Source organism: Labrus bergylta, chromosome 8 (assembly GCF_963930695.1).
Source record: "Labrus bergylta chromosome 8, fLabBer1.1, whole genome shotgun sequence".
Classification (NCBI taxonomy): Eukaryota; Metazoa; Chordata; class Actinopteri; order Labriformes; family Labridae; genus Labrus; species Labrus bergylta.
Window position 1 is genome coordinate 21,238,210 of NC_089202.1, and position 71,272 is coordinate 21,309,481.

Consider the following 71,272-nt stretch of genomic DNA (forward strand, 5'->3'; position numbering starts at 1 on the left):
ATTCGTGGATTTCTATTACAGGTATACAAAACCAGAAATACATTTGTGAATCTTATTTTTTTATTTGTGGATTTGTTTTACATTTATATAGAATGAAATATATTTGTGCGCGCATTGAAATCCATTTGTGAATCCTTCTGTGTGCATTTGTGAATATTGACACTGATCTAACTCCATACAATAAGGCCTCGATCGGAAACACACTCCTTCCACAGAAAGATTACACAAAAGTTTCTCGACGTCAAAGACAAGCACACACATACAGCCGACTGACCCACTGGCAACTGCTGCCTCCTCTCTCCTGCTCTTAGTAGCTCAGCCTCTGATTGCCAAGGTGCCACAGGTGTGGCTGGGCACACTCAGGCTGAGGGGCAACCCCTGGTGAGCACGCAGGAAAGAGAGACAGAGAGAGATAGAGAGAGAGAGAGAGAGGGAGAGAAAACGTACATATACACAACACTACAGCACATAACAATGGTGATAAAAAAAAACAATCTCAGAGACCTTTAGTGCTCTGCTTTCATTTCCTTCAATGAAACATGGTGTTGCACTTTTAGTCTCAAGTCTCCACATCCTGCTTTACTTCCCCATAACCAAGTCTCAGCAATAAGGAACCTTCCAACAATCAATTCCCCCCTGAGCAGAGAGCCGTCCATCCATTGCATACAGCGGGATGTTTCTGCAGTCCTGTTGGAGCGTCCCTGCTGCACACATCCTGGCACGCAGGAGCCCTGACTTTCTTGGCTCTGTTACGCCTCGAGCTGTCGGCAGGACAGAGGGCCGATCAGATCTCCATCACCATCTCCTCCTCCTCATCATCATCAACACACACCCTTAACCCCCAACCCCTCCTTCTTCCCCCCCTCCCTCAGAGGTGTCTGGTGACTCTAGCCCCTGTTATCTTGCCCCTCCCTTCATAGTGGAGAAGAGGAAGAGAGAGAGAGAGAGAGAGAGAGAGGCTGCAGCCCACTACCACTATGTCCCCAGAGGCCCCTTGCCTGCCTGCCTGCCTGACTGCCTGCCCCTCCTGCTGCTCAGTACAGCTGTGGCTCAGCACCAGACCCTGACACCAGCTGGGATCTCAACCCTGCCAGAGGATCCACGAGAAGAGTTTCTCTTCATTAGGTGAACCACACAGACACTCAACTCCAACTACAGCTGCCAAAAAAAACCTCTCCTCTGGCCATCTATAATCATGGCTGTGGCACCCCGGGCCGAGGCGCTCACCCTGCCCCTGGTGCTCACCTTGCTCAGCCTGGCACCGCTGCCCACTTTGGGAGGCTGCCCATCTGCCTGCCGGTGCTCTTTCGCCATGCTGCAGTGCCTGGAGTCCGATGGGATCACCAGCATCCCGACACTGGCACTGCAGGAGAGCGAGAACGTGACAGAGATGTGAGTATGAAGAGACACCTGCTCTGCATTTGCTTCTAAATGTGTCAAAATATGTCAGATGTCTTGAGCTTGGTGGCTCTCTAAGCTTGTTTTTCTCTGCTTGTATTAAGTTAAGCACTATTGGTTGATGTTGGATAAGTTTGGAGCGCCTCAATGGCACAGTTGTGATCTTCACAGGTAGTATTTACAGCTGGTTTCAAATGTGATCTTGGAGTTTTCAGGTTAGGAAAATATATGTATCGCATCTTCTGTCCAATGACTTTAAGTCTGGAGAGTCTGTCGATGTGCTCCATTTGTTAAAATATTGATACAGAAATTACTCTTCAGTCATTGGTGAGGCTTTCCCATGGTGCAAAACAGAAGGAAAAGTATCCACTTGACAAATGTGGAGCTGTTGAATTGATCGAATCGTTGAGGTGATGCAGTGAAGTTGTTTTTGATTGCTTTGCCTTGGAACAACAGGTGATTTTCCAAATGCTATTTGGTGACAGGTGTCACCTTTTCAGTCTGACGTTGTGGCCCAACTATGCCTTTGTTTAATTGTTGCATTACTTGTGCCAAAAAGATTTGATTTTTGACCATAAGTTCTAGGTAGAAGTCTGATGCTAGCACAGTGTGAGAAATAATGACAAACGACTAGAACTAAAAACTGGAGCGCATCTGTGTGAATCACTCAAAATCCCAATGAGAAACCACAAACCACAACGTATCTGCAATGCTTGTTGTAGTTTCTTGGAGTTTGATTTATTTAGATTCTCCTCTGTTTTTGAATCAGAAGGGGTTTTTTTTATTAGCGTTAGCCAGCTTCAGATGCTGCTTGCTTTAAAGTAAATCTGCTTCTATCTGAGACTCATAAGCATGGCTAGGGATTTAGGTCACTTTTGGTCACTAGAAATCAATTATGGATTGATGCTGACAGTAACTGGGAGAGAGTGATGGGAATTGGACGTCCGATCGTCTAGTGAGCCTCAAACTGTGGCGTCAGGGTCTTTGAAAGATCTCAGAGCCAGCTTGTAGTGTTGTGGAGACTTTTGTTTTGTGTAATAATAAAGACATACTCTGTTTACATATAGCTGACTTCAAGATCTGAATCGTGTGTTATTAAAACTATTTAAACACAGCTCTAACACTGTGGTGACATTAGGACATCAGGGGGCAGGATATGCTGAAAGAGCCCGACCGATTAATCAGCCAGCTGATAATATCGGCTGATATTTAGCATCTCCAGTGACTATCGGTATCGTCTCATTTTTGAGGGATCAACGCAATTAATGTGTAAATCTATATCTATCGCTACAGATCGAACACAGATCTAAGAAAGATATTGGCCGATATATTGTCTATCGGATTTTTTTCCCCCCCAAATTTCAATATTGGTATCGCCCTCAAAAATTCCATATCGGGTCAAGTCCAAGCTATAATGATAATTTTTGCTTTTACATCAATGCTACATCAAGTATCAACAAAAGAGGAAGAAGAAGAAAATACTTGTGACCCATAAAGAAGAAGTTTTATTAGATGCAAGGAGCTCGCACCATTCCCCTGCATATATTCTTCGGTTGTGCGCTGGTCGCAGGATATAAAGGTCATCACACCCTGCCACTTGCACACTGTGATTTTTCCTGATTATTTCTTTCCTGCTGCGTTCTCACAACAGCTCACTCCGACTTCACCTGAAATATGTACAAGGGGGATGACAGGAAACATTCCTCTTGAAGTTAGTTCTGTTTGCGTTCACACTCGCAGCTCACCAAGACATTTTAAGGACGTTATCAGGAGTTTTGTGCGAGTGTAAAAGCATCATTAATGAGGACGTATGACCACAAAAAGTATATAAAGCGAAATTTGGTAAGTTTAGAATTGAAGATAATCTGCTGCTGAGGTTTGGAGGCTTTCTTACAGTCATGCATGTCAGATTTTTGATTAATAACCCATTTATAGACATTCAAACCCCTGAGGGAAAGTGTTTGAATAAAAACCTGCGAGGCTTTTGCTCAGAAGAAGTGAGACTTCCCGCTCAGCTGTAGCACGTCGGCAGCAGATGACTGTTATTTAAGGCTGGCTTTTTCAAAACTTTGCATGGAAAAAAGAAGTAGAAACTGACCACCTGTGATTTAAAGAGGCTGCTGTATTATTATGCAACCCACCATCAGCTCCAACATGGAAAAGTAAATGTCACTCTCCGCTCCACCACGCTGTTCTCTCTTTGTTCCTGGCCCCGGATCTGAGCAATTAGCACTTGTTAAGAAGGAACTACATTTGTTCAAACGCTATTTCAGTGGAGCAAGTCAATTTACCGTCTGCTTGTCTGCCTCTATTCACCCTATACCCCCCTCTCTCCTCCTCTTTCTCTCTTTTCCTCCCTCGCTCTCGTACCTTGGAGGTATTTCCTTGTACCTACGGCTCGACATGTTTGGCAGAGCTCAGGGTGAGGCTCAACATTCTGTCTGAACCGTTTCGATCAATAAGCAAGCGGGCCTTTCTCTGCCTCTGTTTACTGCGCTGCTCTACATGCCAGCAAACAACAACACTTTGCTGTATTGTCGGCGCGAGGAAATAAAGCCGATACGTGGAACAAACAAGGGGCCATGTAACCGTGGAACAGGCCCGAAATTCATCATACGCTGAGTTATAAATTCAATTTTGTGAATTGCCAGTCAATGCCCCCACCCGGGAACAATAGATGATATACAACCCACTTGGCTCAATCCAATAAGTAAAGGCGATGGGTGATCCTGGGCCCACCTGCCCTGTAATCACATTATTGCTGTGTGGGTCAATCAGACATGAATAAAAAGGTTTGTGTGCTGCAGCTGACAAACAGAGAAGTGGACGGTTGAAACAGTGCCACATGCTGAAAGAGGCTGCCATTAACTACAAATTACTGCAGGTATTTTTTCAGTGTATACTCGACACGCTTTTATACTGTAGGGAAATAAAATCTATATTCAAATCAATCTGTATGATAGACATGTCTCCCAATGGATCAATATGTGCAATATCTATCCATCATCTAATGATCCAGCCATCCATCCATCCATCCCTGTTGATAGCATTAGAGATTGTAAGCGGAAAAAACATTTAAATAAAATCTTTATAGCTATAAAAACCACTAACTATTAAAAAACAGCATATCGGGAGCAGCAGTTGATTGATTTTTAAAATAAAATCCCCTGCAGATGCTGTCAAAAATGCCGTAGCCCCAATGTAGGCTCTTAAATGACCAAATAGCAAACAAAATCAGATCTCTGCTGTCTTCAGCACCAGTTTCTGAGTCTTTCTTGGTCTGCTTACAAGTACACTGTGACCATATTTAAAAAGAAAACTGGCTTTTGCATATATAAAGTCCTGGAAATCTTGGTTCCCTCCTCCCCCCATGTTCTTACTCATTTACATACTGTACGTATGTTTGTTTGAATGGGCACTTTCCCCCATGGGGTATCACTGGAGGAGGTAAATCGAGCCAAATCTGCTTTTAAATACATTGCATATTTATGGTCCTCATCCACATTAAATTGTGTATTGCTCTTCTTGACCTTTACTGTGCAGAAAGATTTAAATGTTTGACTAAAGATCTTTTTACTTTCACCTGCTTGCCACGTCCACATGCAGCACAGGATGATTTTTAGTTATAGTCTTTTTAAAATGTATAATTTTCATGTTTTTGGTAAGCAGCGTCCCAATGCAAGCATGCAAAAATCTGCAGTTCCTTGAGTGTCCACTTGAGGTTGGCTGCAAAAGCCAAGGTCTCCTCATTAGGTCCCATATCCTTAGGCCCATTGTTTTAGCAGAAAGAAACATGTTTACAGCCTGGTTAAAAAAACTCATCTTTATTGATTTTATTAAGTCTCATAAATGTTCAGAATTTGTGGCATGGCTGGGCTGATGAAACAAGTTGGCATGTTGCAGCTATATACCAGGAGGCTTAAGGTCTAAGGTTAAGAGTTGTGCACATGTTTGCATAATTGGGGGCGTGGCTGATTTGACCAGCCTCAACATTATCTCTTCTTCTCTTACTAGGTTTATCAAAGTAAGCATTACCAATATGGCATCCACCGTCATTCAGCTTCAAACAGCCTCTTTAAAAACAAAATGGGTGACGTCGTTAAGATGCCGTCCATTTTTTATACAGTCTGTGATTCAACTACAGTTTTCTTCATCCACATATCAAAGGTTTTTTTTTTGAGTCAGCTGTGGTTTAGATAAAACATGTCAGTAGTTTTTACTTGTAAAGTTTGTGTAAAAAAAAAGAGCTACCTGTAACTGCTTTACTCAGTATGTTCTTATTCTTTCCAATCGTCTTCCATTGTAGCAACCACAATGCACTCTACTTGAAATATGAATATGTCTTGGTGTTATCTTTATGAAGTTTTAGGAAGGCTTTCCCAATAAAGTTATTATGAGTTCGGAGAAGAGTAAAGAGCCTCATTAAGAGCTTTAGAAAATCTTTCATTCACTGTGTTGCTGAAGTGAGAAAATGGAAAACACATATGTTGCTGATGAGTGGCTGTAGAGAGTGGACGAGATGGCAGAGAAAGGGTCGGACAGTTTGCTCCTGCAGGATCCTTGGTAGGTCCGATCCAGCCGTCTATTCAAACATCTCATGAAAGGAGCTCGCTGTCCTTGTAATGAGTGCTGAATTGATCCACAGCTCACTCGTAATTGTGAGGTATAGGCTGTGCTTGGAAATAGCTTCCCATCAGCCTCGTCTACCCGGCATCTCTTAAGGTATTATTATTTTCCATGAGCAGAAGATTAAGATGTTATATGAGCTTTGTGGTTTGTGGGTCCATGGACCTTCTCGGCTGGTTTTGTTATGTGTTGTTAGTTTGTTCAGTGGAGGTCAAGGAGGTCAGACACGTCATCGTGGGGCAGAACGTGGAGGATACTGTCCTTCTAGATTTCAGTGCACATGTGTTCAAACTCCAGCCATTCACATGGTTGTTTGATTTTCTTCCAATCTCTATTTTTTTCTGGGTTTCTTTCCTTCCAGCTTCTGTAAAAGTGGTTAATTGTTTAAATAATTAATATGGCTGCCAGCGTTAATGTACTAATCAAAGTTAAAGTTTATTCTCTTTAAATCACATTTATCACGTAAAGGCGCACTGTACTAAAGGTCAACCACCACAGCTTCTCTCTGTAGTCACAGTGATGGAAAGGAACGACACCACTGCGCCTGCGAACATGTCACTTTCACTTAAAAACAAACAAACTCCAAGACGAGTCGAAAGTAATATCCACCTCCTTACATCAAACATTTCACTTTGTGACCGTTCCTTTTAGCATTTTTCATTGACTTATCGAATCTTTAAAGAATTCCTGTTTCTGCGGTTAAGTTGATGTTGTAACCTTCATTTTACCGGGAGTTCATTATTTTCAAAATAAAAGCAGGTCTGTATCCAGACAGGAAGTGAAGTTTCCTCAGCTTGAGACAGAAATAGTGGAATTTCAAACATGAACATTTGTGATTAATGAGGATTAACTACAGAAATTCAGCCATGAATCACTAATTAACAAATGCATCATGCTGAGTATTGACAGGAAGGTTAAACAGGTGACGTAAACTAATTTCAGCCTTTTCTTTTACAATAAATGCTAAGTGTGACTTATCATCCCTAAAAGGCTGCTATTTCTCTTCTATATGACTTTTTACTTTATTTGAAAATATGGCTTGGCGTCACCAAATGGCTTACATCCAGATCGAACCATTTTCATAATAAACACAAACAATTTTAAATCCTCCTATTTCATTCTTTGGTTTGACCCTGGTCAATGAACTCTGGGACTATGATTGCCATTTTCAAGTGTTTTTCCCTCCATCTATTGCTGATTATTTCATTCAGCATGGACTTAGTTGATCATCATTGCAACAAAAACTGAAGGTCACAGCGAAAGGAATTCACCTTCGACTCTCCCTCTTCTCTCTTTCTCTCTTTCTTTTCTGAACCAGCTACATAGAGAACCAAGCGGGCCTGGAGAACATAACAGAGATCGATCTCATAAACTACAGAGAGCTGAAGAACCTGTAAGTCATGTTTTTCTCATACTACAACGTAGCTACTGTAAGACAACGACAAATGTTCAACCAATTATTACTCCTTATATCAGGCAAACATGTTATTTTTCTGTTACACTGTTAACGATAAAGTTCGTTTAAGAAATTCTCAGTTTAATATTCTGTATAAATAAGAGTTTAAATTCAGTTTATAAGCCACAACTTTGCAACACAAATTGGATAATGGTCTTGAGCTTGTAGAGCGCTTTTCTAGTCTTCTGACTGCTCAAAGCTCTTTTACACCGCAGGTCACACCTACACATTCACACGCTGATGGCAGAGGCTGCTGTGTAAAGTGATCATCAGAAGTAACTAATCCTATTCATACACATTCATACACCGCTGATGAAGCAGCAGGAGCAACTTGGGGTTAAGCGTCTTGCCCAAGGACACGTCGGACATGTTGCTGCAGGGGCTGGTGATCGAACCACCGACCTTCTGATCGATTCTACTAACTGAGACCACAGCTGCCCGAGGGAGCTGATGGCCTAGCTGTTAGGTTGCACCCCATACACCAAGGCTACAGTCCTCCAAGCCACACTGACTGCAGGGTACACACCGACTCCCCACCCAGAAACATTCCAAGTCAACCCAAAAAAAAGCAAAACATGAAAATCCAACCTCACATGGAGGCCCATAACTGATGATTGAGCGGCAATACATTTGTATAAGTCTATATTTTATTTTTTAAGGTTAAAGCAACTGATTCTACCTTTTAAAAAAGTAAACGTAGATTATTTTCAAAGACACTTATCAGGTTGAAGATGAAGATAACACTGAACTGACTTTTATTCCTGTCACATTAACTCCTAACTTCATGCCCCTGTGCTTTTGTTCTGATGTTTTATTGTGCTTCCTCCCCTCCCTCTTCAGCACGGTCACGTCATGTAAGCTGAGGCTCATCTCCGCCAATGCCTTCCAACACAACCTCAAGCTGCAATATGTGTAAGTGTCCTTGTCGATACAAAAGGATTGTCTTGCCTCGTGTCATGTTTTGACCTGTGTGTGGGTCAACCTATTTGTCTGTGTCACTCAGGGCTCAGATGGCCTATTTACCACTGCACATGTCACACATGAAGGTAGAGCTTCATTTCTCAAACATTACAGTGACTCACCCCTCGTTCGAGTAGGTTATAACTCATCCACACATCCGGTAAATATGTGAGCTCATTTGAGATAATGGAAGAATAAATGACCTTCATTACACCGTCTCTCAAGGTGAGGTAAAGCTGTTACAAATATGCAGTTGCTTTGGACCCCAGTATTAACCACGGGCTTCACCTAAGTACTAAGCAGTGGTTCCCAACTGGTGGGTCGGGACCCAGAGACGGGTCGCGGAGCCATTTTCAGTGGGTCAACCAACTTACATGCGCTTACATATTTGTTTTGTTCAGTTTCTTGCGCCTGTCACATGTGTACCGACTGAAGATGACACAAAGCCACACTGGGGAGCGAATGCATGGAAACCAATACATATTCCAACTGGCAGGGCCAAGGGTTCAATTATTTGTTTTCCTTGCTCCCAAAAGTTCATGTCAGATGGGTTAGCCATTGGGGCTTATCCATTACCAGCTCGATTCCTGCTCAGGTCCACAAGGGGGAGGGGGGGCGGGAGAGGTGGGGGGAATCAGGGACAGCATCTTTTAACTGAACGTAATTTTGTCATTTCAAGATTAATGCAGTTATACTGTATCAATAAAGGGATCATTTGTTTAAGCTTTAAATTAATCAAATTCTGACATTCCAAAAACAAGTTTTATCTCCCTTTTTCCTGCAATACAAACGTAATAAAACGTCAAATTATGCTGTTGTGTGATAGATAGATAGATAGATAGATAGATAGATAGATAGATAGATAGATAGATAGATAGATAGATACTTTATTGATCTCGAGGGAAATTCAAAGCATCCAGTAGCAGGTTACAAAGACGTACATGACATGAAACATTTGTTACAAACCTACTATGGAAAAAGGTCTCCCTTTATTATCCACTTTGTTTTACTATTTAAAATGTAAACAAATATTTAAAGCTTTGGTGTTTCATTTGTCTAAAAAACGGTTTCATTTTAGAATCCAGGCCCAACAATGAAAAACGTTCTCTTAAGACTGATTGACTGGAGGCTTTAAATCTGTCTAGTCAACAGCAGCAGACCTTTATCGCAACCATCTTGTCCTCATCGTTTTACTGAGCGTGTGCGACATGTCCGATGTTGTTTATCTGAGAGACAGGAGGCGGCTTTTGAGGACCAGAGTTTCGTGGTTGTAGGCGGGGTGAGCTCGAGAAATTGGAGAAGACATCCACCAGTCACCTTTTACTCGCTCACTTTGGCGGATTATCGACAACTGATGCATAATAAATACACTCCACTAAGGGTCCATTATCACTTAATCAATACTTCACTGTGGAGGGAGAGGGTGGGCTAGGCTTTTGGGGTGGGGGGGGGGGGGGGGGGCATGGGGGAGGTCTGATGTGACAGATGTGTTTCTAAGATGAAGAAGGACTGAATATAATCAAACTAGACAGGGGACCCCACTTTGGCTTTTCTCCATTTGCCATTTTCTTTACCCACAATCCTCCCTGAAACGAATCGTCTTTACAAAATTACTTTCAGTCTAAAGACGGCAAACAGAACATGAGCTGCTGTCCCTGATTCTCCTCTCCTCTCCTCTCCCGCCCCCCTCCCCCTTGTGGACCTGAGCAGGAATCGAGCTGGTAATGGATAAGCCCCAATGGCTAACCCATCTGACATGAACTTTTGGGAGCAAGGAAAACAAATAATTGAACCCTTGGCCCTGCCAGAGTGAATATGTATTGGCTTCCATGCATTCGCTCCCCAGTGTGGCTTTGTGTCATCTTCTGAGGGAGGTTTTTATTTACAGTCTGGTTTCTTGGCTGTCTTTGGATCATTTGAGAACCCCTGTGATGATATATTATCAGCCTGAGAGGATTGACAAAAGGATATGCAGCATTCATCAATCACAGGATTTTGAAGGCTTGGCATTTATAATTTTTAGATGTAGGATTATGTTGTTTAAAATGTTAGATTTACCTATTTTTTTAATATTAAGGGTTGCTGCATTTCTAGTTGCCTCTGAAGGCTCAGGTTAGGCACACATGTTCTTTAAGCTAAATGCTAATGGCATGCTTCCATGTTCATAATAATAATTGATTGCAAGTTTGATTGCATTTAATCCAAAATTTGTTGAGATAATTAATATAAAACCTGTAAAACATAAAGAGCCTGTGTCCGCTAACGTTGTTTTTTTGCGCTGGGGGGCGCCCACAACCTCTGCTTCAGAGCGTTTCTCACCTGCTTGCTGTTGCTAGGTTACCAAAGTGTATTTCAAGTGTATTTCCTTTATTCAAGAAAATACAACCAAGAAAACGTGTAAACAATGTAAAGGATTGTGTAATCCTGTTCTGGCTTTAGCAGCAGCTTTAGACCTTGAGATCGATACCATCGAGAAAGACCAGTCAGATTCATTTATCTTCCACAATAATTGTTGGCAAAGCTGTTATCAGAAGTTTTTTGATTCTGATTGTTTCCAGTGGGTTGTTTGCCAGAAGGCCAAACATTGCCTCTTGTTTTTTTTTTTTTTAGAAGAACTCCTCTCTTCATGAAGACAGAAAATTAAGACTTTTCTCCTTAGATGAAACTCTGAGTTTTTCAGTCTGTGAAGCTGAGCAGCGTCCTTCATGAGAACTGTTTGTGTCTCTGGACTAATCACCTATTGTACTGAACACTACGCGAACAGAGAGACAGAGAGAGAGAGAGAGAGAGAGAGAGAGAGAGAGAGAGAGGTGTGCTGGAGCCGTTTGTGAATGCTGCTCCTGCCTGGTGAGAAATACTTGCCAGGTAATTGATCAGAACCCATTTGGATGCATTAACGTTTTCCACCGAGAGTAATTCAAAGCAGGTAAGCAGTGCTCCGAAAGTGAGCAATCAAACCGCAGTGTGACTCAACGGCACAACAGGACGAGATTACAACAATGAAAAGAACATTTTTACTTAGGTTTTTCTTCCATTTAGGCTGCCAATAGTTTTATATTTTATCATGTAAGATATATCATCGGTCTTAAAGGAACATATGAGGAGATGTTGGATTGCAAAAGTCATATACTCACATTACAAAGGCTTTAAAAAAAACAACTATTTGTGCATAGTGTTGTAGTCAAGACCACAGTAATCGAGACCAAGACATACCCGAGACCAGACCAAGATATTTAGGGATCAAGACCGAGTCAAGCCCAAGACCAAGACCAAGACAGGGCGACACTAAGACAAGACCAAGACCATAAATAGCTTTGAAAAATAATCAACTTGTGTGCACGGGGCGTGTCACTCACCGTAACGCTGGCAAGGTTGCAGCCATAAACAGGGGATAAAAATCTAACCACAAATGAACTAAAGTTGTTTGTTGTTTTAGAAAGAGACATTTTCCTTCTAATCACAGTAATGATGTGGACAAATAGTCTTTCAGTGGTGGTTTTGATCAGGCTTGATATCAAGTTGAGTACGCCCAGTCTGAGATCGAGACAAGTAAGAGTAAAAATGCTTTCAGTTCCGAGTAAACAGTAGATCAAGTACTTCAAAAAGTGGACTCGAGACTGGTCTTGAGACCGTTTGAGAACAAGACTGAGTTGTACAACACTAGCATCTAATACAGTAAAGATAAGCTTGATACCACATTTAGCTTTTCCAAACCACAGGTTGTGACATTCTGTTTATCCATTGAACAGTTAATCAAATGTTGTTAATGTTTCTTTTTCTCTTCTTTCTGTCTCGTAGGAACCTGGCATCCAACTTCCTCGAACACATCTCCTGGAGGGTGTTTCATATTCTCCCGCTGCTCAACCTGTTAAGTGACTTCACATTCATAATGAGACCACTCTCAATCACTCAAATATGTTTTCTAATAACCAGGAGGTCAAGTTGGCTTTAAAAGAGGAAATAATCTGACTGATTGGGCTCCACGGCGACAGAAGGGGCACAAAAAGCACCTCAATCTGCCACTGCCTGTGACCAGCTCACTTGTTCAGTATCAGTGGTAATATCGGTACATTTAGTAGCCTCAGTCTTGATTCAAAGTTGTCTGTTGCCAACAATATTTTTAGGAACTCGACCTTTCATTTGTCAAACATTTGGACACTGTAAGATTTGCATTTATGGATGATATGAAATTCTTTCAAATGAAGATGTCAAATGTATCAGCTGGTTCTTGCTGCCAATTTATCAAATATGCTCGGTCAGAGGTCAAAGGCTTCAAACTGGGTTCCCTTTTAGCAACATACTGGACATTCTTTACTTCATAATGTTTCAATAAAATCCATAAAACTAAGGTCAAATACAAGAAAGGCATCCCTGGATTTTGTCTGATACATGACTTTCACCCAAGTGAAAACAAAGCTCTAGACTGCCTCTTTATAAGAATGAGACGGAAAAATGTTGTCCATAACTTTACACTCTTCAATTTTCACTTCCCAAATCTGGTAGTTTTGGTGTTGAACTCTGACTAGACTGCGGCCAAATTGATGGACAAGCGTTCTAAAATATGTAATATTTTTCATGGAGCTTTTGAGAGTTTAGCAACATGACCCATATTTATTGTTGGACACTGGTACCTTGCAGATGCAAATCCAACATTAGAGGTGTACCTGCAGCGTCGTAGTTTAAAGTATAGAGCCACGCCTCAGTATTTGATTAGTTAAAAGATTAGTCAATTTGGTATTAAATTGAATACATAATCTGAAAAATGACTTCTGCTTGTTGTTTTTCCTGCTATTGAAGAGACTGGAGGGGGGGGGGGGTGAGGGGGTGAGGATATTGTAATGTTTAAAAGGCAACTAATGGTGTTTTCACACATGCACAGAGCTTCAGAAAATGATATTTAGGGGGTTAGCTGCATGTGTGAACGCAAGCAGTCGAATTTTATACCCCGACTTTAGCCTAACATTGGCTGGCAGGGCAGAACACAGCTGGTAGCATTGAGGAAAACTTGTGAGAAATGTGAGATTCTCTTTTCTGCTCACTGGTTTGTTCTTTTCAAATCGTTTATTGTTGATTAACTTCTTGTGGATTCACTTTTCTTTACCATGTGTGGAAACTGTCTATGTTACCAGTCAGGGGAGAGCTGATGTTCCTCTCTTTCTCTCTTCAGGGTTTTGAGGGACAACCCTCTCGTTTGCTCGTGTGACCTTCACTGGCTCCAGGAGTGGCAGCGTAGTAAACGCGGTGACGTGGATACTCAGATGTTGTCTTGTTTCTCCAACGAATTGGAAGTACCACTCAACTCTTTGGTGATAGAAAACTGCAGTGAGTTGGCCTTTTGTTTTGATATCTGTATAATGCACTGTATAATACTCGCACATATAGCTGTGCAAAGCATTCAAAATATGATCAAATCTAATGACAAAATATTTCTGCTTATTGTTACTTTACTCCGATGTTTAACCTTCATTTTGTCACTTTAAAGTTGTTTTCAAAGCCTCTGCTAAATGAGATATGAAAATGTTTTATCCAATCTGCTGGAAAAGGAAATAGAAAAACATTCTTAAAAGCTTTCAATAAAGCTTAAAAAAAGCAGCTGCAGAGAAAGGCAGGGAAGAAATCCGCTCAGCATTGTTGCTTTAATCACATACAGTAGGAACATGTTGGAACATCTTGTTGCCAGGAAACATATGAGAGACCTGGGGCGCTGTTTCTTAGAACCACTCGTACTACTAATAAAAAAAAAAAATAGTAGTATTAGTGTTACCATCAAATCAGTGACCTGAGCTCTATGCTGTCTCCTCTGCTGCTCTCAGGTCTGCCCGAGGTGAAGATTTACTCCAGATCCAAAGACAAGATTCAAGAAGGAGGAAACCTGACTTTTGAGTGTATCGTGACGGGAAGCCCAACTCCCAATGTGAGATGGAGAACCGAGAAACTCCGCTCCCGCTTCTTAACACAGGTAGAGTCAAAATTACAGTAAACGTTCATGACATTTAGATAATTAAAAGATAATGTTCTTTATTCTGTACGAAACAAAACTTGAGAATTGAAGGATATAGTTTGTTATATGTTGCACAGATTGTAAAGCCACATGGAGACACATTTGTGATGAGCATGCAGGTAAATTAAATTGACTACACACTTAAAACCCAGCTTGAACAAACGTTACATTTTTTTGCAAACCCAGGAGATTTGCTTTGTTTTCCTCTAAACTTGAAAAAAAAAAAAAAACATCCAACCTTTCATTCTCTGTACAAAATCTCTGAAAAACTAAAAATCTGCAGGTTAAAGTCGATATTTTCCTTAGCATCGAGGAAATCATCAACTTGCACTGTCAAAAAAATGAAAAATAAAACAAAAGCCAACCCTAGATTGCTTCTGCTGGTGAAGCTAAAATCCTGATTTATCTGATCTCACCTTGGATCTTAATTGTCATCCAAAATCTGAAGTCTTCAGCTGTAACAAATATAATTGCTTATTGCAGAGAGGGTCAGGCAGCCAGACGAACAAAACTCTTCAATGTCACAAAGAACTTGACGTTCAAAAAGAGGAAAAAAAAAGCAAGGCCTACACAGTCATACCTGAAAAATGACAAGAGAATGAAAGAAATACAATTCGAACCTGCCTTCATTTCCTCTTGGCTGTCAAATTGAGTTTAAATTCTCATTTGTCCAACGGCTCTGTGCCTCTCTAACACATCACTGTGAAGTCTGAGATCCCTCTCCGTCCAGGATGTCATGTGTTGTGGACAGAATTTGCTCAATAGCCTCCCAAAAAAAAAAACATGAAACCCCCCTCGCTCTATTTGATCTCTCTTTATTGATGCTTTCAACTTGAAAATGCACTTTCACTCTCACTGGCTTTTAACAGTGTCTGAGTGTTGTTGCTCGTATAGCTGCATTTGTCCGAGGGCAAACCTCTACAGGGACTTTTTGTCTGTGTGTAGATTTTCAAAAAACTTTTATTTTAATTAACCTGTCCTTTTCTATTTGCTCTTCTTCCTGCACTCTAGCTGGGCTTTAAGCTGTATAAATAAAGTTCGGTGTTTGGATCTATTGATCTGTAGAATAGTAAATCTGATCTTATTTTCATCCTATAACCTGCAGATACCTCTAAGTGATCCATATGAAGCTGTGACAAATCTGCATTAACCTCCTTTTGCTCTTTGTGTGTGCTGTCTGCTACTGCAGGAGAGAGTCAACGGCTCCAAATTACATGTGGACCTCTTCCTCACCAACGTTTCCTCCAGCGACAACCTGCACAACCTTACCTGCGAGGCCGAGAACCAAGCCGGGCCAGGGGAGGATATGGAGCAATTGGACATTGAGTGTAAGTGCCTTCAAAAAACCCCCCAAAAAAACAACACACTCTTGAAAGCTCACAGGCTCAATACAAGTCGTCGGGGCTTAATGGAGGTTAGGGCGAGAGCACACCGGGGCCATTTCTCGAGTGCAGGCAGGGTGGACAGGCAGAGAAAAAGGAAAATGCACTGCACTGATTTCTTCTAAATGCCCCCTCTCCAAATACGAGCATGTACCCACCATGCTTCTAATGGAGCTCTTTGTCATCTGCCACTCAGTCTGGCGGCCGGTGAGAAGTGTTAAAATCACGAGTGAAGTGCTGCAGGTATGGCCCGCCATTAAACGCAGGGATACAATGAGGGGACAAAAAGAGAGAGCGAACTTTCCTCACCTCGCTCTTAAAGAACTCCTTCACCTCATATACACTGCACTCCTGAATTACAGTTGCAGCTTGACCCTGGAGGTTTGCTGTTGTTGTCTCCTCTCGGATGCATTAGTGCATCGGGAGGCTGGCGCAAACCGAAAGAATGACAGCACCCAGCGGTCCCACAGAAAACGGAGTCAGATGCATTAGTGATACATTACTGAAGCGAAATACTGCCCAAACAATCTCATATATCAGCAACTCAGTGACACTCATTAGAAAATAAAGCCAAAAAGAGCAGGGCCGCCAATCAGCTGGAGCCAAATGCACAAGCATCAAGGGACAGATAATGAACGTCAGGAAAATGGGGCTGATAACCCGCGCGAAGATCTGATTTGAGCCTGTGCTAATGGACTTTTCCCTCCTACTCCGGAAAATCGCTTCATCCGCAGTGATTGGCAGTCTGTAAATGCGTTAGTGCAGCTAATCTATCAACATCAGCCCCCCTGGTGGACGGACACTCGTTAACCGCTAGCCCTTTAATTACTCTTAATTACCTCCCAGAACAGTGGGTGTTTACTGCTGAGTGGCTCTCTGTCCCATTGATTCATGGCACTCGTGTGGGTTCCCTCTCATAAAAGAGCCTTTCTACTTGGTGTTTTTTTTTTTTGCAAAGTCATTTTTTTCAATCTTTCGGGTTAAAAGGAAAATTAGTATCTTTATGAATACCCATCATAAAAGACATTAACATTTTGCATTGAAGCCAGGTATCATTTTGTGAATACGCTTTTTTTCCTTTTTTCCAAAATGTTTTTTGTCTGCCGTGAGGTCTAAAAAACTAGCCGGCTCATTAAACATAATTCCAGCCTTCCTTTTAAACCCTGCAGAGATAAAGCTTGTGTAAGATTAGTGGGGGCTGTTAATGGATAATTAGTTAAATGTGATAAACAGCACTTATTTTCACTCAGTGTAACAGACTTCAGCAAGGCGAGACAAATGCCTCGGTATCCCCCTTAGCGCAGCACTTTGTGAGGCTGGGTCATGGGTTAAGAGCAGCGCGAGGGGTCTCTGCTCTGTTCGATCTAGACGAGGCCATTTCCTGTTACTCGATGTCCGGAGGAGCTTCCAGGTAGCTTTTTGTGGTCGGGGGCACGAGGACGACCAGGATTCATTATTCATAGCAGGTCAGCACAGGTTTGCAGTACAGATGGAGAACATTGATTCATGGAAACTCAGAGGGAACCTATTGGAAACTTCACCAAGCGTTACACATGATCAAGGTGCACATTCAGCATGTAATCGTAGCATTTAATGTAGACGTTTAGGGGAATGTGTATGTGCCCAATGGATCCAATATCTTCTTTACACAGGGGCGAGTCCAGACACTTTTTTTACTGGGGTGGCCCAACTGGGGTAACCTTCCATCCATCCATTATCTATATCGCTTTTCCCGTTGGGGCCACGGGGGGCTACAGCTGATCCCAGCTGTCATTGGGCAAGAGGCGGGCTTACACCCTGGACTGGTTGCCAGTCAATCACAGGGCCAAAGTAACGGTGGCAAGGAAAAACTTCCTTTTAACAGGCAGACCCGTTGAGCGGACTCAGACTCTACTGCGACCATGTTGGGTTTGGAAAGAGATGCAGAATGAGAGAGACAAAGGAAAACCAACAGAGCAACAACAATAACATGAACAATAATGCAAACAGCAGCTAATACAGATTTATGCCCCCCCCTCACTCTGACATCTCTCCGTTAGTGCATGTCCATAGGATCCTGTTTGTGCATGTGTGTGTATTTCAGCCTATGTGTGTGAATGTGTATGTCTCAATAACAGAGTGTAAAACTGAATTTCCCCCCTCACAGGATTGATAAAGTATATCTTATACCTGTCAAAGTCAACACCCCTTAACCCTCAAATCTCTCTTCTTCCTGCAGTTCCAGTCAAAATCCTCTTCCTGTGGGATGCTGTGCAGCAGCATCACTGGTGTTTTCCCTTTGCAGTGGATGGCAACCCTGAACCGACCATCATGTGGCTCTGGAACGGCAAAAAACTAAAGGAGAGCATTTACATGTACACTCAGCTCATCCCGGACACAGCTGACGGATCAGTGAAGCACGGTTGTCTCTTCCTCAACAAGCCCACACACTTCAACAACGGCAAATACACTCTAATCGTGGAGAACAAACTGGGACGGGCGGAGGCCACAGCCAATGGGATGTTTATGATCAACCCCTTCGAAGATCCTGAGGGGATAATTCCAGGTGAGTTTCTGAGATTCTGTTGTTGTGGAGTTAGGCTGCAGAGAAAATCACTCCCATGATTCCTCGCCAGCCTCAAGGTCATATTTTCTTATAGATTTGATTGAGAGCCCCCTGGTGGCTGAATTTATATACGGTGTGTTTAAAAAAAAAATCGCCAGATATAGAAACATTACAGTGAAATCACTGTAGCATACTTAGTATTCATTCAGACTTAATCAGCTCAAAGTTTACTTTTGAAAAAGTCTTTGTGTGAATGTCTGATGAGTCAATAAACGGTCAGAACATCCTTGAGTATAGCACAGATTACAGATTGTGTTTTTTCTTTCCTCCCATATGCCAGTCCCTGACGTTGTTCCAAGTAAGTCTTTGAACGATTTTTACTTCACTTAAAATCTCAGCATGGCTTCTAAACACTTCGTGGTCTGTGTATGTTTTCTTTAACGTATGTAATTTCTGCGTCTCAGTTCCAACAAACAAATCAAACATGGACGTCACAGAGAACCCCGAGAGTCGAGTGTTTGTGGTACGTTTGCATGTCATTCCCAGTACAAATTTAATAACCAATAATGTCAGTAAGATAATTTGAAATGTTTTTTTTCTACTTTGAACAGGTATCTGTTGCTGTGGGTCTCGCTGTGTTTGCCTGCACTTTCCTCCTCATCATGATTCTGGTGATTAACAAGTGTGGCCAGAATACGAAGTTTGGTATTCACCGTAAGTCAGTTCACACTCTCTGAATTAGTGCATGGATAATAAAGCTGTGAGAGACATATTATGAAGTTTTGGATGTATGCTAAGCTTTGTTGAAGTTACCTAGGAGGATATATACCCCTATCTTGTGTGGATGTTAAATATTGAGGCCAATAACTTAGCTCAGCAAAGCAGATTGCAAACAGCTTTTTTTTTTCCTTAACTGAGACTTGCAGGGTGCTGTCTCCAGATAACACGTGTTATGAATTGGCATATACAAATAATGATTGGTTGAGTGATGATTAGTTTCTGATACAATTTTTTCCCCCTAAAACGATGTCCGTTATGTCCCCTCAATTACGGATTAATTAAGTGTTGAAACTTTTTCAGTTTTTCAGATTCTCTTTGTCCATGTTTTGAAAACCTGCAACAATGCAGTAAGACCGTGAAACAGAAGTTTGGCTTGAAAGTGACCTCAGAGGAAATTATTCACCGTTTGAAAATGGGGAATTTGCCAGAAATACAATTTGGTTTTCCATGTCATTCAGATAATTCAACTTCCGTTTGTCTCTGATTTATCGCTGTGCATCCGTGAATAAAGCCAAGCAGATGACATTTCCCTCTCAATTTGGATACTTCCGTTAGAACAGGTAAATGTAGTACATCGCGTCAGCCATCGAAAAAGGCTTTTGTGTACTTACCAAAAAACAGACAATCACATTTGACATTTCTTCTTCTTATTTTAAATAGTGAATTTCAACCATGCGGAAGATTATCACAGGCATTATATGTTTAAATGCTTCACATCATATCTTAAATGTCAGTGTGAAGGCATTTATGTACACAAAATGGCAAGTACAAGTGCGGAAGACTCAACGACCGCCTCAGCCCCGAACGGCTGACAGACAAGAGAAGTGGAAGAAGCCATAATCAAAGGTTCTGCCAAGTTATTCTTTCAAGTCTCAGAAGGTTCTGTCAGACTTCCGGAAAGTAATGCACATGAGGGACTCAGTAATATAGGACTTCCACCGAGCTGTAAGTTTGCACACAGGCAGCCGCTGTGCCTTAATTACTGAGGAGAATGGCGGTAGAAACCTCCCTTGGCCTTCACCACATGGTAAAGGCCATTAAAGAAGATGGATGGATGGATGGATGGAGGAACAGCTAGACGTGGTATAGCTTCGCTCAGAGTCCCCCCCACCCCCCACCCCGCCCCCCACCCAACACACACGCGTACACACTCATCTGCCCTTCTCACTCTCAAAGTGCCTAAGTGGGCCTGATTGCCTAAGTGGACCCTGCTCCCTTTTTCCTTCCCTCCATCGCGCTCTCTTTGTTGTTCCATTTTCCACCGTGTTGGACTCTGGGGGTTCTGTGGTTTGCCTTGCTGAGTGGGGTTTTACAATTTGGGCCCCGCTTGTTTGGCCTTTAATACGCACCATAGTCAGCGGTGGCAAACCATTCTTCCTCCAAGTTTCATTTTTCTGTTCATTGAGGCCTGATTGCTGCGTGGTTGATGATGGTGATTATTAGAGCTTGTCATCATCTGTCACCATGGCACCAACAAATGTGCAGCCGAGTTTGCAGCGGAGAACAACGATTTATTGGGGGGAAAAAATGGGTTCTGAATTGCTTCTGTTGATGGCCGCTGCAATCACAACTGTTTGGAGGCTGATTAGGTGTTGCATATCTCACACTTTGGCTTGTTTGTGTCCCTTCACTTTTCATTAGGTTCATCAGTTTTGGGCACTGAGGACGACCTGGCTGTGTCGCTCCGTTTCATGAACTTTGGAACGAGTCCGCCCTCTTCCGATGAAGACTCTGGTTTATCCAGCTTTGTAGAGAATCCACAGTACTTCTGCGGCATCATCAAGGAGAAAGACATGTGTGAGTGCTGCTGCTGAACCTGTTTACACTCTGCTGGGGTGATGTGGTTTGCTACTAAATATACTCATCCTTAGTCCCCAAACTTTTATGAAATGTCAGTGGATTAAAGTTGGAGTTAGAATTTGGGAAAGGCATTTTTCTGGTCACTCAAGTCCATGTTTTTAACAGTCAAGTTTAACAATCTAGTAATCACAAAAGGCACAAAAAAAGGATTTTAAACAACAGAAACTACATAAGAGATATTTATAGCAAATATGATAAGAAGATACATGTAAGAAGACATTTCATTGAGTTTTCTTTTTGTATCTCATGTTCAGTTGTGCAGAATATCAAACGTCAGGACATTGTGTTGAAGTGGGAGCTGGGTGAAGGTGCGTTTGGCAAAGTCTACCTGGCAGAGTGTGCAAACCTGAGCCCAGACAGCGACAAGATGCTGGTGGCCATCAAGGTGAGTGAAATGACACCGCTAGCTTTCCCTGTTAATGTGGTTTTATCCCCACAAAACTTTTGGAGAGTTTTCACATATGCACTTCAAAATTATTCGAGAATTCCAGGGGGAATTTCTCTGAAATCCTCCTGAAATTCTGGTTGTTCACACATGCACCTCTCGGAGGGAGACTATCCCAGTCGGGCAGGAATGGGGCGGTGGGTTTCCTGTGGCTAGACATGACGTAAACAGAATGACTCAAAAGTGGTGGATGAAGAGACAGAGTCTGCTGTACATCACTATAAACAGAATATTTGCCTTTACATCAGTGCTATGTGTAGGTTAATTTGGTGCAGGTGAGACCTCACTGGTCACAGTCTATGGCCATGCAGACTTATCAGTGGCGGCTCTAGACCACTTTTACTGAGGGGGCCAAACTGGGGACAGTTTTTTTGTCAGAGGGGAACATTAAACCCAGGTGAAAAATAGACAAAGATGATCGCTTTAAAAATATATTATGCTAAATAATAGCGCACATCATTAAATACCGCAACATAAAATGCCATGATTGATATTTGTTTCAGTAACAGTATTTAATACTAGATTGTGAGTCCGGTTGTTGAGTCAAATACTGTGTATGTATTATTAGGGGGGCTCTTCCTTTTGGAGGGGTGGCCACAGGCCACTCACCCCGGAAACTTCTGGAGCTTTTCAAGCAGTTTTGTGCAGGTCTGAACAAGGCTTTAGTGAAGCCATAATTTAAGCCGTAACTGCCAATTTGCTCATGTTCTGTGCGCGCTGAATTCAGTCAGCGTCACAGTTTTGCGCTGCCACACTGGGTCATATTTCTGGAGAGTTAGCGCAGCCATCAGTGCTGTACACACGTGCCTTATTTGACTTAATGTTGATGAAGTGATGGAAAATCGAGTCCTTTTATTGTGTTTTATTTTGAAATTGACTGGACGATCTGTGCTTTTCCTTGTCCGACTTCCTGTCTGGGTTGATCTATTCTGTCCAGCTTGACGCGTGCTTGCAGCGAGCTCCATCCAAAAACAGACTGAAACAGAGCAGAGCGTAGTGGTGCTGCTGGCACACTGCGGAGATGAACCTCTGCGCTTGCTGTGGAAACAGGAGCATTGACTACAGTGTGTGGCGCTGACGGACTATGTAGAAATTGGCATTCAGTGTGGAGTGAGTTATAAGCCTCCTGCTGTGAGGCGCATGTGCAAGAAAATCAGGAAGATTTCAGGGGGCAGTCCCTGAAATCATCCCAGCTCAGGACCTTTGTTGCCCTATTTGAGTTAGAGCTCTCCGCTGATCCACTATCTTATTCAGATAAAAATATCCCAGTGGTAAATATGTCAATTTAAGCACTTGATACTTCACCAACAAGTGTCAAAGTAAGTACACTGCACTTATACTTAAGTCCTTTTTATACTGATACACCATCCTGTGGTTTTAGAGTGAGAGGACTGCCAGGTGGTTTAATACTGAGCTCAGGCTACAGCAGGTTAATGTGAATAACCACAGTGAATAAAACAAGCTCATGAATCTGACTCTGCTCAGATTTATCATGCCATTAATCAGATGTATGCCTTAATGACAACAAATCATCACTCATTGCTAGAAAAGGACTCCTGCCTCTCTAATAATACACACATATCCTCTATAACAGAATCTTTATTTGTATTTTTCTCTAACACAACTCATTTTCTTTTAATATCTTACTCATGGCTGCCTTAAATAATCTTGATTTAAGGTAATTATTTTGACTTTGAGTCCAGTAAAAAATGATCTTTTTGTCATTGCACACTTGCCTTGTGTGTCTCCAGACTCTAAAGGACGCCAACGAGTCGACCCGGCAGGACTTCCAGAGGGAGGCGGAGCTTCTGACGGTGCTTCAACACCAGCACATCGTGCGCTTCTACGGCGTCTGCACTGATGGAGAGCCGCTTGCCATGGTGTTTGAGTACATGAGGCACGGAGACCTCAACCGGTTTCTCAGGTATGAAGCAGATAAACTTCATGATGCGTTCAAGTCATGTGTTCAATTTTTTAAAACAGTGAATTTAACATAAATCCTGTGATGAATGAATAGTTCAGCAATACTGAAACCTGAAGTTTTTTTAGTTTTTTAAAGATTTGTTTTGGGGCTTTTTGTGCCTTTATTGGAGGGATAGGACAGTGGATAGAATTGGGAATCAGAGGGAGAAAGAGAGTGGGGAATGACATGCAGGAAAGGAGCCACAGGTTGGATTTGAACCAATTAGAAAAACAAGACTATAATATAAAAAGACAAACAACTGTATAAATAATGTGACTCAGTTCAGTGACTGTGGTTTTCTCCTCTGCTCGACTGTGTGAATGTTTTTAGATGTTGAGACCTTCTAACACACTGTGGTAGTTGACCACAGATCTCTAAAGCCACACTGAGCTGCTGCAGTGACGTGGAAGTCAAACCTCATCTGTACTTAAAGGGTTAAACCCACTCGGCTGACCTCTGTGTCGTTCAGTGGTCGCTCAGCGTTTCTTTGATCTCTGTGTGTTTGAGAAGAAATGCACTGAGGTCTGTCTGCCGTGTTGGTGATTAAAAGCAGATACATTACCCAGGAATTCATTTTCATTGTTACTGTGGTACAAAAAGAGGTTTTGATCGTGTTTTTTTTTAAAACAAAATCTTATCAAGGTGTAAATTCCATGCATGGTGACGACACTAGTAACATGTAAACACTCATCTCTTAGGAAAAGAAATGTAGTGTATAGGTAATCCACCTCTCCTGCAGGTGAATTTGTGACGATAATATTGGAAGCATTTGTACTCAACTGTACAATTCCTCTTTTCATTTCCTCCATGTCCGCACTTCAAGGTTCCTGAAGTCGTCTTTACGTAGCGTTAAGATTATCTGGTGTCCTGAAGTCATTTCAATCCGTCTAAAAATGTAACACTTGTGTCTACGAGACGAATATAAGGACAAACCTGCACTGTGTTTTTTTTTATATATATATATATATATATATATATATATATATATCATTTAGTGGCTTTTTTTATGTCCGTCATTTCCGCCACTATTTCCTTTTTCTTTTCACAGCTGTGTCACAGTAAATAGATGCAACATGGAGAATTGTATAGAGGAACACTTTGCTTTGTTGAGAATGAGAGTATAAAACGACATGTCAAAGCTCAGGCTGAATGTATTATTACAAGATGTGCTCCTTTCAATAAAAGCAAACAGAGTTTAACTCAGTTTTTTTATTGAAAGACTGAATATGAATACGGATATGTCAAACAGACACCATACATGAATGGGCTCGTAATAACAACTGGACTGAAACATGGGCGCAAATATACTTATTCTCAATCATTTAAATCAGAAAACAAGTTTAGAAACTGAAAATTGAGGGAGTGAGGGAGCTGGAAGAGTTATGAAGACTGGGAGTGTTGACCTATCAGAGCTCACTTGGCACCTGGAAAACCATCTGACAAACTCTCAGAGCAGACGCAGTTGATGCTGTCTGCCAGGTGCCCACCCCCCCCCGCCCCCTCCCCTGGCAGGAGATAGATTGGGGATGAAATCACACACATGCATGCAGCACACAAACTCTGCCTGAGATGTATGTTCACCAATGGATGGAAAATCGCATTTCCAGCAGACAGGACGGGGGAGAAACGTCCGACAGCCCCCACAATGCAGCTGCTTTCCCACCCTGCCACCTGCCTGATAAACTAATAGTGATTGCAGAGACAACTTCCTTTGTGAGGAGGGGACAAAGTGCAGAGGAGAGATATTAGGATGGATGGAGACACATCAGCTGTGATTTGCTCATTTAGGCCGCAGCGAGACGTGAGAGTGGGTGTTTATGATCCACGAGAACATCTGAGAGTCGATGAGCTCTGCATCTCCCAATCGCATTATTGCAAATCAATTGTAGGCGTATTACAAGCCTCATGTTTTCTATTCACCGTTAAATGGCTTTATTGTGGCGTGGTCAAGAGCTCATATACGTCAGAAATGTTCACTCTGCAGATTGCGTGCTGAGGTCATCATCCTTCAGGTCAACCAAGGTTGATGCCATAGTTACCAACATACCGAGAGCCAGATCGCAGAGTGCGTATTTTACCTGAACAGCCGATAGCAACGAAGATGAACAAGCAGAGGGCAGCATGTTCTGTTCCTTACAAAATGTGTAGTCAGAGGACAGCCGCCGTAACCCTTCACAGCGGTCAGGAATTCAGCTCCAGTGCAGGAAATAAAAAAACAATTTATTGTGCAGAGTGTAATCCACAAACATGGCTCGATATTAAACTTTAATGTTTCATCGTCCGATGGTTACAATTAGCAAAAACTAGCATGAAAAGTCAGACCACTTCAAACATGTTTGAATCAAAACGATTGAAACTGAAGAGAAATGTCACTTACTATTTTTATAAAAGCTGCGTCATCATCCAAAAGGACTCCAAGAAATCGTTAAAAGTGACAGTATTACTTTTGTAGATTTCAAGCTTCAAATACTCGGTAATACTTGAAACTAATCGTGCCCTACATGACGTTTTTCCACCTCCGAATCAGAATCAGAGTCAGCTTTATTGTCCCTTCACCCTGGCAACATGACATTTGTCCTTTGCAGTGAATAAAAAACAATAAACTGTAAACAAAGGGGGTAAAATAGAGGTGTATAAACTTTCAAAAGGGCAGCTGTGCAGATATGTTGTTTAAAAAGAACCAGGATGTAACGCATATAGCTATACAGTTTCATTAACTGCTAAAGACTCCACCACAGGAGCTTTAAGTTGGATTTTGAATTCATAATCTTTATTTCCATGCAACATTTATTTTTGACAAAAGTGTATTCGTTTTTTTCTCGCACTTAAAGGATCTAAACAGATCTTACTACACGTTCTGGATGCTACATAACAACGTTGCACTTCAAAGCAGAAATACCATTTAGATCATCAAAGAGATGAATATAATCAAGCAGCCTTGATCTAAAACCCACACACATGTTCACTGCGTGTCACCCGTAGGGCTCACGGTCCTGACGCCCGTATCCTGGAGGAGACGAAGATGCCCCCGCTGGGTCAGCTCACTCTGCCTCAGATGCTGCAGATCGCAGCGCAGATCGCCTCGGGGATGGTCTACCTGGCATCGCTTCACTTCGTCCACCGTGACCTTGCTACGAGAAACTGTCTGGTGGGCGAGGGGCTGGTGGTCAAAATCGGCGACTTCGGCATGTCCAGAGACATCTACAGCACAGATTACTATCGGGTGAGTGGCGGCCGGAAAGTATGGGTTATGCTTTAACTTTAATTTTACTGAACATTTTTAAAGTTTAAAGGTTCACTGCAGCAAACTCACAAAAAAAACCCTGACCTTAAGAATAGCTGTGCTTTTTAATGTGCCCATGTTAGATGGTATTTTAATGGGAAATTTCTGCCACACAAATGGATGAGAATGTGTCTTTTTTGTTGTTGTGGTAAAAGCAATGAGTCCAGGGAAACCAGGGCTTTCTTTCATTTAGTGGAACTGCTTTCCACATAAATTACATTTTTTTATATTCTTTTTAAGTCTCATCATTGCTCCTAAATAATCCTTGAAAGTAGGAACCTTTTGCCGGATTTTGCCTCACACAGCTTCTTCAAAAAGGAAGTAGATCTGTTATTTATGTAGGCTGTGGACTTCTTTATTGTAGGTGCTACATCATCCTTTTGATGCACTTGATTCCATTTTTTCGACCATTGGGAAGTTAATCATCTCGGTTTTTGCACAGTTTGAGAGTTGAACTGATGAGGTTTGTCCTCCCCCTCAGAAGTTATGTTTTCCATGCACTCCACTCATTAAGGCCACATCGATGAAAAACTCTTAAGTGTATCCAAAACAGGCCAAGAAATTTAAATCAGTTGATTCTTCTGCATGAAGTCTATTACCTTCTCAAAGTGAATTAATAAACTCTGAGCTGAAGCACTTTAGGATGATAAAACTCATATTGTCAATATTGTCTGCTTGGTATTGATTTTGAGCTGCTCTTCAAGCTTGGCACTGGTAGTTCAAGGATGAACAGGAATAAGAATCTGTTTCAGATCCACTGTAAATGAGTCACTGGAAAAAAAAAAAAAACCTCACGTAGCAAAATCTTGACCTTAAATCTTTTTATTATGCAAGACTGCATTCATGCTTTACATTCAGCTGCAAGTCAAACTAAATCTAAGCTTTCAGTGCCTCGTCTTCACACACAGGTGGGTGGACGCACGATGCTGCCGATCCGCTGGATGCCACCAGAGAGCATCATGTACAGAAAGTTCACCACGGAGAGCGACATCTGGAGCTTCGGCGTGGTGCTGTGGGAGATCTTCACGTACGGCAAGCAGCCCTGGTACCAGCTGTCCAACAGTGAGGTGGGTTAGGACGGGACGTTGATCGGTAACACTTTATGATAACGGCACGCTATTACACAAAAAACACCTCGGAGGATGGCTGTGGCTTAGTGGTAGAGTCGGTCGCCTCTGTGGAGTTGCTCCCGCTGCGTGGGCGGCAGCGTATGGATGTATGAATGTGTAATACTGATGGACACTTTACATAGCAACCTCTGCCATCAGAGTATGAATGGGTGTGACCTGCTGTGTGAGTAGTCAGAAGACTTAAGCAGGCTAATCAGAAAGAGGTGATTTGTTCAGTTGTTGAGATATTATCGTTTTCTTTCTGAAAATCATTTCTGTGTCAAAAAACATGTAAAACCTTGAAAACACTGTCACCAGTCTTCAGTAGGACAGTGGTTTCCTTTGGTCAAAACTGTTCCCCCTCAAAGCTCGGCAAATTAAACCCGAGCATTCTGCATGTATCGTTGAGTAACGCTCTTTCTGATAAAAGTTTGAAGTCAAACTCCCTTTGGGTTTGTTGTTCTCTGCTCTGTGTTCACACCATAGACCTTTTTGGCTGTGTTGTGTAAGTGACTTCCGGGGCTCTTGCAGCCAGCCTCAAGGGGACACTAGAAGAACTGCAAGATTTTACAAATCTGCATCATTCAGCTTGTTTAAGAGACTAACACTTGTTTCATACATGTTTTGTTTTCCCACATTAAACCCTCCCTGTCAAACTGCTAACTCTGCCACCACACGCTCAGGGACGCTGTGAGTAGAGGCATGATGGCAGAGACTTTCCAAACTAATGGAAGACTTTTTTTTTTTTTTTTTTTTTAAATAAGGACCGAATCAACTTTGGGCTGCAAATCTGCATGGAGATCAGATCTACAAACGTCTGCACTCGTTTTGGAACAATAAGGGACGGGTGGGAGAGGAGGGGGGGACCATACGGCGAGGGAGTGTGTTTTAGTATAAGAGACAGGTGCTAAAGTGTGACATAGTTTCCTTGGTGGCACTTCAGAATCAGACAACACTTTGTTAGTCCCGGGCGAAATTCAGTCTTCAAACTTTCTAATAAACGACATGTTAAAGTATCCGAGTGGCTGTTGGATGTTTCATACACTTCAGTGAAACTAGACTGTTCTAACCCTTTCCCCGTCATTTTGTAAAAGCTGGCCTGAAATGTTTCAAATATCTTTAACTTGCAGAACAAAACATTGTCCTTGTTGTCGTAGATTCTTCAGAGCAGCATATGTTGCAGAAGTTTTTTTTCCCTCCGCTCCGCACTCTTAAACGAATCAATACATTCATAGTAATTAAGGCCGGAGCAGTCTAGCCTTTGGAGCTCGAGCACCAAGAAGTGGGACTCCATTGTGACCACAGCGGTGCTATTAAAGGCCCAAACCCTCTCTCCTTTCAACAGAAGGGTAGATCACTTTTCTCACCCACTCAATTCTAATCTGATTGGCTCTCATTTTTACCCCGGGCCAACGAACTTTAACTTCGTTAATCTAATCTGTCTCGGCCTGTGACGGACAGGTGAAATTATCATGTTGCCTAAACACTCAGTGGCAGAGATAAATCATCCCAAAATACTGACAGTGGCCATTTGAAGGCGACTAGTTTGAGTGTTTTAGCGTTTTAGCGTGAAGCCGCTCAGGAGTGACTGGACTCTTGTGTTCAGCGGAATCGAGCCAAGGTTAACAACGGGAAAGAGACTGAGTGAGTCACTCTTCAAAAGACGAGCGCGGTGAAATCCTCTCTCACCCTCGACAGTGATTTATTCACTGAGCAGCAGAGCGTGTAAACTCAGTCATAGTAAGCTCATTTAGATCTGAGCTGCTCTCATTGGTGCCCAGGGTCTCTGCTGAGCTGTCAGCCTGACAATAATGAGGTTGTTGTGAAGTTTTTAAATCAAATGTTTGTCCTTGATGCAGCATTTAGTTCTTTACAAAAATTTATCTGTAGACATGTTGGCTCACTCACTGAGAATGTTTTAATTTTGATCTTATTTGCGAAGGATCTGGACATTAACATTTCTTTGGCAATTTTTTTGAAAGCTTTCGACCTTGAAAAAACTTTATGAAATATCTAGCAGCATCTCTCTCCTGCAAAAATGTTTTTAAATGTAAGCCCTGAAAACCACATGATGCAATCTAGGGTTGGAGAAAAGTCGCTATCAAGCGGGTTGTTTTGTTGAAAACGCCAAAAGTAATAAATCAATAGAACAAAAAACACTAACTTGAAACACTAAGCAACAAAGATGCAGCCATTGTGAAATTCAGGGCCAATAATAAAAATATGTATTAAGATTTAAGTCTTTATTGTAGAAACGGGACAGTGGATAGAGTCAGAAATCATGGAGCGAGAGAGAGAGAGAGATAGAGAGGGAGAGAGGGAGCCACAGGTCGGATATGAACCCGGGCCGCCCACTTGGAGGACTACAGCCTCCGTACAAGGGACACATGCACTTACCACGAGGCTAATTTTTGAAACAACAAATAACTGATACCGATGTTTTAGTCTGAAGTTTTGTAATATTGTGGAGTTTTTATGGATAGACACTCAATGTACACCACTAATATATTATTTTACACGCCCTCCCCAACAGGCCATTGAATGCATCACGCAGGGTCGGGAACTGGAGAGGCCTCGAACCTGTCCTAAAGAGGTGTACATGCTGATGCAGGGCTGCTGGCAGAGAGAGCCTCAGCAGAGGATGGTCATCAAGGACATCCACAGCCGCCTGCTGGCTCTGGTCAAGAACCCGCCAGTTTACCTGGACATCCTGGGCTAACGGAGCCCAGAGCAGACCAGGGAGCAGAGTCCAGAGGTTGGGGAGGTCGAGGTTTTCATTTGAGACTTAACATTTATTGTCTTTTATTCAGTTTCTCCGATCACAGCTTATTCATTCAAACGGGTTCCTCTTGGTTTTAGTTCAGTGTGTCCCAAGTTTTCCCATTTACTGATTTCACAGCAGTTTTGCCTCATATCCCAACTCGTCCCCCGACCCCTGATTTCTGCCCCGTCGCCCTCTGGAAACCTGTCAAATGTTTACCAAAGTGTTTCATGTTTATCTGCAGTGAAGAAGGCCATGCATGGATCAGAAATAACTGTATATGGGCTTCAGGTAGCTTGGAGTGAGATGGACTATCATGTCCCTGTGAAGGTTTATGATGTTCATTTTATACGACTCAACAGCCGACACACGTGTTGAGAGGAAATGAGAAAATGTAACAGGTGATTACAAGAGAGGAATCTTCATATCATGAGTCAAAAGTGGAACATTTTCCAGATTTGGGTACGTCAGACCGTCATTTGTACAGTGAAATCAATGATTTTGGGTACGTTTTGATAAGGGAGGTAATTTAAAGGCTTTTACTGAATGTATATAAGATATCAAAGTTGTACAATCAAACCTGGGAAAGCTTGTTTGTTTCTGACGCCTGTATCATATGAGTATTTTTCAAAAGCAAGAACCAAATGTCACATATTAGCAGTGAAAGTGAGCGTTTACATTTAATTCTGCTCTTGCTGTCGAATATGAAGAAGAAAGAAAAAAAAAAAACATATGTCCAAAGAACAAATGTTTGACCTGTGACCTGCCCGCGACACTCAGGATGTTTAACATGCGGCCTTCACAATCAAAGCCCTGCAGTGAAATACAGTCAGGGGGCAAGATGGTGGGGAGGTGCCTCTGTGGGATGTTTTTAGAGGCAACAGATGGATTCAAGTGGATGAAACTCCAGGAGGACGGGGACAGATGGAGCTGAAACTGAGACAGGAGAGGCCACCACCGTGAAGAGTTTTAAGGGTTTAAAAAAAATCATCCTGATGCCTAATACGTGTAAATGGTATATGTACATACTCCGTATTAATGTCTAAAAAGTATATATCTTCATGTATTGTTACTCCAGCACTTTGTATATTGTCTGCCTTTATGAAATAAACAGTCTTGATTAGAAAAAAAAAAAGAAGAAGCAGGAACATCCCTCTGCATCAGTCAATCCGTCATTATCGCGCGCTTCAGAGCGAACAATGATTCGGCCGCCGCCTGTACTTAAAGTTAGACATCTTAACAAGGCTATTCAAGAGCCTTCTATTATTTTGACGCACTAATCAGCAACCTGCGCCGTCTCCACGGGATGCTCTGGAGACGGTTATTGAAAAGGAATAATCAAGTTTCATATTGCCTTACCGCCGGCCCCCTCCAGCAAACAAACACCCTCTAAAACCAGATTTCTCTCAGTCTCTCTCTCTCTCTCTCTCTCTCTCTCTTTTCTCTCTCGGCCTCCACCCTCCCTGCCTCCACCTCTCTGTATGCAGAGCGTCTCCAGGGAGTGGTAATGGATTGTGAGTAATGCTATCATCCCTTTTCTCTGTCCCTCCACCTCCTCTGGTGTACCGGGGGGAGGGATGAAAACACTTGGAGGACTCGTGTCTGGCTCATTGTTTCTTCTAGTGTCTACAAGCAGATTCGGGGGGCCAGATAGGATTAGTACACTGTGTAGTGTTTGTCCCTGCTATCCTTCAGGGCTCCCATTTGTGGTTTTCAGAATGAGCCTTTTTTCATAATAAGCACTCGAGTCCCCAGCCTGGTTAGATATGGAATATGACTATAATAAGAGCTGGAAAATGAGGCCAAGGTTTTTTGGAACTCCTATAAGAGGTCTGCAGCAGGAAACTTTCCTTTTTAATCTTCCACCTCGTCCAATAATGCATGCATGCAGGGTATTGATTTCTTATGGTAATTATGTCTTCTATGGTAATGGCAGTGGCCGATTCATTTTTGGCCTGCGTCCACTGCTAATAATAAACCACTCTATGTGCTCTAATAAAGATCCTGTTAGGCAGCGGAGAAAATGGAGAAGAGAAGTCCTGCACAAAATGTTGAAACAGAGTTCAGTCAGAGTCCACAAAGACCGAATCCTCACAGAAATAAGAGAGCGATAGGGAGGAAACTTAAGATGAAGGCTGCTGTGTGTGTGTGCGTGTGTGTGTGTAGTTTTCATCATTTGAGCTCAGGTGTGTGCAGCCTGCAGCTTACAAGTTCAGATTTTACAAAGGCAACACTTCAAGAAGAACATTTTCAAGATATGAATTGGGGGGGGGGGGGGGGGGGGGGGGGGGGGCCTCGTATCCGTGGCGTTTGAAAGAAAAATGTTACCACACAAGAACTCTCACACCAGCAGTCGTCCCTTTATGAAGCGATCAATTGTTTTGGCTAATCTTCTGACCGCACCTCTTGTTCATTTGAATTTAAATGTTTGTGTTTAATAGGGATGACGCCATTCAACGTGCTTTCAACACAGAACATGAAGCTACAGACAGTTTATAGCTATTCCCAACTCTTGTCCCTTATTGGGCCTTAGTGTAAAGAGTGAAATAAATATACAACACTCATTAACATTAAACCACATTACACTATATGAGGATACATTGAAATACATTCTCCACAGTATGACAGGTCAGAAATTATATGAACCAATGTTAGAAATGTAGGATACAATCCAAACATGGGATCAGCTCTGGTTTGCTTTTAACCAGCATCTCACCTCTGTTGCAAACGATTCAAAAATCTGTTTTCTCCACCTGCTGCTCACCAACAGTGTGACTTTCTGCTGATGAAGATGAGAACGTTTTAAAGCAGCACCTTGCAGCCCCCTTTTTATCTTGTGCTAATACAATCTGATCAGCAGAGAGGAGCGAACCTGCTCAGCCTGAAGTGAGAACTCACACTGTGCAGCTCTGCCCTCTGCTGGCCGCTCGTGTACACTGCTCCGCTCAGACTGGCGTCAGCTGTAGAGAACGGAGGGAGGGTTTGATTAGACTGTCTGTCTGTTTAAAATGTATTCTTTTAAAGATATTTCTTCTCTGTATTATGCACAGTTAACGCAATGGACTTATTGATAAGCTGCATGCTAATATTTGTATGAATGTATACTGTAGTGCAGATTTGCATTGAAAATGGCCATTTTTCATTTATAAGAAAAAACTGAAAGACTTCAGGGTTTTCTTTAACACAGTCGTTTTAGGTCACTTGCAGTTAGTCTTGAAGTGTATTTCAGCTAAAATAAAGATGCCTACAATCCTAAGAAATGGATGAACACATGACATGAATGACACATTGTAGAATCCCTAAACGACATTCCTCCGCACATTTCATTTACTTCTTTTCAGAGTGGGATTTTCTTGCAGAATTTCACCGACCAATGCGCATGATGAGTGAAAGGCTGGAAGTGGTCAATAAGCTTCACTTCTCCAGACGGATCACAGATGTCGAGCTGCGCCTCTTTAACAAAAACAAAAAAAAACACAGTCCTGCATGAATCTTCTTCTCTGGTGCCGTGGTCAAGAACAAGCTAAAGGTGCAGCAGGACAGAAGCGGCACACAGAGAACAATCTAAATACAGACAGGAGTCTTGTAAAGGTTGTTAGAATACAGAGGAGTAAACAGATTTTCTAATAAGAATAACCTAAACACGCTTCAATCGTTTTCTCTGTTTGCCGGCCCTTTGCTGCTGCATCATTCATCTTCTCCTGATGACACATGAACTTGTTGTTGTCGTTATCACGGTGATGACAACGCTGGTTTTCCCCTTACATCAGATGTATTGATCTCATTATCTTTATGCTAAAGCTCGTTTTCTTGGACTAACAGGAACCAGTTTTCGGTGATTCCAGAAATCAAAACAGGTCTGATGACTCTGATAGTCCAGGCAGCGACAAGTTTGTTTTGTGAAGTTACAACTCTGAGGATACGAGATACATGAGTAGAGATCTAGAGAAAACAAGCAGAAGAAGAAAGTGCAATTAAAACGTATGGATTCATGTCCTCATCGGGCTTCTGTTCAACCATGAAAATCTAATCAAAGACATTTGGAATGACTCCAGCGACAACTGTTACATTTATAAAAGGCTTAATTTATTACACAAGTCTAGTACAACAACGTAGCAAACCACAAATTATACACAGCAAAGAACAAACATGTATTTATACATTTGAACGAGTAGTTTGTTGTTGGACTGAATGGAGCATTATATAAAAAAAAAAGGTTGTATAAAACATTTTTTAAAAAGGCACCAGTTATTCTTATAAACCCTGTTTATTTTGAACAATTGTTTTTTTTTTCATCCTGCCTTCGTCTTTCCTCTCTTCTCACGTTTTCAAACATCTGTTTTTTTAAAGAAGTTTTCACAAGATATGTGTCCGTTTAATTCCTGAAAATGAAAACCTGCATCTGCATCGTATTGACTGAGGAGAAACACAGATGAAGGTTTGCACACCTTCGCAGCAACAGTGATCCGGTCTGTTGTTTTCTTTTATTTCATCCAGGCAAAGATAATCTAGTAAAAATGTTCTTAAAACTGTATTTCAGAGAGAAACTCTGTCAGAACCCGTCTACATGACGTCACCCTGCTGAAACAGTCCCAGACACACAGCGAGGGAGGCGACGTCTGAAGCAGCAGCAACTATTTCATTTCGATGGAAAAAAAAAAAACCTGCATCACAATCGAGCGATGGTGCAATCTCAAGAACCGACGTGGTCAAACTCAGAAATCGTTGTGATGACGACTGTGGAGAAATGTAAAAAAAGATCGATGCTGAAACAGAAACAGAGTCAAGTGGAAACCACACCATGGGTTAATACTTCTGTTTTTATCTGCGACGTATAAAAAAGACGACGTGACTCCTCTACTCTGCACGCTAACCTTGAAAACATCTTAAACGACTCCTCTGCTCTAACACAAAGTGTGTGTGTGTGCGTGTGTGTGTGTGTGTGCTCTTGGTGATTCTACACTTCCTCTCTTCGTCCGACTTCCAACACTCCTCATTCCCTTCACATCACATACGATTTCCCTCTTAAACAACTTCCAACCTGCGCGCGCTAAAAGACGTTTGTGTGACTGAGTGTGTGACTGAGTGTGTGAGCGAGCGAGCGATTGTGAGTGAGTGTGTGGGTGTAAGTGAGTGTGTGAGCGAGCGAGCGATTGTGAGCGAGTGTGTGTGTGGGTGTAAGTGAGTGTGTGAGCGAGCGTGTGCAGTGTGTCCCCCGTGGAGTGTGTTTTTTAAAACAGGTAGAATTAAGTGAACATTTGTGCCATAAGTGCTGTTAAACAGGCTTTATACAGTTTGAGCCTTCCAAATATTTGTCATATTAAGAAACAGAAATGGTTAAAATCTGTACCTACAGTATGTCAGTGCTACACTGGAGATGTTGAGTGAGACGACCCCCCCCCTCCCCCCGTGTCTCCCTCCAGACTCTGAAAAAACTACTTTAAAGATATGATCATGAGTGATGTCATGTCAGCATCTTATGGAGTCATTTGGCCGCTATCCAGTCTGTAACGTTTGATCCTCTTAACACAAGTGAAGAAATCTGAGATGATTTGAACCTGATTCTCAGATAATCAGACATTTTTTTAGAGAAATAAATGTCAGTAAATAAGAAAATGTGCATCATAATGCAACAGACTTTCACCTGAAAAACAGAGAGGCATTATTGGAGCACCGATAGCCTAGCGGTTATCTCAAGCGGATTATGTACGGAGGCTATAGTCCTCGCCGCATTGGCTGTGGGTTCAATTCCGACCTCTGCCCTTTGCTGCATGTCATCCCCCACTCTGTCTCCTTCCCGTGTTTCCTGTCTCTCTTCAGCTGTCCTATCCAATAAAGGCAACAAGGCCAATAACAAGAAAAAAAGAAAGGCAATATTGTTTAACCAAAACTTTAAAAGATCTGACGGAAAAAAAAAGGAGTTTAGATGCGTGAACTTGCATTTTAAGCTTTTTTTTAAACTCACTCTTGATTATTCACTTCTCAAATAAATCTCTCTTTTTGTTTTTTTTTTTAAATCATTTTGGTTATGATAGAGGCAGACGTCCTCAGAAAACACTTGTTGCTTAGCGTGGGCGGACTTTGGAAATGATCTCTCTGCTCTGAATTCCCGTGTTTTAAGAAAACAAGGCTTTACATTAACAGTCATTCTTCACTTTTTTAAGAGGCTGATGTGGTGCAGAATCAAACCTGTTGTTTTTTGTTACAGCACTCTAAAAATGTTGGACTTCTCACAATACAAAGAAAAAAGGGTAACTTAATTTGACGTCTACACATTTTAAACAGCCAATAAAAATAACAGATACCATAAATAAAGTGGCCTGTTATTACTTCAGTGATAAATGGGTCATTAGATAAAGTACAGTACATAAGGAGAGCCCCTAATTGTGACTTTTTTTTCTTGATATCTTTTTTAAATCAACCAAAAACTTGTCATGAACCACAAGTGTTGGAACTCTAACATGCATGGAAATATACACATGCTACTAAAGGGGATACATTTGTATGAGTTACGGGGGGCTATAAGCGCTATAAGTAATTTCAGATGTCTAGAAAAGACTTCAGATGTGACGGACAAACAAGAGAAAAACCGTGCCATTTGCTCAGAAATGTAAAAAATTGCTCAAGACCTTCAGGGGGCATGAGGCCACTATAGCGTTGCCGTGGAAACGCTCTGTTATAAAAATGGTACCTGTCTTCTAATCACCACCGCAGCGCTCTAACGTTTCTTTTTTTTTTTTCTCTTCCTCCTGTTCAGGGCAGATTGTTATGTTCATAATAAGGCAGGGAACCAGAAAGAAAAAAAAAAAGGAAAAAGAAGCCCACTGGCCTGCAAATCAATCGCAGTGTGTGCAGAGTGGAATCAATAGGTTGGATATTTAAGAGCCCGCAACACAATTTGCATGATATTACGTAGGGTTGAATGAGTGTAGCTGTACAAACACACGCACCACCGCAGTAACAAGGCAGTCCAGTTAGAAAGATTATACTCAAGGCCTTCTTAACACAGTGAAGGAGATCCTGGTCTAGTGTTTCCATAAAGAAGAATCATTCATTCAAAATAGAATCCCTGCAAACTGTGATAACAGGCATTTCCAGTTTGAGATTTAAACGAGTCCTTGTAGTGATCCTCTGTAAACATTGTAAAGAAAGTGAACCTTTAAAAAAAAAAAAAGGCACTTTCTGGAAGAGTTGTGTCGCGACAGCAGGCTTCCTTCAACCCAGAGCTTCTTTAAATGCACAAATGAGGAAACTTTCAAATAAATTACAATACATTTTTTACAAGATACATGTTTTCAGAATCCCACAAATGAAATCGACTGCATGTAACATCTGGGTCCTCAGCCTCTGTGCAGACACATGAAGGAATACTTCAGGCGTGTAATGCCGTTAGAAACAAATTTTAGCACGGTTTAAAAAATCTTTATCTCTGGATTATAAAACTGTAGGAGTTAAAGAAGAACTTCTCTGAGCTGTGAAGTCGTCCCAAACGAGCAGACCCAACCTTTTCCTTTGGAAAGTGAAGCAGCCATATTGGAGGACAACAAAAAAAACGCGCTGTCACTGCTCCTTGCGGTCACACGTCGTCATCGTCGATGTGTGCGGCTGGTTGGAGTTAGAGTGGCAGGGTTTCCAGAGCAGCGGGGCGCTGAAAATGCCGATGATGCCCAGGTTCAACACGAGGCTGACTACCAGCGCTCCGATGGTGCCCAGGAAGGAGGGCGTGGCTCCATGCGCTACAAGCAACGCCCTCCGCGACATCATGTCTGCTATCACGCCCTCCATCTGGAAGTGGGTGCCCACCACGGCGCTGACATGGAAGAGCTGATGGCTGTGGCCTAGTGGGGGACAAAACACTTGGTTTTAAAATGTATCTGTGGTCATCAGAAGGTGCACAAGCTAGCAGAGAAAACTCAAATGTTTTAATCACTTAAATACATGTACACGTTGGGAATGGCAGGGCAGAGACATTTGTTCCTTACAACAGGAATGATCAAACACTGTCAGCCACCAGAATTATATTTCTGTAAGAGAGAAGCTGAGAAGTGAAAAACCTACTACATACTGCCTTATAAATACTCAAAATATCGAGTTTGTGAATACTAACCCGACCGTCATTATGCCGTTACAAACATACTAAAACACGGGTCCAGCAATGTAATTTTTCAACATGTAAAATTATTTTTTTTATTTGCTAGCTTGCTTGATGGCGAGCTCTGGGATTGGACAGTCTGAGAGCCGCAGTGCATTGTGGGGCCAGTGTGTTCCGGTTTCATACTTTCTGGCCAATCCAGTAAACATTCTGATATTTCTCACACTCAAAAATCAAATACTATGATTTCGGATCAAACTACATACTCCATGTGGCATCACATGGTGATGTATGGTGCTGTATATTATTAGTATAGCATGCTCACTGCATCTTAATCTGTATATTATTAGTATAGCATGCTCACTGCATCTTAATCTGTATATCATCAGAACACACTTATTTTGTAGCATTACTTATTTATAGCATTTATTTATATTTATTGCATCCCATTAATCCAGCCATCCAGATATACCTAATAATTCACTTTTTTTTTGGCTACATCTGTAAATTTTGCAATTACTGTACATAGCACAGAATTACTGTACATAGCACAGAATTACTGTACATAGCACAGAATTACTGTACATAGCACAGACTCTTGCACTCAATTACTGTACATAGCACAGACTATTGCACTTTCTGCTTATTTGCACTTCTGGTGAGATGCCAAACCTCATTTCGTTACTCTATACTTGTATATGTGTAATGACAATAAAGTTGAATCTCATCTCAATCTCATCTCATCTCATGTATGAAAGTGGTATGAAAGTATGCGGTTTAGGACACAGCCCGAGTGCGATGCATTCACTGTCAGTGTGCCTTCATTTGAAGTATTATTCAAAGCTTGAACCGTTCGTTACTTTTATCAACAATCATGAAGGACATACCAAAGTAGTCGAAGCGCCCCGGGGCCAACCTCTCCGGGAGGTGGGCTGTAAACAGGAAACAGGTGAGGAAGGCGAAGAGCAGGTGGTAGCAGTGACTGGATAAGGCGTCGCTCGGGCTGCAGCTTCCCCCGCAGCACAGGAGGATCTACGCCAAAACAAAGAGGAGATGTCACATCAATCAGTCACAAAACATTAAATCTATCTTAAATCAACAAAGGAGGACGAACACAGTTTTAAGATATGAAGGGACGCATAATTCAAGATTATCCTGGAGGACTCCTCCTGATCCTAATGAGTTATTCACACTGATGGATACAGCATTGTTAGCTACATTTGTGACCTAGTTAGGGGAAAACAAATGGCTTTTTGTATTGCACACACTAATCATCACACTGATTAGGGGAATTAATTGATGGCAGCGATATATTTGTATTAGATTACGAAGGGAAATCAGTTTCTGGGTTAGTGAGCCAAAGTCCTGCTCAGAGAATTAAAGTCGGGCACTAATCAGCTCCGAGCGCTTACATAACAAACACAAACACACAGAAAATATCAAACGTATTTTGATTAAAGAAAACAACAGAGGTTCAAAGAGAAATTAAGGCTTCAAATGCAGCAGAGAAGAGTGTTCACCTGCAGTGATTTTAAAGGTTTACAAGAGTAGAAATGTGAGATATTAACACTCACCCTGCAGAAGAGAGGAACAGTGTCGAATATAAAAGGAACGACAAACGCTCCAGTCCTCAGAACTTTACTTCTCTGAGGAAACTGCAGCTCCAGGAACCTGTGAGGACACACAGAGGGAAGTGATCAGCACACATTTTTATAGACATTTAACATTTGTACTGTTTTTATTACATTAAAGGTAACATATTAAACTCCCTTTCAACCAGTTTAAGTATGTCTCACAGCTCTCTAAGACATGTCTGTGAAGTTTCTTGTTCTAAATCCACTCTGGTCCAGTATTTGATCATGCCTATAAACCTCTCTATTTCAGCCCTGATCAGAAAAGGCTGTTTCTGTGTCTGTAGCTTTAAATATGTAAATGAGCGGTGTCTGACCACGCCCCCTCTCTAGAAGGGCTTGGGTGGCTCGGGCTTTCTCGCTCCATGCCCTATTGTTCACAGTGTTTGTCAACTCACTGTTGCAGACTCAGAGGGCAGAATAAACTCCTAGCTGTGGGAGTGTCACCCACCTGGGGGAGGGGTTACTGCCCTTTGTGATGTCATGAAGGTAAAATCTTGCAGTGAGTCCCTGTGTGTTTGAGAGCAGCTGAGCCTGACAGAATTTAACTCACTCACTTAAATTTAAAAATGTAATCTAACACAGTAAATGCGGTTTCAGACAACTTTTAAGTCTGACAAGAAGTCTGAGAGAAACCTTTATTCCTGGCATATTAAAGGAATCAAACCCTGCCGCCTGGAGGTAATCAGCAGTGAAGAATCAAGTAATTTCCCTGACATCTGTTTACAATGGTTTGAACCTCGAGGCTTAATGTTACAGAGAAAACAACTTGTTTAACTCCTATAGAATAATTTGACTTTACATCAGCTTCTGAAAGCACGATTCCTTCAAACCACGCAGAGATAATGTATGCTGCAGCCTCTCACCTGGAATAACAGGACAGACTGGTGCAGAAAAGCGTGTTTCCCACGGCGATGGGGACAAAATGCTGATGGAGCCAGCTGTTCACCCAGCTGTCTGGTACGACGTAGTATCCATAGCTTATGGCACAACCTGAACACAAACACAGAGAGGTTCATGGTAAACGTGGAGAGTTTTCTTTTAGATTTCTTCCTCTCTTGCACAAGCTTTTGCCGACTTAAAATTCAAGTAAATGAAGGTCATGGTGTCTTGTGTGTGAATGAATGTATGTAGAATGTATCTACATTCAATCTACAAATTGTATTTCTATGCATTGTGTGACTTTTAATCAAATCAAAGAACATTTTTCCTGTCATATATTTTTTCATCTAAGTTTTCTTAAAAATGGTACTGAAATGGAGCGCAGATGGCCTGGCGCCAGTTAGGTTGCGCCCAATGTGCAGAGGCTATAGTCATCCAAGCGGACGGCCCAAGTTTGATTCCGACCTGTGGCTCCTTTCCTTCATGTCATTCCCAACCCTCTTATCCCGATTTCCTTACATTTAGAATACACTCAAATTAAAGTTTTGCATAAGCATATCAACACTCCACTATTAAAGTATTTAGATTGTTGTTCTCGAGGCAGAAGAGCAGTAGAAGAGCAGTTAGGTGTATTTCCTCATATGACCACTTGGGGTCGCCCTTGCTGGAACATTTTTTTAGAATTCATTTAAATTGATACATCTGTTTGATTTCACAGTTTGCATTCAATGTTAAGCACGACTATGTCCTCTAAAGTATAGTTTTAGTACTGGAACAATTCAAAGAAATGTAATAAACAGAAGCTCATCGTGTTGATGAGAGATGATCTGCAGACTCTGACTTTAAGGTTTCTGATGTTAGTTAAGGTCCTGCAGTGAGGAAACCCTCCTGCTGCTATTTATCCCTCAAACAGACTTCTGAACTTTTGAAACAGGCAACGTTTAGTCACTAAGCAGCTTTGGGGTAGATTAGGGATCAGTCTGTCGGGGACCACACAGTTTGTGACGGGAACATAAGTTCATGTTGGTTAATGTTTGTCTGCTGGTCTGCAGGTTAGATCCTATATGTGGTATAGACCTCATAAACACACCTATGAAGACAAACAGAATACTTAACAATCTGAAATGCAAACACTAACGTTTATAAACACAGTAACATTACATTAAGTACAGCTCACTTTAAACGCCTGCGTGCCTCCCACTTCTAGCAACCTGAGACAACCCTAACCCATTTTTTTTATTTTAAAGCGGTATCTGTACTGTTTGACTCTGAGGAAGACGAAATATCTTAAGAGATTAATGTGCTCCAGTATTTTCTTTGGATACTGCCTATGTGAGGGAGTCCATTGAATCATTCTCTTACATCTCGGGTTCTTCTCTGAGAGCACCGACCTCCATCAGTTGAGGGGCTTAAGCGCAAGAGTCTCCCTTTAAATATAATGACTTTCATTTTTTTTTAAGACCGAGGGCAGGGGGGTGCTGGTAGCCTAGTGGTTAGTGCGTGCGCCCCATGTATGGAGACTATAGTCCTCCAAGCTGACGGACGGGGTTCATATCCGGCCTGTGGCTCCTTTCCCGCATGTCATTCCTCTCTCTCTCCCGATTTCTGACTCTATCCACTGTCCTATCTCTGAATAAAAGGGAAAAAAGCCCCCCAAAATAACCTTTAAAAAGACAGAAGGCAGACAATATAGATCTAAAAAAATTAATGTAAAACTGGACTGCAAAACATTTCCAAATGGCTGTTTGCATCAAGCTCTTCATTCCTGTAAGTCAGAATTCTTTGTCAAAATGTGGAGATAAATGCTCACAAAAGGCAACATGGAAAAAAGGACATTTCCTGAGAAATAAACCACAAGGCAAATTATTTCTCAGTATGTACGTGTGAGCAGAGACATTTACTCACGGTTGGAGGCGATATGGAAATGATATGCCCTCTTTACATCAAACTGATAACACGGCATTCAAAGCGCCGTTGCATCTATTTGACTTTTAAAACAGTTGAGCAGTAAACAACTTATGAGAGGTGAAAAGATAAAGTGCAGGAGAACATGCAGAATAACTGCAGCGTCCGACTGAAACCCCTTCAAGAGAAATTAAAAAATAAAACAGGTTTGCACTAATAAAAGCGTCCTTCAGGATTTCTGTAAGATTAACTTTCTATTCTTGTTGTACTTAAAAAAAAAAAAAAAAAAAAAGAAGAGACTATTTCAAAATATGCTAGAGGAAGCTTCAAGCAGTTTCTGTTTTCATCCTTTTGCTGGAAGTGAAACTTTAACTACACGCTCTGAGAATTTAACCTTTAACCTCTCTGAGCTCATGATGCATCTTTTGAGGATCTCACTGAGGTCTCACCCAGACTGTAGAGGCTGAGCGCTCCGTAGTCGAAGAAGTAGCAGATGTGTCGGGACTCGGGGGACATGGTGCTGAAGGTGTGAGCACAGCTGGAGGTGAAGGGGTAGATGCAGATGAGCAGCATGTACACCAGCAGGGGCCAGGTGTAGCTGTCGGTCAGGAAGTTCAGGGTGGAGCAGAGGACAAAGAAACGCCACAGAAAGTACCTGCAAAGCATCTTTCGGTCATATTCCAGCATTTGAATGACAACACTCTTGTGTATCAGACTTTTCCCATCCCACGCTCCTCAGCAGCGTAGTACTCTGACTTTTCTAACACCCTGAAGCCTGAGCCTGAATCATTTTAAGGATTCAGACTGAAGTTTTTCCCGCCTTTTTTAAAACCTTTAAGTTTGTTTAACCCACCTGCTTATTTCACACCTCAGAAACTAAACAAAGACCCTAATACCTCCACTGATCTCTACAAACTCTGTCATGTTTCTCCAGCTGGAGGGACAAAACTAAGTTCATTTTTCTGCTGGTCATGACTGACACCAGCTGACACGTTAGCTGTTCTTTACTAAAAGTTTGTTTGTAAACAAAAAGTATGCAAAAATGTAAAATATGTCTGTGATTTACTTTATATACATTTCTTCTTATAAGAACTTTATTTTTTGACAGTAGATTCAGTTGTCTGTGTTTAATTTCAAATGTTTTTGTGTATTTGGGACTTGATGAAACTGCTGAAAATGTGTAAAAAACAAACAAACAGATTTTCCAAATTATAGCACTCACCATGTTGGCAGAAAGTGGGTCCAGATGTTGACGGTCTCGTTGTTCATCTGGAAGCTGCTGAGGACGCAGTCCAGCGCTGAGCTCCGCGGGTGACGGTATCCAGAGATGATGCTGTCCTCTCTGAACACCTGAGGACCAAACAAGAGAGTCCAGGTGAGAAACTAAACTGTATGGGGAGTCCAAGTTATGGGGGGGGGGGGGGGGGGGGGGTTCAGTCAGAGGACAGCAGCAGACTGTAGCTTGTAGAGTAGATTTTATATCTTTTTAGCATCACTGAAGACTGGGACTGTGATTAAAACAAATTATCTGTGCTTACACTGTTTATAAGAAGTGATTCTGAAGTCTATTTTAAGATATCTATTGGTCATTTTCTGCCTTTAAATGAAGTGAAACCAAGTAATATGAAAGTAAAGAGTGGCAGGAAATGTAGGGAGAAAAAAGTGGGGGACAACACACAGCAATCGCCGGGGTCAGACTCGTACTTGGGACGGCCGCGAGAACTGTAGCATCTGCACCTTGGCTAAACTGGTGCCTCCTTCAAAAACATTTTTGGTTTGGTTTTTGCCTGTGACAGCTCAAAATGAAACAAGGTCTACCGGCAGCCTCTGTGCACAGGTTCCTTTTTTGAGTTTAAAAATCATCCACCATTCATGGTTTAGAAATAACTTAAAATCCAACATTTTGCAAGAAAATAAATTATAACACTTTTTAAACTTCATGAAAGTCCCTGAGAACTCTCTGTTGACCTCTTGAAACGACCCTAACACCCAGACTGAGATCAACATGCTTATCTGTGTGGTCAGACAGCTGATCTTCATAAGATTCACACACATTGCTGACATTTACCTGAATGAGGCAGTAAAACCGGTTTCCTTTGAACAAAAATATCTCAGGTGGGTTGTACTTCAATGTGCAGAGAAGGACGATGTGAAGATAAACAAAGATGATGACAATGTCAACCGATCTGATGTCAAGCGTTTGATTTGAACATTTTATACTATGCATCGTATTCCCTATGTACAATAACAGTCTTTTTAATATCTCATTTCAAAACTGAACGTCTAAACATGATTGAACTTATTTTGGAAAGAGGCAAAAATCTAATAGTAACCCTCTAAGCAACTTTCTAAAATAAATACATGTTCCTACTTCAGATTCAGATTCTCTTTATGGTTCCACAAGGGGAAATAAAAAGACAAGAAGAAGAGCATGCGTGATGGGGGTAGGGGCAGAGATATTTGTAGTTCTCCACAATCTCACTATATTTAATATATGTATCATTAACTGATAGATCTGTATTTTATCCGTCCTGTTTTGTCCCTTAGCTTAAGCTTGTGTATTTGTTGTTGGTGCCTGATGATGCAGAGAGAAATCCTGTCAGCTCATGTGAAACAGTTTGTTTGAAATACACACTAATCTATGGAACCTCAAATATTTTAACACCAGTGACACAATATCAAGGTCATAATTGTTGACTGGAGAGTGCGGTGTCACACTATTACAACAACGACTGTTTATTATCATAACAGATCGAGACAGTGCAGCGGACACAGACGTGGACGTCTGCCAACACAGATGTCTGAACTGCAGGACTCTGCCTCCTGTTGAAGGACGACCCCATCAGCTACTGGTTCACAGTCACTATCTGTCCTGCTTCAGCCTGAAAGTTTAGTCTCATAGGACAGTGTCAGTTTATAGTCAACTACTACTGAGAGATAAGAAGAGGAAGAGAAAGACGACAGGCCGGTACACGTACTGGATGCCATAAAAGTTTGATAATCACATTGTTTCAAGACAATGTTCCTTTCCATGTTATGGTTTAAAGCAACAATAGAATATGTAATATGACTAATACGTAGGAATTTGATTAGCTGCACTTTAGCACTCACTATTGGTCTCTGAGTGCGATTGCAATGCCATACGACACACTGTTGTTACACCTATCCCCCTCTTAGACAACGTGCATTTGTTGACAAGCAGAGGGCGGCTTCTAACAAAGACGTTACGAGAAGCCAAACAACCATCTCGTCTGATAATGTGCAGAAATATTTCTGGAATTTGAGCAGGAATGAACATGTTTGCAGCCTAGTTCAAAGATTTGCATAATTAGTCCTTTGACTTCAGATGACTGAGTGGTGGATGTGATGTAGCTGTGCTCCAGGACGCCAAAGCCTCGCCTTAACTTTAACTCTTTGCCTGTTTCTAGATTGATCCAAAGTTACTTAAGAGTTAGAATTTCACATTTGGTTATGGTTGACTGTTATCGTTTGGCTTCAGACACCAATGGGTGACGTCACTGAGACTAGGTCAATGTTTTACTCAGTTTATGTTTAAACACTGAAGGACAGACAGAGGACTTTGTAAACCTTGTTTAAAGGTTCTCCTTGCTTTCTTACCTTGGGGATCTGGTGGATGTGAAAGAGCTCGGGGAGCTTGATGCTCAGCATGTCTGCGGGCAGTCTGATGGCCCCCCTCCCTCTCTCACAAACTTCCCTCAGCCTCGCTTGTCCACCACGACAGAGGACAACCCAGACGGGGTAGTCAAACACCGGGATCCGGACCCTCTGTCCCAGAATGTCCGGCTCCCATCGCAAGCTGCGTCCCCAGCCCTCGCTCCACCCGCCTGCAATGCCACCACTGGCCCCAATCCCCCGCCACACTGGAAACACTGCAGAGACACACAACAAACACACAATGAGAACAGAAAAAAAACAGAATGAAATCAAGGAAATCATTGATGTATGGAAGCAATGACGAGCAAATATTTGACAGTTTTGCAAGAACAATCACCAAACAATTAAGCGATAAGCATATTGTGATTTATTTTCTCTTAATTGTTGCAGCTCTGCTTTGACTGGTTAGGTGTCAGAGTCTGGTCTATGAGGTCTTCTATGTTCTACAGGTCTGTCTGTTCAAAGTGAAAATCCTCTCTCTGTCCGGACTCTGACAGTCAGCAGGGTTAAAGTAAAAACTCAACTCAGTCAAAATACTCCATAATTTACTCCTAGTCCTGAAAATGACATCCACAGGACGCTGAATTTCCCCCCTGTGATTAAAAAAAGTATTTCTGATTCTGATAAAATGGTTTATCAGTGACAGAGTTTGTATGACAGGCTCCATGAGTGCGATGTCTTTGTTAGCTGGAGCCGACACTGAGAACAATCTCTTATTGTGGCTGCTGGAGACAGACACAGACATCGATTTGAAGAATGCACGCTATTGTCACATTGCAGGGGGCGAAGTGACTGAAAGCATGCGTGTAATAAGAACATGTTTGTGTCAGAAGATATTTTCACAGATCATTCCTTCTCTGTGAAAATGACATTGAACACATTTTAACTCCACAGAGCTGCTGGACCATTACGACATCCAGCAGAGAAATGACTTTTTATATCAAGTTTAAAAAGCGTGCACAATTACAGTTCAGAAAAGCAGTCTGTGTTTAAAGTAGCAGGCATCATAATATTAGTTGTGTGTGTATTTATATATACATTTCACATAAATAAGAAAACAATAAACCACATCCAAACAGAGATATCAGCACGTCTCTCTTCAAAAACAAACTGAGGTCAGCCTCACTACCCAGACACTCAAACAGCGAGCTCTGCATTCATCCCGTTTACACACTAGCCTCATTCACACATGCACTAAACTCCTGAAGAGTTCAGCAGGTGCGTGTGTCAGACCTTTTCCTGCCAGCACCTTAGTAAAAATAGTGGGTTGAAATCTGGATGATGTTGAAACAGAAACTACACCAACGATGATTTTTTTTTTTCTGTCAACACGACGGTAAGGAAAAGGTAAATGCTGGTAATGCAATTCAAGATTAGAGAAGAGTTGAACTCTTGCACTTGGGGAGCATTAAATACGATCGAGCGGCTTTGAGGTGTGAGAGTAGATGTGTGTTAGAGGAGCTACAGCTGGTGTTAGTTTTTCTTTTTCTCTCTGCTTCTGTAAAAAAAAAAAACATGGCGGCAAAACATGGCTGGCTTGGACAAGACTTGCTCCCTCTGAGAAATAAGGAGCTGCTTCTGAGCAACAGAATTTGATTTTCATCTGAAGAGACTGAGCATGATAAGAGCTAGAACTGACACCAAAATAAAATTAATTATAAATATGAATAATTACATGAATCTTGTACATTACCTTCTTTGGCCATTTTGTATTCTTCAGTTAATCAGACATTGTGATGTGTCATTATGTGATGTAATATATCTATTATCACTGTATCATATCATCGTTATCATGGGCCACATCTCGGGTATCGTAATTTGAGTTACCTGGGGATTCACACCCCTAATCCAAACATACTTCAGAACATTTTGTGCAATTTCGGACATTAAATTCTTCTCCTCCTTTGAAGGTAACATTCCTAAATAAAAAGTCAGAGCTGTCATTAGACTGTAAGCTTCACACTGTTGCTGACCTGTCTGAGTTCGAATATTTCTCCCAGACCTGCAGGTTCAAACGTTTCCCTGAGTCTCTCCTGTCATTACAGCTCGTTGCTCAAGGCGAGAGGCTCCTTTAGAAGTGTACGAGCAACAAGAGGGGACGGTGGCTTACTGCGGCCCAGCTGCAGGCCCCCGGCCCGCTCACTGTGACAAAGTGATCTTTGTGGAGGCTGAAGCCTTCAGACTACGGGGGCCAAAGGATGACTGTTACACGCTGCTCTGGATGGAAATGAGGCTCCACACACTTGGACACACACAAACACACGCAGTAAGTAGCCATGGGGAGCAAGCACAAATACCCAGAGCTCTGACATGCATGCACACTGGTACAAATCCTGCATTCATCACGGGGGGGGGGGGAAGCAGGAGCACAAACACAACAACACACAAGACCACAGCTTGCATGGATGACAATAGTTGAGAAAGGCCACAGGGTTCACTGCAGTGTGAGGGAAAAATGCTCATAGGAATTCAGATCATTAGCATCATGTAGCACCAACGGTTTTAATATTTAGTTGTTTGTTTCTTTGCATGTTGTTAAACTTATTTGAACGGTAACGTCTATGTGAGTAAAGTGAGAAGAGTAAATGAAAACTACTCTCTCTGAGGGTTGTAAGGTGAAAAAGAGGAAGACTATGAAGCAAACTGCATCCTTCAAGGAGCCAGAACGTTGAAAGAAGGGAATTTTGACAGCTAACTCAATCGTGTCTGAGATGAACAAGAAAATAATTCTTGCAAACATGTACTGTGCATTGAAGTGACATCAGGATACGCTTATCCACTGAGGCTCCTCCGTTGACCCGGTAGGTATATCAGTGTGTCCTGTCATGACCTGCTGTCTAACAACAAGTGTAGAAACCATAACACAAACTTATACAAGCTATACGTTTGAATAGAAGCCTGAAGACTCCCCTTGAAACACAAACACATAAATAAACATAAAAGAGCCTGAGGGGATGAACACTGTTTTTAATCTTCACCTAAAGCTACAAAACACAAACATAATTTAATCAGTGTTTCAAGGCTTGGTCCATTGGCTGTATATAAATATAGACAACATGTCTCCACCTCCTCTGGTTGTACAAAAGTGAAGTGACATCTTTTGGAGCCAGAGTTGTGCGACAGATTTTGACATCCTGTTCCTTCTGCTAACCAAAAACACACATTTAACTGGTTGATGAAATGGTAACGATCACTCTGGTCGGCACAATCTACAGCAGAACTGATCCTCGTTTTAGCTTAAAGAAGTTATAGAAAGTTAAGCAACTCTTGAGTCAGTGTTTCCTCCTCTACTTTGTGGATCTGCTGCACATGGCGCAAGAGCTCCAAATGTTGTGGCCTCCCCTTTTTTTGAGGCTGTCATTTCGTCCAACTTTTTTCTACAGACTATACAACTAACACCAAACCAGTTTAACACAACCACACAAAAACAAGTCACCAAAAACACTCTTCATTTATTTTAAACGAGGCTCAACATCACAAGACAAAACATACCACTTAAGAACTAATGAAGCCTATGATTGTCAAAACAACAGGTTATTAAACTCAAGATTTTACAGTCAGTGTTGACAGGAAACATCACACAATCATTTACAGACATAAATATGCTCCTTTTCATCCCCACCCTTTTTCTGAAGTCATCCTCCTAACTTGATGGAATAACTGATTCATCCAGCCTCAGCTCTGATTTCTCTCCCCTGAGATCTGCAGGAACTATTCCCAGAATTCACAACACATGTTACTGAGCAGGATATGACTTTAAAAAGGTGCTCCAAACACTCATAATAGTCGTAAACCAAAAAATGAATCACCAATTTATTGGATTATTGATTAATCTGTTGTGGTATTTTGTTCAGAAAATAATCAATTCTCTCATTCCTCTCAGTTTTTTTAAATGTGAATTTTCATGGTTTATCTTCACTTCTCTGGAAGTTCAATGAGTATATTTGCATTTTGGATTTCACAGCCTGACCCAACTTGCGTTCGCCGTCCCCGCTGTCAGACTCCAGGTTGAACTCGCTGTTCATCTCTTGGTAAATTGTGACAGTTTAACATTACTCCCACCAAGAACCCCCCTGCCCTTCAAAAGTTCAAACTCCCTCTCATGTCGGGGCCAAGGAAGTGTACCTGTACTCACACTCTTCAAATGGACTGGACTAGGGGGGTCAAACTTGGACATGGTATGGCTTGCCTAGCATGCACTTAACCCTAAACCAGGTTCCCTGATGCCTGAGCCTTGCATGTCAGCCCTGCTCGGGTACAGCTCTGTGCTCCAGCTCTGTGCTCCCTTGTCCGTCAACACCCACAGGCTGCTTTCAGAGCGCAGGCATCCGAGCAGCACCGCCGGATGTCTGAAATTGCGAGACCAAGGGTCAACCTGCTCTGAAACAGACTGATCTGCTCTGCTGGGACAGAGCTGAGCTAAGACACAGCGCAGCAGACCAGTGGAGGTGCACACATTGATCAAAGTGAAACCTATGAGCTGCAGTGGGGAAGCAGAGACGGACCAAACAAATATGTGACTAAACTTAGTAGTTAATTGTAGCCTTAAACATCTTGTACCTGTATACAGACTTCAATGTGTGCACTCAGTCGAGCTTGACAAGACACTTTGTTGTGTTCTGGATGTTTGCATTGTGGATATGATGCGTTTTAAGAGTGTTTACTCAACAGACAAGGAAGGAAAAGTAGTCTCATGACATGCACGATATTTTCTCTGACTGTCCTTGTGATCTGAACATCTGTATCTCTCTTTCACTTCCAGACGGCTGTTGTTACCTGTGAGCTTTGCAGAAATTCTGGAGTACCCACACACAACACTTCCTTCCTTTTTTTGTTCTCTTTTTGACATGTGAAATTCTTCCAACCACTCAACTCGTGGTGTCTGCATGTGACCTTTCTCAATGGACGTCTTTATTGGCCTCAGGCTGACAATGGAAAGACTATGCAGAGAGCACACATGTATCCCACACAGACGGACACAAGTTCTCTTTACTGCATGTATGTACTATATGCAAATCAAGCTTCACAGCCAAATACAGTCCTGCTGAACTTGTTCACGACAGCCTAAGCTGAAAATGATTCATGAGTAGAGGAGGACTGCAGCTTGGAGTGTGTATTAAACGTGCTCATGTCTCGTTGCAATGTCCCATCCCTTTGGGCACAGAAGCCGGTACGTCCACCTTTACTGGTGTACACGTGCTGTGATCGAGCATGCACCCTCTGTTCACTAACATATGTGACTGCACACTTCATAAATCATAAACACATTGCTTCTTAAGGCACATTTTTTATTATATATTCTCAAATCAGAAAATACACATTAGGAGACTATGGGACTATATGAGACTTTCTGATCCGAACTCGTACCAAACCATGAACCCCCAAATCAGAAGTCCAAACCAAACCGTCACCTCTCACGTTCAGTGACTAATTCGATCTGCATAATCTGTGTTTCCCCAGTGTTTTTCCCAGGATCCCGAAAGAGAGACGGTTAGAGAGGGCATGCCATAACATGCTACACCTACTTGGTTACCCTTCCTGTTGGCAAAGACAGAAGAAGGGCAATTAAGAGAGCCTGTTCTTCAAGGTAGATAAATAAAAGGATTAGTCATCATGTGAGATGCTATTGGCTGAGTTACAGACCAGTATTATCTGTGAAGTAACTGTCAGACTATCGAAAAGGGAGACAACAACAAACAAAAAAGTAACAAGAGTACAAATTAATTCCTGGATCTTTAAAGCCCCTTTTAGAACCGATTTTGCCATTGGGGACAAATTTCAGCCCGCTCGCTTCACTAGTTGTACAATTTACATGGGAGCAGGACGGCCGATGACTGCCGATCTGCAGCTCTCGACTGGTTGGATAATTTTCTGGCATGTTTGATATTTTGGTGGTACTCCTGCACACTGTCCCGCAGCGAGAGCAGAGCCACTTCACCACTTCACAGTCTTCAGGGCTTGTCTGTGTCTTCTGATTGCCACTGCGCAAAGTGTCACACAGAATTTGAAAGCACCGAGGCAACAACAGCCTGTTTGATGCCGGATCGTACAGTGTGAGCACATAAATAGTGAGCAGTTGTTGTGGGTCGTAAACGATTCAGTCGTACTATGTGAGCTGAGATTCCACCACGACTGCTATACAATCATACATCCACGCCCGGGCTTAACAGAGCAGTTATGATGAGGTTGATGCTCTTCTTAAGGGGCTGCAAAGATCCTGTAGAGCTGAAGTGAGTGTTTGTAAATAGAAAAAAAGTATCAGCTGCTGTTGTGTTCTTTTTTTAAATTAAATCGTTTTATAGATTGATAAGAAAAAGACAGTACACTGATAAGCAGGGCCGGCCCGTGGCATACAGGCAGTAAAGGGCCATCCATAGGAGGCACAGCTGGAAGATTATTCATGTGGTTAGAAAATAACTAATGTAAGAAAATCCCTTAGTTTTTCTTTTGTGATGCATGTTGTATGGGACATAAGACCTACGTCTTTGTGTTCTTGGTTAGCTAACATCCTTTGTTGAAGTTAATAGTTTTAAGCGCTTACCTTTTGAGTATTTATGTCTAAGAGCATGCATGCATTTTGTGCAAGAAGTCCTCACTGAATACATATTTCCTCTTGGTGTAGGAGGGGGTTGAAAGGCTTAGGAAAATATTTTGGCTAAATTGAAAAACTATGCTGAGGTTTCAGCTCTGGTGAGAGAAAAATATACCAAATTATTAAATTCAGGGATTGAATGATGAATTAGATTGAGTTGTCAAGTTGGTTTGGGCTGGGTTTGCTGATAAGGCATCTCTGCCATATTTTCTGTCCTAGATTTAATTAAGCTGTCAAAAAGGTTCAATTTGAATTATTTGAGGTGACTTTAGTATCTCTCTCTTCATCAGGGTCGCCCTGCACACAGGAACATCTACTAAACCTTCTCACAAGACCTGTTTTACATAACTTCCTTTTTTTTCTTTTCACCGTTCAGAATTAAGTAATGCTGGAATGTTTTTCAAAAAAAGGTGGTCCTCCTCGGTCTTTCCCCTCTCCTAATAAGAGTCTACATCTAACATCAAACGACTGCACACGGTTATGTAACACGGCCACTACGTGTTCTTATACGGATCACAATGGATGAGAGGAAGCCGAACTGTCACGTCCTCCACATCAAAGAACAAAATGATTTTCTGTTAAGAAAGCATATTCATTTCTATTCTTTTGTTCTTTCTTTGAGATGTAACCCACGTCTCATTTCTTGGAGCAAATAAAAGGGAACAATATGTGAAATGGAAACCAGGTTAGACTTGTTGCCAACAGAGTTTTTAGGTCATGCATATATAAACGTGAGAAAAATGACTTAAGCTGCTGAATGACGCCCTTGGCATGTTTATCCTCGACCCCCACCGCCCTGCTTCATTCCTTTACTACAGCACATGCACCTGAAAGTCAACAAACAATATCCCCGTTCATACGCAAGAAAATCCTGTTTTGTTCTGAACTGTAAGATTTCTCAATAGGCTTTATTTCAAGGTGTATTCAAAAAAATCTGTCAATGGGGTGCATGGTGGTGGAGTGGTTAGTGTGCGCGCCCCATCTACGGAGGTTAGCGGGCGGCTTGGGCTCAAATCCAACCATTGGCTGGCTCCTTTCCTGCATGTCATTCCCCACTCGCTCTCTCGCTGATTTCCAACTCTATCCGCTCTCTTCATTTAAGGCAAGCAACAAGGCAAAAAATTAATCCTAAAAGGAACAAAATAATAATCTGTCAACGAACCTGCAGAGTAATTTCTTAATTAACCGATCAGTTTCTGTAAAGGCCAATGATTCTCAGTCCACGACCACAACACGAGCGGCAACCTCTGACGTTAAAAAAAATGAAGCCAATGCAGAAGTGCAAAAAACCTGCAGTTTCCGCCAGCGCCCACATGAGGCTGACTGCTGAAGTCCGGGATGTCACATACACACCCATTCAAAATACCCTATTTTTACAGCAGAAATAAACATGTTTACAGCCGGGTTCAAAATATGTAATTGGTCTGATTAGCTTCTCGGCACACACTGTACAGGGGGTGATTTTTTTTAAAGATATTTATACTAAGGCTTGTGTGCTGACCTGACTGACGGGCAGGTGTGGTGTAGCTGTTTGTCAGGACTCAGGGGGCTTCAGACCCGCCCTGGCTTCAGCTCTTGGTTAGGTCGGCTGATATTCAAGTTTTCAAATCAACACTTACGATCAGAAAACATGCAAATAAAGATAAACATACAGCAGGCCCAAAGCTGCCCTACAATATAATCTGTTCAGTATATTGGTTGAGCTCTGACAGAAATATTAAGTCATTATTAAAATAGTTAAACAGAAGCGAACAGGATCAGCACCCCAAGGAGCTCCTGTGTCAAGCCAACATGCTCTCTCTCAGACTTGCTTATTCAAATAGTTCCCTACTTTCTGCAGTTTTCATCTAGCCTATATGGATGCAAATTTTGGAGAGTGACAAACACAGAAATGACAAATGTGCAAAATTTAAAATAGGGCTGCACGATATATTGGAAGAGCCTGGGATATCTTTTTCTTTCTGCAATATATTGTGATAAGAAAATCGGTCGGTCGGGTCTTTTTTTTTTTACCCATGAATTGGCACAAATTAATCTGAGGGTAATAGCTGATAGATAGAGGGAGCTTCACAAAAATAGCCATGCTTCATCAACATGTAGTCTAATGTGGAAGCTCAAATTGCGTTTAATTGTGCAGCCCTAATTAAGAAGAAGATGCACTTTCCCTTCAAAAAAAACCTTCAAAGCCAATGTGTCAAATGCTAGCAATGTGGAAGAAATCCAAACATCTCCAAGTAGGAAAAAAACAAAAACTAAGTGTGGGCTATTTTCCCAAATGGACACATCTCCAGAGCCTTGAGGAAAACACGCTGGTCACATGCAGCCAATTCTCAGAATGACCTGGAATGTCTCCTTCAGCCCCATGTGTGTTTTCATTTCCACTTCTTTTACCTCTTTACATTAAACACGACTTATCAGCAATTCATTTAGTACAACCCCTTCAAAAACAAAAACACGCTTCATGTCACAGCTCAAGACAGTCAAGAGACGACAACAACAACAACAAAAAAACATCCTCCACAGAAACGACTCAAAACTTCGCTTCAACAATGGGGGTTCGATGAACACGGGAGGAAAACATCACCTTCGTGTTTTTGTCACGCTAAGATTTGAAGTTTGTTTTTTCCCGACTCACCGCGACCCTCCGGCATGCGGAGCTTTGAAGTACTCCTCTCCGGGACAACTCCGTTTAGAAAGAGAAACAGCGCTTATCGTGTGGCTCGCTTTCTGCCTTTTTTCTTTCCCTCCTCTCCTCTCCTTCCCTTTTGTAATTGTGTGTCGACAGTCTCCACGAACAGCCTCCTTTTCTCTAGTCCCCCGCGCGAGCCAGTAAGAAGCGCTGCTCGGTGCTCACGTGGACCTTCTCTGGAGCAACAACAACACGAGCCATGTGTGCGCGCTTCTGCTGACAAGGAAGATGTCCCGATGTTTTAAACACAACAATGTGTAGTCGGTCCTCTCCAACACTCAAGTTGGCTTCATTTACTATCAAGGGCTCAGATATTTATGCTCGTGTCTCGTCTTTGAGCTTTGTTTGTGTTTCATGATGCTCCATCCAGCGCATCTTGTCAGCTTGTTATCTGCATGGCAGAGATGGCCATCATTGGTGTATAGTGCTGATCGCATGTTTATAGGTAGGCCTTGAGTAATAAAAAAATAATAATAATTAAATAAGGACTTGTACAAAGGTAATGCTCCATCTCGTGTGTGGTGGTGGTGGTGGTGACTGTGTCTGGAGACCATGTCCATGCCTCCGTCGAAGAGACAGGACAGAGAGTGGGGAACAACATGCAGGCAAGGAGCCACAGGACAGATTTAAACCCGGGCCGGCCCACCTCAAGGACCGTGCCCCTAGCTGCTCACGAGATGTGTGAACCAACCACTTGGCCACTTGCGCCCCCCTTTTTATCTTTATTTTGATGTTTGGTTGACTCGGGACGTTTCTCGGAGAAGATGCGTTTACCCCAAGCCAATGAGTCCCTCCAGGCATTGACGATACTCTCTACCCTACCACATGGACGCTAATGGTCCACACAACTCAACCATGAAACTATAGATTGGCAGCAAGAGCCAACACATCACCAGGGTTAACAGGTGGACACCTCCATTCACAGGTGTTTCGTCAAGTTAGGCCCACAAAGCTCAGCAGTCAGCTCAGGCGTCCCGAAGCCACCCTCCTTCATGCTAACTCTCACAACGATTATTCTGGCCAAAACATGCTAACATTTCAGCCTATAGTTGCTACTTCATCAGTAGCATGAAGATAAACTGATAAGATAGAAACAAGTCATCTCTCCCCTGACGATCTGTGTTTGCTATCAATGTCTGTCAAAGACATCCTGGCGACCCATCAAGTCGCTGTTTTAGCCTTGAACCAACGCGGCTGTAATGCTGACATGCTAAAGACATGCTGCAATGACCCTTTCTTCATTGCAGTCCAACAGTGATGTCACTGAGACATGATGGTTCAATACAGGAAGTTACTCAACATCACTCAGCAAAAGTGATCCGGCCTCTCGGAAATCTCCTTAAGGTTACTGGAAGTGCATTTGCCTTTGACTCTCTCCTACCGTCACAAGACCGCGATGGACGTAAGCCGTCATGTGAATTTATGAGGATATTCCTTTGTCTTAACCACCGGGGAGGACTTCCTGTTTTTTTTTTTTTATTATCTTCTGCACAGCACAAACATCCATTCTGTCACGAGCACAGCTGTCTAGCCGATCATTTAACTCTACAAAGGTTAGTGTTTTTCTTGTCATTTAAGCCGATACAAACCCAGAGCAGCGTGACATTAAACACTTCAGGGACCCGAAAGATATTTCACTTTGACTCGTTCTAAACAAGCCCTGACAAAAGCAGCGCTTCACAAAACTATTCAGACTATTTGGTTGAAGTTCAATGACCCCCCCAACCCTTCTTCCAACTCCTTCATACTTACAGGCTGCACTTCTTTTTAAAAAGGCGTTCATTTTCACCATTATTTTCTCAACAGATCAGATGACATCACGATCATCTTCTGGGTCAAGAATTTAATTAGCGTCCCAAACCAATGACACGCCCACTAATAACTCCCAGAACCAAATCAATCTGCCTGCATCTTCTACTCAGTGTTCTTAAAATAGCAGAGTGAGAAAATAAAACCTTTATTGTCTCAGTGGGAACGTTTCAAGGGAAAGCTCGGCTGCATGGAAAAATAAGAAAACATTCTCATAATTCTCAGACCTTCTTATGACCTTTGTACTCGTCGATGTTTTGCTTAAATGTCTCTGCATGTCCTCTTCACATGATCCTCAACGCTCCTTTGATATCGTCATGTCAGTGATACTGTTCAGTGGTTCTGTTCAGATCAGGATCATTCCAGACCAGTGACGTGCGGTGAGGTTCGAGTCAGATTTACAAATTTATGAACCCATTTACAGAGAAGCTTAAATTCACCTTTCGATTGGCAGCTTGCACATTGACTACTGGTTGTGTTTCATATCTCAGATCAGCATTATTTACACACACATGGAGTAATCTAGACGAACACAGAGCTGCACAGTAAATTGCAATTTTATCCTAATCACAATATGAGCATTTGCAATCAACACATCACAAGGGGGACACCGGTTGCAGAGTGGGTAGTGTGCGCCCCGTGTACGGAGGCTGTAGTGCTCCATGCAGGTGGCCCAGGTTCGAATCTGATCTGTGGCTCGTTTCCTGCATGTCATTCCCCACTCTCTCTCTCTCTCCATGATTTCTGACTCTATCCACTGTTCTATCTCTAAATAAAGGCTGAAAAAGCCCCAACAAAATAAACAGTAGAAAAAAACAACATAAATAAATAAATGCATCATAAATGTCTGAATCTATCACAATAAAATGTGCATGTGTTCATTTCACCTGGTGAATGGAGGCTTCTGTATTACAGTCATGCTATAATACAGTTTCAAAAACAGTCGAATGAAGCTCATGCTATTTATCAGCTGATCAAAAAAAAAAATTGGTCTCCATTTAGTTGTAAAAAAAACCTTCTTGGATTCAGCAGAAACGTGTGGAAAAAATAAATAAATAAATGCCAATAGGTATTCTTCAACAGTAGTTTATTTAGCACATGTCATATAGTTATCACAATATTGAGCAGTATTATTTATTTAGCATTAAAGTATGCTACCAGTAGCTAATGTTGTTAAGTGCTCAGGCACAAATGAAATAAGTTACTTAACTTTGCAGACTGGCAAAGCAGATTAAACTGATTACATAAGGCATCATCAAAAAAAAAAAAAAGTGTTAAAAAAACAGGTTACCTCTCGAGTATTAATCTATTATATTATTATTGTTATCGTTGTTATTGTTGGCTTGGGACGCTCCTCTCAAACAAAGATAACGTGCTCAACTGGTGACAACACACCAGAGTTATGACATGCTTCAGTATTATCTGCCAGGGTTTGTTATTGTAGAGTTAGGAGCATGCCTTTAATACCCCTGAGCGTTCCAGAGAAACTTTTGGCGAGGGCACGTGTTCCTGTGAATGGGAGTGAGCTACGCGTAAAAACCTTGAGGATCTCTTTACAACAGGAAGGGGAGTGAGTTAACTGAAACACTACGACAGTTCCTAGAAAGACAAATGAACATTGAGTCACAGTGCTGCTATGATGAAAAAAAGCTGCTGTCAAACTACCACAGGTTCCGGTATGGACTCAGAAAACTGGTCTGACCTTTCAGCTTTGTGAGTCCGAGGGGATCATTGGTTGGCTCAGATGGATTCCAGAGCGCAGAGGAGATCAAATAAAGAAGAAATCAATCTTTCCAGGAACACAAAACTTACAGTTCCCTCATTTTTCCCTGGAAGGCCTCGTCCCTATTGTACAGAGCAGCCCCCTCCTCCTCTTTTCCTCTGCACATTCCTGCAGCAACCAAGTACAAACACTGCTGCACCCCCAATGTTGAAATCCCACCCTCAGGGCTGAGACTTTTTTCCATTGGATGTGGCAAAAAAAAGACTTTTTTTTTTTTCACTTTCAGAACACAAGGGCAGAAAGGGGAAGAGCGGCAGCATCATTTACATAAGAGCAAACATGGGTGGCATTCATTCTGAACCAAATGAAAAAACGATTTTTAAAAGGTTTTAGACAAGAAAAATGATGAAAAAGGTGCACATGAAGTCCAAACTGCCACCAAAAGACAATTACTGAGATGTTACTCACGCATGAACTCCAGGCAGGCAAGACATTTCCCCACAGCGAGCACAGACCTCTGCATGGACATCTCCCAGACAGACCACAGATGCTTCCCAAAGAGCTATTAATCTGACTAATGGGTTTTTTGTATGTTTAAACGTTTCATCCTGTCCCTGCAGCCCGATCCGTCCTCTCTGAAGTCCCTGCAGCTCCACAGCCTCACAGGCTCACAGAGAGAGAGAGGACTGCCTTGGGTCAGCGAGGTTTTCACAACCCCCTTACCCAGCAGAAACTGGGCCAGCGGCACCGATGCCAGGCGTCTTCTGTTGGGGTGGCACTGACCAGGCTGCCAGGGGATTGGTTATTCTGTGTGTGTTCGGTCAGTGGTGGGCAGGGGGCCCGGGCCAGAGAGGGACACAAGGGACGGAAGAAAACAAAAAAAAAAAGAGACAGAATGGAGCAGGAGACCTAGTTAGGGAGACGAGGCATGTGATCGGATCCCATCACACGCAGAGATGAGAGGTCAGGTTATTTAGGGGTAGAATTTAGATTCAGGGCAAGTTTGGTTATTAATTTCTTGTTAATATGTTAATATGCTCTGTTAGTCCTTTTTGTCTCCAAATTGTGAAGTGGACCCGGGAGGACAAATCCAAAATGCTTGTTTTGTACAACCAACAGAACTACAGAACCTAAAAATCAACAATCACATCAAACTGAGAAAAAGTTTCAAATTCTAGTAAGTGTGAAGCACATTTCACTACAGGTAAGCTCAATGTGCTTTACACTGAGGTGAAAAACACAGCTTACAACGAAAAATTGTTTCCACAGTCATGAATAAGACACAGAAATCAAATCAATAAAGACACAAACCGCAAAGTAAACATCGATAACTACACAAGTGATCACACTCTCACACAAACAAAAAATACAGTAACTATTTATATGCTTTGGAGAACAGATAGGTCTGGAGTTTCGCTTTAAAAATAGAGACTGTTCTGACCTCAGTTCAGCAGGGAGTTTGTTCCAGAGAGAAGGACCACAGTAACTAAAGCCAGCCTCTCTGGACTTTGATTGAATTCTGGGTACAGCTAAAAGACCTTCAACCTGATGACCTGAGGGGCCAGGTCGGGTTGTAGTCTGTGAGCAGGTCAGAAGTGTACTCAGGAGCTGAACCTTGGAGAGCTTTATGGACTAATAAAATGATTTTTAAAAGTGAGGAGCCAATGGAGTGTTTTGAGGACCACAGTGATGTGTTCAAATTTTCTAGTAAGAGGCAGGACTCTGGCTTCTGAACTTGGAATAAGTTGAAGTGGTCCCACAGGTTGTTTGGATAGCCCGGCTTCAGAGGCGCTGCTTGCCAACAGGCAAGGCAGGCAACTGCTCTGGACCTCAGGCAAGTAGGGGGGCGGACTCAAACCACAGCAGGGGCTCAAAGTGTGCACATTTTAGCAATGACGGTCAGAGTCAGCACTCCCTCTCCATGCCCTGCTAAACATCACATGCATAAAGTTTGTCAATGAAATTGAAGGAAAATAAAGATGAGTTATCTGTGTGGGAGTGAAAAGAAGACAGACGAGAAAGCAACAAGACACTGGCAGACATAATGGTGATGAACGCTGGCTGGAGGGGCCCGCAACCAATTTTTGCTTAGTGCCCTGACAGACTCTAGAGTCACCACTGCCCGGCTTCCAGAGCAGTGCAGTGATCTAACCTGGTTGATATGAATGCACGGAATAATTTCTTGATAATGACAACTAAAGGTGTATTTTCATCTCGCATTAACCTCCGGAAATACTCTTTATGATTCACCTGTAATGAATCATCTGTATCACCCTGGTTGCTGTTCTTGATCTAGTGTCTTGTGAGTATCTTTATGTGCAGGGAGCCATTTTTTTAAAAACAGGAAATAGGATGTTATGGATGTGTTGTGTAAAGCCCCTGTGAGGAACTCTCATTTTGTGATCATATTCATTGTTAAGACAAATGGGATAGAGGGAGATGGGATGATATGCAGGAAATATTTCTCCTTTGTGTTCCTGTTGTCCACACTTCCTTGCTGCTGAGGTGGAGGTCGGAGCAGATCGTGTATCAATGAGGACGGTGGTGGTCGTGGGGATGACAGTCCGATGGTGGAGGCTGGGGGTCAGGGACGTCGGGTGGTAGTAGGGCCATATCACCTCGCCCCTGCTCCTGGGCTTTGGATGACTTCACCTTTTTAAGTTTTAATTTTGTTCTGTTTAAGCAGCACAACATAGAGGCATCCTTTTTTTTTTTTCACATTGGCGGACACAAAGAATGACAACAGTTCATGGAGAAAGTAGTGATCATCTTATACGAGTTTCTTTTTATTGTTCAATGCATGGCCACACACATATACTGGTTTTCTTTTGCACTGTGCATGATGGGACAGTCACTATGGAGATGAAGTGTAGATGGGATACATTTTAGGAGTTTACAGGGGTCCAAACACAACCCACATTCCTCTGGGAGAGTCAGCCTGCCCCCCTGCCCCCCTCCCCCCTCTCTTCTGAGCCTCACCAATCACTAGCTACAACATGAGGCTAATCAGCTGCTACCTCCCTCCTCCATCTAACACGACACGTTAAATAAATTCTGGATTACATGTTTTGTAACTTTCAGAACTGAAAGACTTGTTTACTTGTTTAGTGGATAAAGACACAACAACAACCCTTTCCCTTAAACATTCCTGCATATTTCATTCAGTTTCAGCTTACAGAAAGCAAAATAAACATTTGGGTACAAAAATAAAATTCAAATTAAAACCTTTAACAGGGAAACACCTGTTGAGTGTTTTATCTTTTTTTCTCTTCTCATACAGAGATAGCACAATACTTAAGTCACTGGTCACAAAAAGTACACCGCAAATAGAGAAAACCAAATGAAATAAAAAAATTTAAAAAGCCACAGAGGAAAGAAACCGGTCCGGGAGAGGAGTACATTTGTCCTCCTCAAACCTTCCTGGAGGTTTACGAGCTGCTGTGAGACGCCTGCTGTGATTTGTAAGGCGGGAAGTCTCGGGTGTCAGGTGAACAGAGACTGTTTTCTCTGTCTCTAAGTTGTCGTCATACACCCTCGACCTTTTGACACGCAGCCCTATGTGACCCGACATTCTTAACTCTGTTTCTCAAATACAGACTGAAGGGAGAGGGGAGGAGGGAACAGAAACCACAGCTCTAAATATCTATATGGATTCTTCTGAGCATGAATGTGTTTATGTCGGTGTGCTGTTTCTCTCTCGACACATAGGTACTCGTTTGCTAACATATACAGTGTATTCCTGGTTAGGTAGTGAACCAGGGGCACTTAAAACTTGTGTGGAGCCTTCCCCCACCGTTTTCCTCACTCCGACCACTAGAGGTCACTCTATATGTTTAGAATTGGGAGTGGGAGGTGGGGACATCTGCTGTTTCTTATAGCGCCGTTTCCCGCCCGTGTTTCTCTTTTCCTTTTTTTTTTTCACTCCACTGTTATATCTTTTTCCACCCCTCTAAGCTTTTAACTCCTTCCTCCGATTCAGCTTTCTTTTGAGTTGTTTTTTTTATGCCTTTGGAGATGTAGATACACACAGAGCAAAAGAGTGGGAGAGAGAAAGAGGGAGCGAGTGTTGTGATCGATCAGCTGTTTGCAGCGCCGACTGCTGCCCCCTCTTTGACCCTTCAGCCGATCTCCTTCCACTGCCGGTAGAACGCCACGATGTTCTTCAGCTCCATGCCTGCCGAGCCCACCGCCTGGATCGTCGTCTGACAGGACAGAGAAGAAACATGAGACTCAAATAAATAAAGAACAAGGATTTTAAAAATCTGTCTTCAATTTATACCCTGTGCTTCTACATATACATATTTTTTTAGATTAGAGATCCTGTAGGAAGATGCAGAATCTATATCTCGGTGACTTAATTTGTGTGTCTCAAGGTTTCTGGTTTCCATTTGTAGATTGAGTAGTATTCCGCAGTTTTAAAGGGCTTCATCTGTCAAGAGGTAAACAGTTTATGCGGAGAGCAAAATGGAAGGGGAACACTTTTAGCTGAAACGCAATCCCAGAGCAAGTCGCCTCTCACTTTAGGACGAGTTAGCTTTTAAATCATGTCTATATGCAGCAAACAATCTACTTTTAGGAATTGTTTCTCATACAAACCTCTTTTCATGTTTCCAGTCATAAATTACTTTCATACTCTTCATAGCGGGAGATTTTCCCAATCTGACGGAACAGCAGGGGTCTCATATGACGTAAAAAAATGGATTCTTGTAGTAATATTAACCATGACAAAATGTGTGTTTGTTAAAGAGCAGTGGGAAACATAAACCAGTGAAGACGACGACGACGTAGTAAACATAGAAAAGAACCTGAAATTAATTCTTTTTTAAAACTTGTTAGCTAAATATCAACCTCCTGATTGTTTGTTATTGTTTTATAATCTAACAAATCAAAGTGATGGTTTGTTCTTTGTTGACAGTAAATAGGATGCAGGTTCTGACCTTCATGGCTGCAGACTGAGTGCAAAGCTCTTCCACTTGATGGCCGGTGAGAATGGTCACCATGCCGGCTGTGTCTTCATCTCCGTTGCTTTGGGAGACGGTCAGCTGACGGCAACTGTCCACCATCTTGTATAAATGCCTAAAACATTTTGTAAGCGGAAAAAACAGAAGTCAGACTAATTGAATCATTTAGACAGGAAACAAACAGATCTTATTGTAGAAGGGGAAGAAATCTTACCAGGCTTCGATGTCTTGACGCTTCAGTTTATCTCGTTCAAAACTTCGACCTGATTCCTTCTGGCAGCGTATGTACCTACAGGAGGATGTAAGAAAGTCAACGTTTAGTTTGATGGAAGAGAAGTTAGTTTTGTGTTGAAAATGTCAAATAAGACATGGACACTACTTCCTTTTCTAAAAAGAAAGCAAAGAACAGTTCATACAAACACCCACCTGTTGCCTTTACGGAATTCAGACTCCAGGAAGCGAATGCCGTCCCTCGCACCAGCGTTTTCCTTTTTCAACCGGTCAAGTCCATCGATCACTACAACACAGTAAGTCCACATTAATACCCGAGAAAACGTTCACGTCGGGGGTACAGACTGACTCAGATTGACTAAACCTGAATCAGAGTTCAACTGAAGTTCGACGTATGATTGTGTAATAGTCGTGGTGGAATGTCCGCTCTCACTGTACGACCTGATTGTCGGGTAAACCTGAGCGCTCACACTGTACGAGTCAAATCTGGATGAAGCATTCACAAGTTTCAATGGAAACTGATGGAGGTTTTTTTTTTTTTTCCAGATGTCTCATATGCACGGCGGCTACAAACATCCTAAGAAACACTCACACACACAAGAGAGGGGTGGGGGGGGGGGACAGATGAAACAGGCATGCCTCCTGTTGCCATGGTGATTTTAGATGATTTCTGTCAGTTTAAGCAGGTGAAGAAATCAGGGGGGCAAAGTCCCGGAGCCTGGGAATCGGCTCATGGTTCTGCTTTCACTGTGTGAATGAGTGTAGCCGGACGACCAAAATATCAAACATGCCAGAAAATCATCCGACCGGTCGGAAGCAGCTGATCAGGCTGTTATCGACCGTTGTACCGCAGTGTGCACTGCACAACTGATGCCAGGCGATTGGGCTGAAATTTGGACCCACTTCAAAATGAGTAGTACGACCCAAACATCGGGTCTAAATCGTCCTGAAATCACACAGTGGACGCCCGACTTTAGTGAAGAGAGAATATTGAGGCTAAAAGGAAGTTTGTCTTTAAAGGAAGCACACATCTAGTTCCATGTTTAAAGAAGCATAAACTGGTTTGTGAGTAGTCTATTAAATGACTTATTGTAAAAAAAACAAAACAAAACAAAAAAAAAACAACTGCCTATTACAAGTCCAATATTCCAAGGTAAAGTGTTTCCAAGGTAAACTGCTTAAATACAACCGAGGCTGAAAACAACAAATAGTGATGTTTTTTATTTTCTTGTTAAAAAGATGAAGGCTTTGCACTGACCCGTCCGTGGGATGATGATGATGAAGCAGCCGCTGCCCGCCAGTTGTCTGATGAGGTTCAGATGCTGACAGAGAGCAGCTGTGTCTGGCACCAGGTAGGGAGACATGGACGACTGGGCCTTGGGCTGCTGAAGGCTGCCCTCTAGCTGCGACACCTCCAACTGCAAGGAACAAACCGGAAAATAGAGACACAAGAAAATGATGTGAGGGTTAAAACAAAGTCACAGAAATAAAATAATACCTCTGTTTTTTATTTTTGACAGAACCACAATCTGATGATTTTAGTAAGCTTTCATCCATACTGGTTCATTTTAATGTCGCCTAAACATAGAATCTATTCTTCTCTACCAAACATCCATCATTTCTAACTATTTCCATAAACAAACTTGGAAACATTTTCTCTCTCTTTAAGAAAAGGAGCTGTCTGAGCTCAATATGGGAATAAATCATATTCTTAACCTGTAGTCGGAGCTGGGCCATATCCCTCATTAAGCGATTTCGTCGAGCCTCTTCTTCGGCCTGGACAGAAGATGAAGATGAGGACAAAAAAAAAAAAAAAACATCATCAGAAGAGATCACATGATCAAAAACCTTTGGTTGCACATCATTAGATAAATATTCTTCCCTTCTGCACATTTCAATAAGTCAGCAGTTACACAACCACACACAGTCTTAACGAGACTTCACTGGATCCAGACCCCCCCTGGTGGTTTTCGTCCGGTCATTGTTCAGATGTCACTCACCATTCGGAACTGGGCCTTGGCCTGCTGCACCAGATTGTCCTGTTCAGACTGGCTGATGCTGGTGAAGATGCCCGCCTCCGGGTTGAAGTGCAGCACGTTGCCCTGGAGATTTGTAAGGAAATGGCCAAAGCTGCGGATGCAACACACTCGCACCACACACTGAAGGAGAGATGAGGAAGAAAATCATGTTAATGCTTTCATATTTGTGTGTGAGTACGTTTTTAGCTCCAACAAGTAGCCAAGGGAAAATAAATCTGAACATGTCTTAGTGTCTAAAACTGTCTGTTAAAGTTGAGTTGAGCTAAAAACAGGAGGAGGTTTAAAGCTGCTTTAAATGATTTTTCTATATGAAAAAAGCCAATGACTTAAAGTAAGGTGAAATGAAACATATGGATGATCCTGAGAGCTATCAATCGATTCAGCAGTTTTCATCTCTTAAAAAATAAATAAATGTTTAAGCCTCTTTAAAGTTATTGTTTTGATTTTACATCTCAAGCTTTGTTGTTTTGTTTCTATACGCTTGCTGCTTTATTCAGTTGAGTCAAATCCTATCAGTGAAAAAGCTTTGATAAACCTACTGCATGCTGCCTGCCCAAAAAACACAAAAAATGAACAAGTTGGGGATTAGAAGAATCTTAATCCTTAAAAAGGTCAGAATAATGACAAAAATAATACTCTGGTTGTTACTCTTTAGCCGCTTATTAACTACAACAACTTTATATTTGTTATATTGTTTGGCCTCGGGCCTGTGGAGGACAGCTGAAGAGAGACAGAAAATATTATCTATTCTATAATATAGGAGAGTCTGGGGTGACTTGCAACAAGGGCCGAAGTTGGATCCCGAACCCATTTCTGCTGCGACGAGGACTTTTAGCCTCTGAACATGGGGCGTGAAACATAACCACTGGGCTATTGACGCCCCAGGAAAACAACTATCTAAGATATGTTAACTTTCAACATAATGTTTCAAACGTAACGTTTAATGAAAGAGAAAGAGAGACCCTCCCTTAACCCCGCCCCCAATGACACACTGAGTAGTTCATATTATCACACTGCAGATGGTGAAGTATTTTTTGATTAGTGAGCAAAAGAAAAAAACATAAATCTTAGAGAAGAGTTGGTTTCATTATGATCAACTCATCTGGAATGAGTTTATTTGATTCATCCAATAATTGCTGAGTTGAAGTTAAAAACAGGATGGATACAGACAGATCTGCAGGTGGTGTCAAGCTGCAGAAACATGTTTTAAACCTGCCGGTTCTTTACAATGGTCAAGAACGGTAATCACAATTCACACACAGGTGGTTGCATCAAATAGCTTGCTATATCAGAGGAAAAGCCTGACATCTTTAGTTCACTTTCACATAAACAAACGTGAAAGTGAAGAAACAGCTGGCAGTTTGTTTTCTGTTGATCCAATAATCTTTCCAAAAACTCATCATCATTATCACCACAGTCTAAGTGTTTCAGGCTTGTTTCATTAAATCTGCTTTAAGGCCTTTATAATCTTGGCACTAGTCGACTTCCAGGATGGTGAGGATAAACAAACTGTTATCTTTGCTAACTTGTTCAAAATTGTTGTGGTTCTGCGAAAGTTTGCCTATCAGAGTTTTCAATTGTTTTTGTCTTACCAACACTGAAAAGCTATTAAGCTGTATCTTGCCTGTTTGTTGTGAATATGTGTGTGAGTTGTAGGTGTGTGTGTGTACCTCCTGTAAGGGGCTGAGCGAGGGGTTGCGTCGGCTGAAATCGAGGCGGCGATGAGCTACGCTGAGAGCAGGCAGGTGTCGCAGAGCCAAATCCTCGGGCAGCAGAAGACTTTGGACCAAACCGGGATGCTCACATTCATTAATGAGCTCTGTCACTTCTGTGTTTAGACCGAGCTCTGCAGAACAGAAACAGATAAATACTGAACCGGCAGTAGACGAAGCCGTAACCGTGTAAAGAAATCACACGGAGACAAATATCCAGGGAGAAAGCGGAGCATCAACACTGTTTGTGAAAGAGGACATATTATACCCCTTTTCCACCTTTTCAAACAGTCCCCTGTGGTCTAAATGAAACATCTGTGCTGTGCTTTGGTCAAAATATAACATGAATCAAGCACCAGAGGAGGTTTGTGACCCTGACTAAACCAGCTCTCTCTGAACACTCCGTTTTGGTGTGTGTGTCTCTTTAAATACAATGAGCCCCCCCCTGAGTTTTCCCAGTAGACAATACTACTCTGTAGAGAGAATAAAAATAGCAGACCTGCTCAAAAGTTTGCTCTAGTCTGGGGGTGGAGATACGAGGGGAGGGGAGGGGATTTTTTTTTTTTTAAGAGAATCCCACTGTGACATCACAAGGAGAGCACATTTGAAAGGGAGCATTTTTCTCTGTGTTGTTAGACTTTATGCAGACCACAAACAAAGGACTGGATGGATTTATTTCATATTATGTGGGCCGGTAGTTACTCAGGTTCTTAATATGTCTCCATTAAATGAAAGTGCAGGGACAAAATCAGAGCATGGAGCTGTGAACAGAATTCAGATATAAAAGATAAGATTACATCAAACATGAGAGAACTAATGACAAAAAATACATGTTGGCAAATATACTTAAAGGCATTACTTTAACATAACTACTCCATATTTCTTTCAGATGCTGTTTTGCAAAAGCTGGTAAATAAAAACTAGATTTTGCACCAAGGAGTCGCATTATGGATTGATGTCCCACTTTGAGTCTGGATGCTGAACATGAAGTTCTAACCAGCAGGTTGTTGAGTCCAGCTGGGCATAAAGACTGGAAATGGAGAGAAACAGCTAATCTGGCTCTGTGTCCCAGATTTAAAAATTCCGCCAATCAGTATTAAAAGTTCAGAACGGGGCTGGGTGATGTATCGAGTTTTTAAGATCTATCAATATATTTTCAGACAAGAAATAAGGTTCAATAAAAGGTAAAGTAAAAATGACACTCAGAGAATTTGAGACTAGTTCTCCTTTATATTAATGGTTTAGTTCTGTCTCCACATCAGGCATTCTTGGACCCAATGGGGATAAAAAACGAGACACTGCTGCGCCGTCCTGTGACGACTGAGCGATACTCGGGTATAAATATCTCTGCACTGCAGTCTATCAGAAACTCACCAGCCTCGAGCATCTTGCTGCCATCTGGAAGCAGGTTGAGCAGCACGGACAGTCGGTTCCACAAGCTTTGAGAGCTCTGCAGGGAGAGAACAGTTTGGTTACTAAAGACCTCTAAATGTTAATGTAACAAAGACTTATGCAGGACTATGTTCGCCTCACCTGTGCACACATGAGGATAATGTCGGTGTTTGTCCTAAGCCAGTCAATAAAGACCTTCACCACCTGGATCAAGCCCTGATTGGTCAGGATCTCCAGCTTCTCTAAGAGGGTTTTCTCACTGTGGACTGACGGAGTACTGTGTTGGCTGCCTTCAGAATCAGAGTCCAGGTCTAGAGGAGGAGAAAAATAAAAGAAGGCAAGACACGATTGATTTTAACAAAGTAACACTGACTTCTTTACAAATCCAATTTAAAAGAAATGGTTGAACAAGAAAACCTCCCGAAGAAGTGACCTGAAATAAACAGTTTATATTTTTTTGCTTTCCATAAAATCTTAATCCTATCATTTCTAATTTTATACATTCTAAATATCGTTTCAATAAATATAATTGATGCTAGCCTTTCAGATTCAGCCCGGCTCTCATGGCTCGTAGGGAGTCAAACCTCTCAAAACTTCAGGTTTAGATTTCCTTTGAAGGAAATGTAAGCTTGTGTTGTCCCAATGTATACATTTAGCCATGAGCTTGGAGAGTCTTAAACACTGACAAAAGACACATTCCCACCCCAACTAAATGCTTGTATGAAACAAAATCGATATCTCCGTACTCTGTTGCTTTTGTCCACATGTGAAAATATGAAATTTTAATTAAACTGAAAATAAACTTTTCTGCCTGAGTGTCAACTTCCAAAGACTAGTTCTTAAAAACTTTCCATCATCGTAAACCGTGGAAGAGGGACACAACAAAAGGTTGACTGGATGCGACATAGTTACCGTTTTCATTTGTTCCATTGGCGGTTCCAGGGTTCTTATCGCAGGATGGATCCTCAGGTGGAGGAGGTGTCTCTTGGGAGGGGGGAGCAGACGAGTCAATAGGGGTGGGAACGCCAGAGGGAGACGTAGCTTGAGGCTTCAGGAGCATGTTGCTGAAGGTCGGCGCCAGTCTGAAACAACGCTTGGCCTGGAAGAGCTGGGAGGACATGGCCTGCAGGTTGCTGCTGATGCTAGAGTCTCCAGGCAGGAGGGGCCCGTTAGTGGTCGGAGGCGTATCGCCGTCTCTGTCCCCTCCTTCTTCCTTGGGTTGCTCTTCGTCTTCCTCTTCCTCCTGGTGCTCCTTTGTCTGATTCTCTGTGTTGTCTGAGTTTTCGGCGTCCTCCATGTCTTCCAGATCGGATCGAGACTCCTGGCTGTTCATGTCTGAGTCGGTCTCTACATCAAACGCCGTGCCTCCT

The 71,272-nt window shown here is 42.1% G+C and overlaps 3 protein-coding genes across 5 annotated transcripts in view; 1 reads left to right on the forward strand and 2 right to left on the reverse strand.

Annotated features, from left to right (window-relative positions):
* Window positions 1–672: 672 nt before the first annotated feature.
* On the forward strand, window positions 673–31,728 carry ntrk1 (neurotrophic tyrosine kinase, receptor, type 1). The gene is made up of 17 exons (XM_020640415.3): window positions 673–1,392; window positions 7,343–7,417; window positions 8,321–8,392; window positions 12,239–12,307; window positions 13,608–13,762; window positions 14,254–14,399; window positions 15,631–15,769; window positions 18,042–18,368; window positions 18,709–18,726; window positions 18,833–18,891; window positions 18,980–19,082; window positions 20,790–20,945; window positions 21,263–21,393; window positions 23,205–23,377; window positions 26,399–26,639; window positions 27,608–27,766; window positions 30,342–31,728. Exons 1-17 carry the CDS (start codon window positions 1,196–1,198, stop codon window positions 30,525–30,527), a joined length of 2,406 nt encoding a protein of 801 aa, XP_020496071.2. The 5' UTR covers window positions 673–1,195; the 3' UTR covers window positions 30,528–31,728.
* A 2,905-nt stretch (window positions 31,729–34,633) lies between these two features.
* paqr6 (progestin and adipoQ receptor family member VI) lies at window positions 34,634–60,249 on the reverse strand. Of its 3 annotated transcripts, none has more exons than XM_065957477.1 (8): window positions 60,036–60,249; window positions 46,698–46,969; window positions 44,302–44,429; window positions 43,529–43,734; window positions 41,159–41,285; window positions 40,236–40,332; window positions 39,549–39,693; window positions 34,634–38,407 (listed from the first exon to the last, which is right to left on the reverse strand). In XM_065957477.1, the coding sequence occupies exons 1-8, from the start codon at window positions 60,094–60,096 to the stop codon at window positions 38,130–38,132; spliced, it is 1,314 nt and encodes a 437-aa protein (XP_065813549.1). In that variant the 5' UTR covers window positions 60,097–60,249; the 3' UTR covers window positions 34,634–38,129. The 3 variants fall into 3 exon arrangements, with proteins under 3 accessions (XP_065813549.1, XP_020496072.2, XP_065813550.1); XM_020640416.3 differs by lacking the exon at window positions 60,036–60,249 and adding an exon at window positions 55,982–56,134; XM_065957478.1 differs by lacking the exon at window positions 60,036–60,249 and adding an exon at window positions 47,279–47,412.
* A 2,083-nt stretch (window positions 60,250–62,332) lies between these two features.
* Window positions 62,333–71,272, reverse strand: part of smg5 (SMG5 nonsense mediated mRNA decay factor) — a 21,412-nt gene continuing 12,472 nt past the window's right edge. Inside the window, exons 12-22 of the mRNA XM_020640414.3 lie at window positions 70,815–71,272; window positions 70,044–70,213; window positions 69,885–69,960; window positions 68,469–68,644; window positions 66,760–66,918; window positions 66,476–66,535; window positions 66,018–66,177; window positions 64,955–65,045; window positions 64,743–64,817; window positions 64,505–64,643; window positions 62,333–63,769 (exon numbers count right to left, since the gene is read on the reverse strand). The exon at window positions 70,815–71,272 is cut by the window's right edge and continues 454 nt beyond it. Coding sequence (XP_020496070.1) covers window positions 63,686–63,769; window positions 64,505–64,643; window positions 64,743–64,817; window positions 64,955–65,045; window positions 66,018–66,177; window positions 66,476–66,535; window positions 66,760–66,918; window positions 68,469–68,644; window positions 69,885–69,960; window positions 70,044–70,213; window positions 70,815–71,272 — 1,648 coding nt within the window. The 3' untranslated portion in view covers window positions 62,333–63,685. The remainder of the gene's footprint in view (window positions 63,770–64,504; window positions 64,644–64,742; window positions 64,818–64,954; window positions 65,046–66,017; window positions 66,178–66,475; window positions 66,536–66,759; window positions 66,919–68,468; window positions 68,645–69,884; window positions 69,961–70,043; window positions 70,214–70,814) is intronic.

What these genes read in the sequence shown, in the direction of transcription:
- ntrk1 (XM_020640415.3), top strand. Translation starts at nt 1,196, where the DNA reads ATGGCTGTGGCACCCCGGGCCGAGGCGCTCACCCTGCCCCTGGTGCTC. An exon ending in TTTGGTGATAGAAAACTGCA is followed by an intron (nt 13,763 to 14,253) that starts GTGAGTTGGCCT and finishes TGCTGCTCTCAG; the next exon opens with GTCTGCCCGAGGTGAAGATT. An exon ending in CATCAAGGAGAAAGACATGT is followed by an intron (nt 20,946 to 21,262) that starts GTGAGTGCTGCT and finishes TCTCATGTTCAG; the next exon opens with TTGTGCAGAATATCAAACGT.
- paqr6 (XM_065957477.1), bottom strand. Translation starts at nt 60,096, where the DNA reads ATGTCCATGCAGAGGTCTGTGCTCGCTGTGGGGAAATGTCTTGCCTGC. An exon ending in TGCCTGCCTGGAGTTCATGC is followed by an intron (nt 46,970 to 60,035) that starts GTGAGTAACATC and finishes GTGTCTCTGCAG; the next exon opens with TGTTTCCAGTGTGGCGGGGG. An exon ending in GGGGCGCTTCGACTACTTTG is followed by an intron (nt 38,408 to 39,548) that starts GTATGTCCTTCA and finishes GTCCCCCACTAG; the next exon opens with GCCACAGCCATCAGCTCTTC.